A 68,500-nucleotide genomic window follows, 5' to 3' on the forward strand; every position below is an offset into this window, starting at 1 on the left:
GGAATGCACATTGGGATGCGCTTGGGGAACATTCACCAAGAATAGACTGAGCTCAGACTCTTGTGACTTTGCCTTCTTCACATGGACAATACAGTAGTGGAATAGAGAGCCAAGCGTTCATTCACCACAAGGCTCTCCAGGAACAATCTCTTTAGCTGTGCATAGCAGAGACTCGGCCTGTCTGTCTCACGGGAATGCTGGACACAACACTCATGTATCCATGCACAGCAGTTCCTCGGATGCTTAATGAACTTAATAAAACTTTTCAATAATTAAACCCAGAATTGTTGAGGTTTTGTTTTGCATGCTATTTCCCCGACTTTGCAACTGCACTTCAGATATTCAACTATGGTGGGGGGGGGGTGGAGGTAGGGGGAGGGGTGGGGAGAGCGGGGAGGGGTGGGGAGAGGGAGCATGCAAAATGCAGGGACCAGACAGTTGCAATGCCTGAAGTACTGTGGAGAAGTAGGGGAGAAAGCAACTGGGTAGGGGATAAAGCAACTGGATTGGGCATCCGCAGCTGGAGGGAACGGCTGAATGGAGAGGGCCGGAAACGAGAGGCCGTAGAGAGCTGCGGGGAGCGAGCGTGCGAAGACCTTGGTGTCGCCGGGTCCAGGGACTGACCAGTAAGTCTTTTGCTGTTGTGTTTATGGCGCATGCACAGAAAAAGGCACTCCTCTTCCGTTCCGCTGCTCCCCCCCCCCACTCTCTCCCCTTCCTCCCTCTCCCTCCCCTCCTCCCTCTCCCCCTCCCCCCTTCTTTACTCCTCCCCCCTTGCCCCCTCCCTCCTTCCCCCTTCTCCCCTCCCTCCTCCTCACCCTCCCTCTTTCCCCCCTCCCTCTTTCCTTCCCCCTCCCTCCTTCCCCCCCTTCTTTCCCCCCTCTTTTCCCTTCCCCCCCATTCTCCCCCCCCCTCTTTCCCCCCCCGTCACAGTCACCCTCTTCCCCCCCCCACCGCCGTCACCACTACCGCTGGTCTCCCCGCGCTGCTCTCCCCACCCCCCGCGCTGCTCTCCCCGGCCCGCTCCACTCTCTCACTCCGGCCATTGTATTCTGCCACGTGTTTGTTAGGTTTCATCCCTGTGATTCTTTGAGCAGCGCCATCTTTAGTCCTGGCAGCTGCTACAGTCGCAAGCTGTGACGTTTTCGTGGCACATGCTGTATTTGCGCATGTGCCAAAACAGCGCCACCTACTGTTCACGTTGTCAACAATTGCGGTCTAGCGGAAAAGCCCAATGCACTCTGTGCCTGTGCAGGCCCAGCTGTGTCAAAATGGTTGTATTCTCCATCCTCCAGATTATGGCATTCATGACCTGCCTGATGGTGTGATGAGCAGTCAACTGCTAGATGCCATTTTGGTCCACAGCTGATCACTGGAACAATCTGGTTGCATAAAATTCAGGATGATGGTGACCTTGACGCTGAAGTAAGGGACTGCCATGAGGCTACGAGGTCATGGTGGATCAGAGCACAAATGTCCAAGACCAGCTGCCTGGATCGGCATAGCCTCCTGTAGCACTGGCGCTATCATTTGCAGGTAGCTGACTCTTGGGCGGTAGAACTGCGTCTTGGGCAGTAGACCTGCATCTTGGGTAGGGCTTTTTTCCCCTTGCAGCCCCCTACTGGCTTCCTCCTATCCAGGCGGTTGCATCTGCTGAAGCTCACCCTGGCTGCTCTGTCTAATATCAGAGTAGCCTGTTCCCATCTGAACTCCCTCAGCTAGGGTTTGTGCATTCACTAGGCCTTCCCCTGCCAACCCTGGTTGCCCAAGTGATGCCAGCGGCCTCAGTCATCCTCTGCAGATTTCTACCACGGACAAATGCATGTCTTTCAGCTCCAGCCATGGCTACTCTGTGGCACTGGTTGAGCAGCTGAGCTTTATTCTGGATTTCCACAATATGTTAAACAACCCTTCCAATAGCCCTAATGGCCCCACTGCAGTGTTCACTACACCCTGTCCAAGTTCCAGATATGGTGTTTTCCTCTGCCCTTCTATTGAAACTTACAAACTGTTCCTGACAAGCCTTTCAATGAACTCAAGCGGCGTTTCAAAATTCAGCTCAACGCTTCAGGTCGGTGACCTTCCATAAAAGTTGGATGGTCATCAGCGACAATTCTGGGATTTACAATAGAAGAGGGAGCATAACCATTCCAAAAGTATTTTTGGGTGGAGGACACATCTTTATTCTCCAGTAGTTCCCTTGTAATACTTATCAAACGTTGGAAATCTTCCAAAAACCTGGTTTACGTGTAAATTCATCTTAACTTGAATTGTTAATAAACATTCGGAAGGTCTGTACACCAGAGAATGAGATTGATAAGGACAATCTAGAACGGGGCTGGAAACATGTTAGGTGTCAGATTCATTTGAGTGAGATGTGGCACTGATCTGCCTGAACAATTGCCCTGAGAGATTGGCGTTTCCATGGCAACAGTATCCTCCAGTTATAGTGTAAAATGGTGCTCTCGTCCTCCTTTCGTTAACATAAATACAAAGGTCAAAGTACCCCGGACCAACAGAGCCTCTTCTGTCACCCAGTTCCAGTCCTCCGACTCCGGCTCACCAGTATCCCAGCCTGCTCCGCGCGGAGAAGCCGTTGGTCGGTCGCGCCATTGCGCGTGCGCAGTTTGTCCAAGGATCCGGTCATAGCAGCTTGTTGCGTGCGCGGTTTTCTACCTGCGGCTGTTCGCAGGAATTTTTTTTCTCTGTAATCCGTCAGGTTGTGCGCCCATCCTGCCCGCAATCATGGTAAGAAGGTTCGATATCCAAGCCCAAGGCTTTGATGAGTAATGCCGATTGTATATTGAGCATCATACCGGTTAATATGGCCCGTAGGTTAGGGCGCTTAGAAGTTGCCACCCCTGATCGCGGCCTAGTAGTCTGGCTTCGAGAGTAGCTGGGAGGGAAAGTGGCTTTAAGCCGTCCGGGCCTGGGTTAGATTAAATAACTATTATAGCGTTCGTATTCGACACCTTGTGGACCAATGTAGGGTTTCAAAACCAGTACAAAGTCCTAACCACGGCTGTAATGGGAAAGTGTTCAGTGCCTTCGTTCTGTTAAGTTCTCTCCAACCTACAGTTTATTCGAATTCTTAATTCAATTGGACTTGGTCAAGATAGCCAATTTCATGGCGATTGCATAATGAAACTGAGATAAGAGAAAACAATGAATGCAGATCAGTCAGCATTACGAAAGAGAATGGAGAGGTTGATGTTTCTGAGTAGAAATTCCCCCCTCCCCAGAACATTTACAATCTGATTAAGCGTCTAACTTGAAATGTTAACCTGTTTGTTTAGGATTTAATTTATTTGTGTTTTTCTAGAATTTCCCCCTTTTTCATAATTTCACTGACCCTTATTGATATAGATAACCTGCTGATAAGGCCTGAGTCCTGCCAATGAAACCCATTTGTAGCTGACCAGTTGTAGAGAAAAAAGGAAGACTCGCATTTCTTTAGTCCCTTTCACAACCACAGGATGCCCCAAAGTGCTTTACAGCCAATTAGGTACTTTTGAATTGGAGTCATTGTTATAATGTAGGAAATGCAGTAGCCAAATTGTGCACAGCAAGCTCCCACAATAAACAATATGATATTGATGGAGGGATAAATATTGACCAGGATCCTGCCTATAAAGTCCCTTGTGAAAGGGTGCGGTGGGATCTTTAATTCCACCAAAGAGGGCAGATGGGCTTCGGTTTAACATCTCATCCGAAAGAGTAATATTGTCAGGGCTGAAACTTCCTTGTACAATTTTCAAAGAAAATCACTAAGAAACTAAATGAGTTTATGGTCCCAGGACTAAAGAGTAGAAAGACAGTAAAACACACAGAGTTCCGAAGAAGGGTCACTGACCCGAAACGTTAACTCTGCTTCTCTTTCCACAGATGCTGCCAGACCTGCTGAGTGATTCCAGCATTTCTTGTTTTTGTTTCAGATTTCCAGCATCCGCAGTATTTTGCTTTTAGTAAAACACAAGATACTGAAAAACCTTTTTTTACTACTGAAACCAAAAACAAGGAGGTTTCTATAATTTTTTTGGTTAACTATGTACTGCATTACAAGAGGTTTATTTACATTTTGAGTTTGTATTTCATGCTATGCAGTTTTTTTCCTGTTTGGGTTCTACATTATTTTGGAGCGAATTAAGACTTATTGTGAGTGGAACTGAAACTGTTGACTACATTTTCCTAAATCCAACGTCAGGATCTGACCTAGAAAAGGAAGTCTCATTATGCTTTGCTTGAGAGTGAGGTTGGATGCTAATTCCAGACTTGGCCTGCAGAGATTTAGCATTGGTACAAACAGAAGCTGCTTTGTGCAAAAATCAGAGTTGTAGTTTGACTCATTTCATTTGGAGACCTTGTGTTTGGTAGAGAGGAAGCTTTCATTCTACTCTCTAGGTTGCACTTTATACTTTGGTCTCAGGTGACATGGCAGTGTGCCAATTCACTGTTCCATCTGCAATAAATACTTAAAATAGCAAACTTGGGAATTGTCAAAATGTGGGAGAACGCAAAACTACTTGGAATAAAACAACTTGCATTTATACGGCACCTTTAATGGATTAACATGGTCTGTTGAGCATGAGATAAGCATAGTTGGCCTTCTCTGTGCATGTTCCGAGAGTTTAAGCTGAAGGTAAGTACTTTATCCTTAGTTTTAGGGCAACAGATGATCCTGGGTAGAACTGTTGGATTTGAGCGTTCAGTGGCTCCTATTTTCTGTTTTTTTTTTAACTGAAATGTGAATCAAGAGGTAATCTTGGTCAGCTAGGCATCTGACCTATGAAAATCGATCAGTATGTTTGAGTCTCCAAACTGCACTAATGAGAAGTCAAATAATAGATGGTGTGCTTATAAAAACGAAGTGGTTGGATTGGCTGGACTGAAGTTCAATTGGAGCAGTGAGCATTTGGTATAACTTTTTTTATTTCTCTCTCAGACGGTGGGTAAGAGCAGTAAGATGCTTCAGCATATTGACTACAGAATGAGATGCATCCTTCAGGATGGGCGCATCTTCATTGGAACCTTCAAAGCTTTCGACAAACACATGAACCTCATCCTCTGTGACTGTGATGAGTTCAGGAAGATCAAGTAAGATCGGTCTATAAGCTTATGGACGATAAATTCCAGTACAGATGGCTAGAACTTTTGCTCCACAATAAATCTGTAGCTGCGATCTGGTTTTGTGGTGCTACCTGCTTCACTAAGTATATTCTGAGAGATAGCCTTGTTTTTAATATAGCATGGCAATGGCAGTCATTATTAACTGGCCAATCTTCAGAGTTTCATTATCAATATTGGGACTTTAAAGAAAATACAAAGGAGTACGTTGCTCCTAGCTCAGTGCAGAGTCCAGTCTCTTTGCTGCCTTTTACTTTTGAAAAAACTGATTGGCCATCGTTAATTTTAATTTTTAAAAAAGCTGATTAATTTCTACCCTCCAGTGCTACCTACTTGCCAGAAATAAATTATGCATAATTGCTAGAAATCTGTTTTCTTCTAATTTTCTTTTTGTTCTTGTATTCACCAATTCACAATTATCCTTTGCAGTAAACTGATACAGGATTATTTACATTGAAGTGATTTTGTTCTAAACCAGTGATTGAAATAAAGTATGTCAGTGAAAGGGATGTATACTAGTGCCCTGTTTGTTATTACTCCTCACCTAAAGCTATTGAGATGAGTGTCCATGTGCCCTATAGAGCATTAGTCAAGGTACTTCTAAAGTTACAGCTGCCTTTAAGGGCATTTGGTAACTTGTAATGTCCATTCCAAACCAAACATGTGAATTATAAGATAACTGCATATGACTTCTTAAATAATTAGCACCCAGATCTGTGCCTTAGTATTGTGTTTCATGAATAAGTCTTTTGAACATTAAAGGAAAAGCTTCTTACCAATTTTTACTACTCCTAACTTGCCATTTTGTTACTTCCTGGCAACATAGAATGAGGACTGCAGTTCTTTTCAGTTTGCCAGGTCATTGATGTCACCGGCAGCAGCCTTTAATTACTACTTAACTGTAAGGCGTATGTGCGCGGATGTTAGGTGAGGGTCATCAGCTGTAATGGCCTACGTGGTTGAATAACCTGCCTACAATTGTAGTCATGATTTGTACATGAAGAATGGGCACCACAGAGCTGGACACCAGTGAGTCAGTAGTTTCCAGAGTGGAGAATGTTTACTGTACCAACAGCAACTTTGCTCCCTGTAAACCCAATGTCTCAATATTTCAAGGACAGTCTCATTCTTACAGAGCAGGGTGGTCAGTGTTCTATTTGGTTAGTAAGAAGCGGTTCAGTGCAATTGAAGACATCGTTTTGTTAAATGGGTAAAGTGCTGAGATGCCAGTTTAACTGTGAGTCTGTATCTAGTTATGAAAACTAACTCTTTTGTGTTCCCACACAAGGCCAAAAAACTCCAAGCAGCCTGAGCGGGAGGAGAAACGTGTTCTTGGACTGGTCCTGCTTCGAGGTGAAACCCTGGTTTCTATGACCGTGGAAGGACCTCCTCCCAAAGACGTATGTATCTGGTTTTAGCTGAAGCCCTAGGATTGATGATTCTGACAAATCAAAAATTATCCTTTTTGTTTTAAAGAAACTGCTTAATTTGGAATTTGGAGCATTTTGTTTCCCACCTTTTTTAATGTACTGTAGCATAGTATTGAATTCATTGACTAGTTTAGGAGAATAGAATGATTGAAGTGGTTGAGGCAGAGAATGTTGTGTAGTTTAAAGGAATATTGCATAATATTTGAAGCAGAGAATATTAAAAGACTGGGGAGAGTGCAATGCAGTGAGATTAATTTTTGACGTATAAATTCACAGACGAATTTGGCCAAACCGTCTCCTAAATGTCTGCTGCTCTAAATAGAGCTACTTTCCATTTTGAACTGTGCCAATTGCTAAATACTTGAACGATAGCTAAAAGAGATGATTAGTTCCAGTAGATTTTTCAGGTTGGAACCTAGCACTGGCCAGTCACATAATGGCGTTTGACTGTACAGAGATAGAGGCATATAGTACTGAGGTTATTGAACATGAGCTGAATAAAGTTGGGTCTGTGATCTAATAACCAGTGTTTCAGTAATCTGTTCACTTGCAGTAGACCAGTTAGCTTGTGGGTGATGTTTGTGATGTCTTGTTTACAACTGCAAATCTGAAACCCTTTCCCTCATGAGCTACTAATGTTACTAAAGTGAAATGGTGGATGTCAGCCTTTGGCAGATACTTATAAAATGTTAAAGTACTAGTTGGTTAGGCCACAACTTGAGTACTGTGTGCAGTTCTGGTCACCTTATTACAGAAAGGATGTAATTGCACTAGAGAGGGTACAGAGGAGATTTACAAGGATTTTGCCAGGACTGGAAAAATGCAAATGTGAGAAAAGATTGGAAAGGCTAGGATTATTTTCTTTGGAATAGAGAAGGCTGAGGGGAGATCTAATTGAAATGTACAAAATTTTGAGGGGCCTGGATAGAGTGGAGTTGAAGGGTCTATTCACCTTTGCAGAGAGGTCAGTGACTAGGGAGCATAGATTTAAAGTGATTGGTAGAAAGATTAAAGGGGAGATGAGGAAAAACTCGTTCACATAGAGGGTGGTGCGGGTCTGGAACTCACTGCCTGAAAGGGTAGTTGAGGCAGAAACCTTCAACTTATTCAAAAGGAGCCTGGAAATGCGCCTCAAGTGCCGTATTCTACAGGGCTATGGACCAAATGCTGGAAGGTGGGATTAGAATGGGTGGATCGTTTTTCAGTTGGCACTGACGCAATGGGCCAAGTGACCTCTTTCTGTTCCTTAAACTTTCTATGCTTCTAGTCTGGTTTCTGGTTACTTGCATCTGAGTTTGCATGCTGTAGCAGTACCTTGATACAGATCTACGTTTGCTCAAGTCCACAATAACAAAAAAGAAGCAATAAAGTCCCCATTGTTGGTGAGATTAAACAATTTCACTGGCTGTCTGTCTTCATCATCACTGTGGGTCATCGAGCAGGGCAGTGCTGCATAGCTTCGCAAGTGCATTGGGGCAGTTTATTGTGACATGGGTGCCATGGAGAATGCAGTGGTTGATTGTGGTGGATGCCAGTGCGTGAGGGTCAGTCAGATTGGGAGGCAACAGTGGCTGTCTGTCCTAGCAGTGAAGCACTAATATTCAACAGTTTATGTGAAAGTATGTTTTTCATCCTGTCCTTTTGCCCAGAGTGTGTGCATGTGTAACCGAAGGAGATTTGGGGGGAAAGAAACTGTAGGTAACATTCTATCGTTCAGTAATTTATTGCTGAATATTTGGGTTTTTGCTCTTTAGTTGCTGCGCAGATTTCTTGGATCACTTGCTGTGCATTTCTAATTGCAGACTGGAATTGCTCGCGTGCCTCTTGCTGGTGCAGCCGGAGGTCCTGGTATTGGCCGGGCAGCAGGTCGTGGCGTTCCTGCTGGGGCACCAATGCCACAGGCCCCAGCTGGGTTATCAGGTCCTGTCCGAGGCGTGGGAGGACCATCTCAGCAGGTGAAACTTTTCCTGAGTCTTTCTTTTTGTCATCCCTGTGCTGCAATATTTAAATTCTGCTCAAATGGACAAATAATAAGCTGCCAGTGTGCATTGCAGTAAATTGCTTACTTTAAAACGTTTGTATCCTATATAAAAGGACTTTTTTTTTTATTCGTTCATGGGATGTGGGCATTTACTGCCCGTCCCGACAACTGAGTGGCTGGCTAGGCCATTTCAGAGGGCAGTTAAGAGTCAACCACATTGCTGTGGATCTAGAGTCACATGTAGGCCAGACCAGGTAAGGTCCTTAAAGGACATTAATAAACCAGATGGGTTTAAACAGCAATCGACAGTGGCTTCATGGTCACCATTAGACTAGCTTTTTAATTCCAGATTTATTAATTGAATCCAAATTTCACCATTTACTGTGGTGGGATTCGAACCCATATCCCCAGAGCACTCACCTGGGCTTCTGGACTACCAGTCCAGTGACATTACCGTTATGCCGCCTCCCCTAGGACTAGTGGTGTGTGCAGGACCTTGCCTGCTAGACCAATTTTGATGGCAAATCAGTTGAGCTGATTTAACACTTGTGTATTTATGTAAATCACTCTGGTTGATTTAACATTTGTATAGTTGTGTAAATCACAGAATGTACCTATAGGGAGGAAGAGTTTCTTATATTGTAATATACCCATAAATTGTGAATACTGCTGAGCTTCAAAGCGTGTTTGAAGCGTTTTCATTGTCCTCCCCGGAACGCTGGCCAGAAACATGCCTTCAAAATCCAGACCAAGGTCAAGCAACGCTGTGTGACAGCCCCCATACTGTTTACAATCTACCTGACAGTGGCTATTCATTTCAGGAAAGATCAGCTGCCCTCTGGTGTGAGTATTAAATACTGCCTAGATGGAAAGCTCTTCAACCTCAGTCGCCTCCATGTCAAAACTAAACTGACCACTATAGACATACATGATCTACATTTGCAGATGATTGTAATGTCATTGCCCACTCTGCACCAGATTTGCAAGCTCTCGATCTCTTCAATTCTGCATACAAGAGACTCTGCCTGTCCTTGAATGTTACCAGAGCAAAACTCATATCAGCCCACATCTGGTCAGCCAAATGTTTCCCTTCCCATATATTTTGAAGGAGAAACTTTGAAACATGTTGAGCACTTCCCATACCTTGGCAGCCATCTCTCTCAAAAGACTGCCATTGACGAGGAGATCCAACACCAGATCAGCTGCGCCAGCTCTGCCTTCTACAAACTACGGCAGCGAGTGTTTAACAACAAAGACCTCTGCAAGTCAACAAAAGTCCTAGTGTACAGAGCAGCTGTTGTCACCACATTTATGTACTGCAGTGAGACCTTGACTACGTAGCAGTGACACATAGGAGCGCTAGAGAAATTCCATCAGCAATGCCTCTACCGCATCCTTCAGATTCAATGGGAGGACTGTGAAACAAATGCAAATGTACTTGAAGCCAGCTGCACAAGCATTCAGGCAAAACTCCAGCAAAACCAACTTCGATGGACTGGAGGCTGTGTCCAGATGGCCGAAAACCGTCTCCCCCGCCAGGTCCCATTTTCTCAACTCTCAAATGGCCAGCATTCCAGGGGAGGACAAAGAAAACGCTTCAAAGACACTCTGAAGCTCTCTTTGAGGTGTAGCAGCATTGACATTGATGACTGGGAGGAGCTTGCTACCAGTTGTTCAAAATGGTGATAACTTGTCCATCAAGCTCCATTATGCTTTTAGTCCAAACGCCTTAATGATGAGGAAGAGCGGCAGAAAAGGAAACAAATCCTGCACTCCGGATCCCACTACCTCCTGTCCCATGTGCCAAAAGATCTTCAGGTTGAGAATCGACCTGTTCAGTCAGCTGAAGACACATGGCCGAAACTCATGACCTTGCGTAGATGTCATCCTTGAATCGAGGAACAGCCAACGACATAATTTTATCTAACACCACAGTCTAAGTATACTTTGGAGATGTTTTTGCACATTTAAGTTGACTGCAAATGTGTCGAAACGAAAGTAACTTGCAGTAACTTGGGCTGCCAGTGCATTTTGTAGAATTTTCTGACTTGCAGATCAACCGTGCCTTTGCCCATGAAAGGTTGGGACCAATGTTTCCTCTAACCTCTGTTTACTGTGCTCAGCTGGCTTGTCGCACTGCGCAGTCCTGTTAAGATTGCCACATGTGCACATCTTCAAGGGAACGTTGCTTGTGCGTGGCCTGCTTGTTCCTTGTGTAGCAAATTCCCAATTGCTGTACAACTGCACAGCTTTGAGGGAGCATTGGTTAGAACTGAGCAAATTTCCCTCGGAGTACATTAGTGACACTGTAGGTTCAGATACAGGGGAGCTTATGAGAGTTCATCTATAGCTAAGATGTCCGCAGCTACGAGGTGACAGTTTGTCACAGACTAATGGTGCTCATACAGCAAATTTGGCACAGTGTTTAATTCAATCAAGAGCCCATGTGATTATTAATACTGTTTATGCTGATGTAAATAGGTGATGACACCCCAAGCACGTGGAACTGTTGCAGCAGCTGCAGTCACGTCCAGTATCGCGGCAGCACCTCAACAGTATGCACCAGGCCGTGGAGGCCCACCACCAATGGGGCGAGGAGCTCCCCCACCAGGTGAGAACTTGATGCAAAACAAGAATAATGTGAGAACGCAGGGGTGAGCAGTTAACTACTGTGCAGCCAGGGAGCTCTTTCTTTGGACAGCAGAAACAAAAAAGAAAACCTGAGTTCAGCGGGTGTAGTGTCAGAATCAGCCGAGTAGCTGGTTCATGTTTTCAGCCAAGTAGAAAAGTTTGAAGCAGTAAACCTGGACTGTTAACTTCTGATATAAACACTGGTGTTTATAACTTTACAGTTTATTGTAGATGATTAGTTTAAATGATTGGACACTTTTGTTAAAAAAAAAAGCTTTAATCCTGCATTATAAGCAGCTGCATTATTAGGAACTAAATATTCAGAGCTTCTCCTTCTTACCCCAACCCACTCCAGCTTTTGGGGAGCGGAGATGTATGGTTTGATCCCATTCTGTGCGAAGTTAGTCAGTTTCTGCTAGAACAGCAGTAGGGCACAATGATTAGTCTCAGTGCCTGATTTTGGGGGTGGGGGGGTGATATTGGCCAATGTTCTTGTTACAGGAGGTGCACCAACAGACCGGATGCTGCCTCCATGATTGCTGACCTTTGAGGCTTGACTGTCATAGTTCCCACTTGTGTGGACCAGTAGAATATGCTGTGTGATTTGTCCCTCAGCAGCAAGACAGTAACTTCAGGAAAGAGGTCTCGAGCTCAATTCACATGGGTTGTGCTTTAATGCTCTGACATTGTGTGCTTTTAATGGGTTTGCAGGTATGATGGGTCCTCCTCCTGGTATGAGGCCACCTATGGGTCCACCAATGGGCATGCCTCCTGGAAGAGGAGCACCAATGGGAATGCCACCAGGAATGAGACCCCCGCCACCAGGAATGCGAGGTAAGTGAACGAGTGCCAAATGGATGTTGAACCAGGGTTTGGGATATTGGTTTATTCAATTTTGAAATTATGTACAAATGGATTCACATTTTAACTTGCAGTTGCACTAGTCTGGTCATGCTCCAGGACTGGCCACTCAGTTATGAGTTCAAATCCCACTGTGGCAAATGGTGAAATTAAGCTCAAAAGCTGGAGACTTTTGGGCTAGCACCAGGAAATGACCATGAAAACTGTCAGATTGCCATTAAATGACCCAACTGGTTCAGGGAAGGAACCTGTTACTCCAGTCTCTTCTGGCTTGCATGTGTCTCCAGTCCCATGCTACATGGTTAATTATCATTGTCCTTGACACAACTGGATGGGTAATAAATACTGTCTTGCCCACATCCCAAGAAGTAATGTATTTTAGAAAAAAGTTTATACAGAGGCCCTTCTCCCATGCCAGTATTTTTGTTTGCTAGATATCCCGTCACTACTGAACTGTGCAAGTGGCTTAAATTCTTCCCCAATGTAACCCTTGTGGGTAATGGATGCAGATGAAAGTATTCTGAAAGGAAACTATGTCAGAAGAATCTAAATGGGGTAGAGGAGCAAAGGGATCTAGAGTTACAGATGCGTGAATCACAAAGTAATGACGCAGATTAATGAGGCCATTAAAAGAAGCAAATCAGGTATTGGGGTTTATTTCCAGAGGGATGGAATTGAAAAGCACGTGTTAAACGTGTTTGGAACCTTGATTAGACCAAACTTGGAGTAATGTGCACACTTTGGGCTCCACATTATAAGAAAGATGTAGAAGCACTGGAGATGGTGCAAAAAAGATTCACAAGGTTGATTCCAGAACTGAGAGTTAGAATTATGAAAAACAGGCTGGGACTCTTTTCTCTAGAAGAAAAGAGACTGAGGGGGTGACTTGTCTGCTTTAAGATAATCATAAGGATTGATAGGGTAAATATGGAGAAAATGTTTCCACTTGTGTGGGAGATAAAAACTAGAGGCCATAAATATGACAGTAATTAAATCCAGTAGAAATTCAGGAGGAACTTCTTTACCCAGAGAGTGGTATGAATGTAGAACATGCTGTCACATTACCAGTTGAGGCAAAGAGCATAGATGCAGTTAAGGGGAAGTTAGATGCGTGCGGAAAAAAGGAATAGAAGGATATGCTGATAGGGTTAGATGAAGAGGGATGGGTGGAGGCCAGTTGGGCTGAATGGCCTGTTTATGCTCTAGACTTGATGCAGGATGTTTTGAGACTTGCCAGCTGTAAATTACAATAATCCTCATAATCTCTGAATGCAAGATTGCGAGTTCTAAATAAGCAATAGTGAAGGAGATGCTGCTGCGCTTGTTCCAATTCCAACTCAGTTCTGGAATCAACCTTGTGAATCTTTTTTGCACCATCTCCAGTGATTCTACATCTTTCTTATAATGTGGAGCCCAAAGTGTGCACATTACTCCAAGTTTGGTCTACTCAAGGTTCCAAACACGTTTAACACCACTTCCCTGCTTTTCAATTCCATCCCCCTGGAAATAAACCCCAATACTTCATGCCTGCTTTTGGGGAGCAACTTTCTCTTAGCAGATCTTGTTTCCCCTCCTTTTCCCCATCTCTCTATAGCAACAACAATTTGTATTTATATAGCACTTTAACGATGTTTTGTGGGAGTGTTATAAAGCAAAATTTGACACTGAGCCACATAAGTAGATAGGGAAGATGACCAAAAACTTGGGTAAAGAGCTAGATATTAGGGAGTGTATTAAGAAGGTAGGCAGGTTTATGGAAGCAATTCCAGAATTAGAGGAGCACAGAGATTTTGAGGGGTTATGCAACTGGTAGAGATTACAGAGGTAGGGAGGGCAAACTCGTGGAAGGATTTGAAAATAAGGATGAAAATATTAAAATTGAGGCATTGCTTTACTGGGAGCCAGTGTAGATCAGCCAGCACAGGGGTGATGGATGAACAGGACTTGGTGTGAGTTAGGACATGGGCAGCAGAGTTTTGGATGACCTCAAGTTTATGGAGGTTAGAATGTGGGAGGCTGGTCACGAGTGCATTAGAATAATCAAGTGTAGAATTAACAAATTCAGCAAATCAGCTGAGGCAGGGGAGGCAATGTTATGAAAATAGGCTTCACCGATGGCATGGATATGTGGTCGGACGTTGTGAGCACTCTGGCTCAGCCTCAGACAGTTGCCTGACAGAAGGATGACTGGGGAGCAGAGTTTATAATAGGCACTGAAGACCATGGCTTTAGTCTTTCCAAAATGTAATCAGAGAACATTTATGCTGATACAGTATTTGAATGTAGGACAAGCATGGGACTGTTGTCACCTTTGTTCTTCCTTGCACCTCAACTTGGAGGGGAAAAGACCAGGAAGCTGGTTGCTGCATACTCTTTTAGCTGGGAACAATAATGTGCAGCACACTTTCGTATTAGCTTGTTTTTTATAAATATAAGCCCAGTGGCAAGAACTAGTTTTTGGATTGCAGCACAACAAAGTCTCCTAGTGTTTCTAATGTGTGGCTTCCCTTTCAGGTCCTCCACCACCTGGCATGCGTCCACCAAGGCCGTGAAAGTAAAATTAGCAAGACGTTCAGGCTGACTAACTGCACCCAACTACGTGGGAATGTTTGGCTGTTGTGATGGGGTGGTGTCCTGAGGAGAGACTTTCCAAATCTTGCCATTTATAATGGCTGGTGGTTGCAATGCAGTCGCTGAAATTTCTGGGACTTGTATCAGTAGATTGGCATTACTGTAGATCTGGCGGGATTTGTGTTTCTTTTTACTGTGATACTTGACATTTTTATTAAAACGTTTTGGTAAAATGAAAGGCTTGGTGTAATGGAGCTTCAAAGTTAGGTCAAAGTGAATGTTGCTGAGAAACCTGGATAATTGTGTGGAATTTGTTTGTTTGTACCAGCAATGATTTTGTGATTTGTGAAAAACTTTTTTTTTAAAAAGCAATTTTTGTAAGGCTTAAGGAACATTTCAGTGGTCTGTTGAATCATAATGAGCCATCAGCCTAACTCATGAGTGGTTTACTGCTCTGGTGTTGGGAGGCTTTCAGTCTCTACTAACTTTTGCTGTGCTCCCTAAAAAAAAAACTCACTGTAGTACTTTTTTTTCTTTTGGTCTCTTCCTTCCAGCACCACCATGCAATGTGCTATAAGACATTAGAACCATAAACATTTACAGCTATTTGGCTATTGTGTCGGTGCCAGTTTTTTGCTGGAACAATTCAAGAGATGTGAAGATGAAGAAATGTGCATCTTAATTCATTCGTCCAGAAACTAAATTGCTGTATCTATTTGATTCTGAAATTATTTGAGTTTTTGCCTCCACTACTCCATTGATAGCTGAAGATTTTACTAATATTAGATCCTTGTCATTTAATCTCTCCTGACTTTCACCCTGTCTTGGCCTTTTTTTGTGCTGTGCATTTTGTATGACTCCTTGTCCTACTCTTTTAATTATTTTGGATTTATCTTTTGCATTCCTTTAACTAGTCTACCTCCCAGGTGGCTTCGTTCTAGCCTGAAAAGCCCAATTTTCTTCTTACTTTTTGCATTCAGACCCCTGACACTAGAGAACACCCTCATTACCTCCAGCACTAATGTCTTCCTTACTTGGCGAGCAAAACAAGACACAGTAGTCAAAGTGTAATCTGACCAGCACACCATTCACTTCACAATTTCCTCTGACTTGTATTCTATTGGCTATGTAGTTTAATATTCTGTTGGCTGTGTTGATTGCTGTTCTGCATTGGTTGGATGTGCTTAGCATAGAGTTTGCTAAGACATCTAGGTCCATTTTGCCTTTGTCCTTAGTTTACCACCATTCACGTAGTATGTGCGGCCCTAATTTAGAGTGTAAGAAATAGCAGGAATAGACCACATAGGCCCTTGAACCTGCTCCGCTATTCAATATGATCATGGCTGAACCTCAGCCTCAACTCCACTTTCCCACTCGCTCCCAATATATCTTGATTCCTTGAGAGACCAAAAATCTGTATCTCAGCCTTTAATATGTTTAATGATGGAGCATCCACAATCCTGTGGGGTGAGGAATTCCAAGGATTCACAATCCATTAAATGAAGAAATTTCTCATTTCAGTCCTAAATGATTGGTGCCTTATCCTGAGACTGCCCCTGTGTTCTGGATTCCCCAGCCAGGGCTAACAACCTCTTGGTGTCTAACCTGTCAAGTCCCTTAGAATCTTGTATGTTTCAAGGAGATCACATCTCATTTTTCTAAACTGAGAGTATAGACCTGATTTACTCAGCCTCCCATCCCAGGAACCAATCTAGTGAACCTTCCCTATACTGCCTCTAATACAAGTACATCTTTCCTTAAACATGGAGACCAAATTGTACAGTACTCCTGGTGTGGCCTCAGCAAAGCCCTGTACAACTGTAGTAAGACTTCCTTATTCTGGTATTCCAATCCCCTTGCAATCAAGGCCCACATGCAATTTGCCTTCCTAATTGCTGTATAGTTTTTTAGTTTAGAGATACAGCACTGAAACAGGCCCTTCGGCCCACTGAGTCTGTGCTGACCATCAACCACCCATTTATACTAATCCTACACTAATTCCATATTCCTACCACATCCCCACCTGTCCCTATATTTCCCTACCACCTACCTATACCAGGGGCAATTTATATTAGCCAATTAACCGATCAACCTGCAAGTCTTTGGCATGTGGGAGGAAACCCACACAGACACAGGAAACTTGCAAACTCCACACAGGCAGTACCCAGAATTGAACCCGGGTCGCTGGGGCTGCGGTGCTCGCCACTGTGCCGCCCCTATCTGCATGCTAACTTTGTGTTCCTTGTATGACTACACCAAAGTCCCTCTGAACATCAACACTTACAAGTTTTGCATCTTTTAAACAGCATTCTGCTTTTCGATTCCTATTACCAAGTGAATAACCTCAGATACTTCATCTGCCACCTTGTTGCCCACTCACAGACTGTATATCTCTTTGCTGCCTCTGTGTCCTCACAGCTTACATTCCCGAGTTGTGTATTTTCAGCAAACTTAGCTATATTCTCCATGTTAAAGTACTTTACATATATATAAAATTTAAATTGCCAAAGATTTGCCCACTCATTTTAATTCATCTTTTCAATTCCTGAGCTACCTCGATTCCACTAACCCCTATTAATTTGATATTTTCTGCAGTTTTGACCAATTTGTATTGAAATTCTGAATCCAGATAGAGACCTTGTAAGCTTAACATGCATGGTTTTGACTTGAGGAAGGAATCCCTTATAACCAATCTTTGAGACCTGCAAACAGCACTTTAAAGGACTTTACTAAATGGGAGAGGACTCAGTCAGAAACAGTAGCAAAACCTATTGTTTAAAGATTTTTTTTTTCAAGAGGGGATAAGAGCAGAGTTCAGGTCACAATGCTGTGGATATTCTGGGTGAAGGAAATACTAAAACTAAAGTAGTTCCAGCAGGAACTTGGGGGAAGGCGGTGGCATACTGGTATTGTCACTGGACTAGTAACCCAGGTATTGTTCTGGGGACATGGGTTCAAATCCCACCACAGTAGAAGGTGGAATTTGAATTTAATTAATAAATCTGGAATTTAATGATGGCCATGAAACCATTGTCGATTGTTGTAAAAACCCATCTGGTTCACTAATGTCCTTTAGGGAAGGAAATCTGCTGGCCCACATCCCATGAAAGAATATTTAAAAAAAGCAGGAGTGACAAAAGGATGTGTACTAGATACAGTAATAAGCCAACATTAATTAATTTAACCATAAGGGAACATATGATCAAATTCAATGTTGGATTTGAAAAGAAGAAACTACAGATATGAAGATTCTAGGTTTTAGTACAGCCAATTTTAACAGTATGAAACAGACTGACAACAAACTGGGCAAAACTACATATGAACAGTGGCAGATGCTTAAAAAAGAATTTAGTTGAATACAGGACCACTATATATCCCCAAGGGGAAAGAGCTCTGCTTACCCAATACAACAGTCATGGTCGAATATGCCATTTATATGGACTTCCAGAGGGTGTTCAATAATGTTCCACATAATAGACTGTTAGCTAAAATCACAACTCATCGAATTGAAGGAAAATCATTGACTTGGTTAGACAGGAGACAGAATGGGGTTAATGGGTATGTACTTCAGTTGGAAGGAAGGGTGTGTAGTGATTTAGATCACACAATATAGAGAACCATATATCCAAGCTTGTAGATGACAAAGATTGGTTGTATAGTATTATGATAAACTTGGTTCGTGATTTGTATTAATTTTCTAGATGAAACTTTTAATTTAGGAGTTAAATTTTTTTAATGCAAGACAAATAAAAACACCTCATTTGAGAAGTTGGCAAACAAGCCTAGGGTGGCCCAAATTTATTTGGTAAGGTCATATTGGGAAGTATAAAGACCCTACACAATGGGAACCACGGTAAACTTGTTAATGGAGATGGTGTGTCTGCAGCTGCCACAGGTTTAAATTATTCATTTGATTTCCCAGAACAGAGATTTGGAGTTGTAAATAATTAGTTTAAATTGCTATCCGGGACATCCCACATGTACCACTGGCTATGGAGATAGATGATGCACAGGGTGTCCTGGTTGGACTCGGGAGCAAAGAGCAATCAGGAACCAGGGATGTTTCTGTTTTGAGGCAGGCCTATGCTCATGCTGGAAACTCCAGATTTAGGAGGGGATGTCATACCTCAGAAGACTAAGGAAATTAAAGTGAATTTCTAAGAGCTGTGGTACACTCATTCACTTCTCCTGGGACCAATCCAAAACTGCCGAGATCCTGTATAGGGAAATTCTTGGGTGGAATTAACAGTCAAATAGGAATGCTCTGTTGAAAGTTAAAATTTGAAGTATACATTTTCATGTTCTGTTAAAATTTTAAGTTTAAAATACGTTTCCAAATTATAGTGGTGTTATTAGTGTTTTGCTTTATTTAACTCTTGTAAGTTTTTTGTTTAAAACATGGAATCTTGTGTAATTCTTTCCATAATAACTGGGAATTTGACTCTCTTTTTAAATGTTAATGGTCCCTAATGGGATTTTAAATTGGGGGTTCTTAGTCTGTGGATTCAAAATCCCACCGAGACAGGTATGCTGGGATTTGCTAAAGTTTAAGTCAACAAGATTTTGCAGTGAGTTTTACCATAGTTATTGAGAAGCAGAATGGCTTTGTCAATTGCTAAGACTTTTCTGGGATGGGAGAATTTATCTCTGAGTGTTTGACAACCATCAACAAAGGTTAAGTTGATGGCCTTAGCAGAAGAGTTGGGGGTGGGCAATAAATGCTGGCCTACCCAGCGACGCCCACATCCCATGGATGAATAAAATTTTTAAAAAGTTGACAGTTAAAAGCAGGGGCTTAAAAAAGCAGAAATAGTGGAGACTTTAGCACAGCATTTGGAATTTGAAGAGGAAAGGGCTGACCCTGATAAAACTCAGATTGAGTTAGCTCAGATTCAGTTGCAAATGAAGTATCTTGAATTGGAAAAAGATAAACTCGAATTTCCAGTTATTACTGAAAAAATTACGTCACAAGATTTTAGGGTCTCGCTCCCAAGCTGGTTTCCTGGTTTGATAGTGATAGCTAATAATGGAGACTTTTATCCACCTTTACATTTAGCAATCAATAGTTGTCTTCAGTGTCTGTGGGCCTGGATTACTTTAAATTTAATCTGTTGTCGCAGGAACCCTCCTAAAGAGCAGCCATCTCAACCAATTGGAAACAATACACATCTTGGCTGCTTTGGGAATCATCCTTACCCCAGTTCACCTGAAAACTATACACTGACTACCAATTCCATCCCCTTCCTTGGCCACTGTCTGAGGTTGAACCAGACAGTTCACAATCTCAGCATCCTATTTGACCTTTATTTTATTTTTAGAGATACAGCACTGAAACAGGCCCTTCGGCCCACCAGGTCTGTGCCGACCAACAACCACCCATTTATACTAATCCTACAATAATCCCATATTCCCTACCACCTACCTACACTTGGGGCAATTTATAATGGCCAATTTACCTATCACCTGCAAGTCTTTGGCTGTGGGAGGAAACCGGAGCACCTGGCGAAAACCCACGCGGTCACAGGGAGTACCCAGAATTGAACCTGAATCCCTGGAGCTGTGAGGCTGCAGTGCTAACCACTGCGCCGACCTTGATCTCATATCCTCTCCATCACCTAAATGGCCTATTTCCACCTCCATAATCATGTCTGTCTTTGTCCCTCCCTCAGCCCATACGCTGCTGAAACCCTCATTCATGCTTTTGTTACCTGCAGACTTTTGTCCTGGCCAGCCTTCAACTTTCCGTAACCTTCAGCTCATTCAAAACACTGCTAACCCATACCAAGTATCCTATTCTCACGTGCATACTGATCTATGTTGGCTCCGAGTCTGGCAAAGCCTCGATTTTAAAATTCTTCTGTGTTCAAATCCTTCCATGGCCTCATCTCTTCCACTTTCTATAATCTCCTAAAACCCTCCAAGATCTCTGTGCTCCTCCAACTCTAGCCTCAAGAATCCCAAGTTTCATCATTCCACTAAAATAAGAAGGGTCACTGACCTGAAACGTTAACTCTGCTTCTCTCTCCACAGATGCTGCCAGACCTGCTGAGTATTTCCAGCCTTTCTTGTTTTTATTTCATCACTCCACCATTGGCAGTTGTGCCTGCAGCTGTTTAGACCCTAAACTCGAATTCCCTGAACCTCTCCATCTCTCCTTTAAGACGCTCTTTGACCTGTCTTAATATCTTACGTGGCTTGGTGTCAAGTTTTGTCTGAGAATGCTCCTGCGAAGCACCTTGGGGCATTTTGCTACATTATAATGTGCTACATTAATGCAAGTTGTTGTCAACAGAAAAGTTGGAATTCTTTAACTTTTATTAGAAATGATCAGGTTGGTAGAGCACGTGAACACAACATCCACTATTCTTATGAAATATACCAGGAACCAATCCAAGAATGTGAGGGTCCATTCCTCTAATAAATAGTGCTTTAGTCCCAAATCTTCACTCAGAGGGGCTGTACAATCACAAGTGGTAGCTTTCAGTCTAATTTTCTCCATCTTGTGAATGTACTGCAAATAGTTTTAGGTGAGATTAACATGTGAGGTCTGTTTATATAATGCAACATACTGGTCAAAGGCAGGCTGCCTCCTTACTGCAGTATAATTCCACTGCTATCACCCACCTGCTTTTACTTTGCCCAAGCAGCAGCATAGTTCCTTTTGTTCATGACTTAACTTCAAGGAGCCTTGGGCCCAAACCTGATCCTTTCCTTAACAGCACATGTACACACTGCTGGAAAGGGTCACTAAGTAACAATGGGAAGAAGTGGTCTGACCAGTTTTCTCTTTCCTAGACTCAGCAGATAGTTCACTTCCTGTAAACTGGTTTAAAAAGTCTCCTATGCCACTTGGATCAGAATTAAAATCATTTCAGAAATATGCCAGCTACTTCATGAGGTTTTGTTGATGCTCCACTTGAGGAAAGAGGTCAGTGCTGAACCCCACACTCCCTGTGCCAGCAGCAGAAATTCAGTGTCACTGATCTGCAGAGATTGCTAAAAAGCACCTCACTGTCCATACCTGAAGAGGTGGTGAGCTTGAATTAAAGAATGATTGTTTCACCTAACCTGTAATAATGAAAGGTGTGAAATCTCAATTCCAATGGAGATGAAGGCAAGTGTGATCATTGCTGTTGGTGCTCAACTATTTTCAATGGATTGATAAAGTAATCAGTGTTTACATAGGGTTTCCTCCCAAGGTCTGATGTATAAATCAGTTTCATTAATAAAATGTGGCACATTTGTGAAGGTTACAGGCCGACTCTTGAAAATGCAGTTTCATAAATGTCTCCAGTAGCTTTACTGTCAGGGTTCATCTTCTCTTGTACCTGAAACATACAAGCACACATTATTCAATTCACATGTATACCTCTTTAATGTACAAACAGCTGACAAGCAACACTTCAGGGAAATGGGAAACAGCAGCAGGGACATTAAGCAGAAGAATTGCTATAGCGTTTAGTAGTGGACCTCAAAAGTCACGGTTTGAAGAAAACGAACCAATGCTTAAAAAAAGATATAAAAATGACAAAGTCAGCACTGTGAAGCTTTTATTATTTGTTCTTGGAATGTGGGCGACACTGTATGACAAGACAATATTAACTGCCCAACCCTAGTTGACCTGAGGGCATTAGGAACCAACCGTGTAGATGTAGGATTGGAGTCACATGTAGGCCACACTAAATAGAGGGGTCAGGCCCCTCCCTGACTGACATTAGTGAACCAGTTGGTATCTCCAATAATCTAGCTGTTTTCATGGTTATTTTTCTGGTGTCAACCCACAAATTACCAGATCTATTGTATTTTATTTTGCAAGTTGCCATGGTGGGTTTTCAACTCTCAAGGTCTGGATTACCGGTCTAGTACTATTCTACTGTACTTGCACTGTATCAGTGCTGTTGAAACTATGGGGCAAGTGGCTAAATATAGCAGCACCTGCAAATAATTTACATAAATAAAATAAAAACAAATGGGTAACATTCCCACGGGGGCCCCATAATCTCCTGCTCTTAACTTCAGCAGAAGATTGGCTGAAACTGCAAGTAACTGGTGCAGATCTTCCAGAAGACTACTCAAAAGCGAGGAAACTCCAGTGAAAATTAGTCAGAAACCATTCATATAAAGGAATCTTTATAATGAATAAATTCACCACTGCTTTTGACAGTAAATAGCTTTTTGCTTTAACTCTCAGCGAGAAGGGGGAAAGCTCCAGGTGACAATTAAAAATAATATGCCTTAACCATTTACTAAAGAGATCCCTTTTAATTGGTATCATATAAATGTCAGCCTGCCTTCAACCACTCAATCCCATCAGGTACTTGTAGTTTGTGCCACTCGGTTGAAGTACCAGAGGGTGATGGTTAACACCAGCAGTAGCATAAGGAGAAGAGAAGAAAATTGCAGAATTTAAAAAAAAAAGTTAAGTATAACATCCTATGCTCAATTATACCATTAGACAAGTCACCACCACTAAGCCATACAGAATAATAAGTGCAGACTTCAATTTCAAGTTTGTGTTGAGTGAGCTGATCTCAGCTGCAGCATTAAAATTGCTTCAAGCACTATTGATCTAAGGTGGGGGGAAAATATATTAAAAAGAAAGAACTTGCGTTTATACAGTGCCTTTCACAATGACAGGACATCCCAAAGCACTTTACAGACAATGAAGAGCTTCTAAAACATTGTCACGGTTATAATGTAGCAGAATAATCGACCATGACTCTTAGTCTAGATCCCTGCTGGAAAAATGTGGTTTTGTGGATGTCGAGCGAGAACACGATTGGGCTCGGCTGTGATGCTGAATAAACTACCAAGACAACTAGATTAACATATGAAGGACGGGGCCTCGGGCGATGATATAGCAAGAGGACTGCTTATGCCTGTGGACTGTACCACAGCTCAAGTTACAGCATTCAGGTAGAAAAATTGGGAATAAAACTCACCGGAGAGCCATCCATAAACAACCTTTTATGTTACTGCAGAAACATTTACCTGGACTTGGATTTAAAGGCACCACCTTTCCTGTGCTGCGATATTCCGAGTCTCTTTCGGTCTTCAAAGGACGGCCTGCAAAGAAACCAAGATACAATGAATCCAGATACTGAATGTACAGTAGGTGGGTAGAGCTTTGTTATACGTTTAGTAAAGCCTTTCAGAATGTCTATTCACAAGCAGGCTGCCCTCTGACCCCAGCTGAACGCCCACCACAGGAGTGCCACCTTCTGACCCTAGCTGGACACAAAGGGGGCCTCCTACCCACACAGTTAAAAATACAGCACATCTTCCTATCCAACTGAGGTTTGCTACCCTCCAAGCCAGCTACATTTTCCACCAGAACTCTACCTAGCTGCTACATGTTCCCTACAAGGGCATTATCTTCCCATGTGCCTCCCACCCAACCTCATAAGTGCATGATTCTTACATCCTGCTACACCCCTTCAAAAAAGGGACGCTATCCACCCATCCAACCACATATCAACACTATGACACTACTTACCCAGCTCTGTACTGTTTAAGGGCCTTCTGACTGGTGTTTGTCAATTCTTCATCAAACACAGACTTCTTTGATTTGTTTGTTCTATTCTTTTTGTTCCCTTAAGATAAAGAAAATAAAATCTTTTATTCAAAATAATTATTTTCGACAGTATAGTTAAATAAAAGCAATGCATTTACTTTCACAACAAAACTGTTCTTGGTTCAGAAAGACATTTCTCTCTGGTCCCGACTGCACCAACTGGACAGTTCACCCACCTACAGCTGGGTTTGGCTCATCCTCAGGCATCATTCTTGCTCTCTTTGGTCTGCGGCCTCGCTTAGCAATGCGCTCGGCGTACATCTGCGATTTCATGATTTCAAACTGTGTTCTCTCTTCCGCCTAAAGTAAATGACAGCACAACATCACCATACCTGCTGCGATACGCCATAACCTGTGCCGGGGAGTAATGAGGTGGCTTCACCACCTCTATCCCCTCAATGCAGCATCCCCGACATTGCGTATGCCACTGTAGGATGTGTGGAGTGGCCGCCAAGCGGTTCCACAGAAAAATGAGGGGGGGGAAACTGAGAATCAGACAAATGGCTCCCCTCTCAGTTTTCATGCTTCTGGTCTATAAAATTTCATCTTGCTCAAATTCTACATTTTCCACCTCCATTTACTTATATGTAGCTAACCTTTTCACTCCCCATAAAGATATATCTAGATCAAGTTGTCTGCCCTATTGGCCTTCTCTGCAAGGCCTCTGGTTCCATTAGAGTTAGGTGAAGGTATTCGCTGTACTCGCCCCAGTTCTCTAGGGATCTGAAATCCTCCTTTCTTCACTGGTTCTTGATATTCTATTAATGTTATAGTGAATGATAGAGATTAAGTCATTCTCACTCATGTCAATGTTATTCTTCTTCACAACTCCAATGAGCCTGGGACTGAGAATAACACCCACTATCAATACACAACCACTTTCAAGTAAGATTCACTGAATAGTGATCAGCAGCAGGAACCTTGGCTGATTTTTCTCTATCATCCCTATCCCAAAGGCATTGAAGTCAACTGTATATTACTATATTGCTGATCTGGTTGAGAATAGATACTTCAGCAGTGATCTAAGATTAAACCTGGGGTGTCCTAGACTTAGTATCACAGTTATCTTTAGCCAGCCATTAGGAAGGTTTGAACTTTCACATATCCTTGATGATAAAACATGCAAGGAAACACTCCAGAATAATTTAATACAGGGGTATTAAAATCCCCAAAACACTGATTGGTACTCACCGTCATTTCTCCCTTTTTCTTCATATTTTCCATGAACAATTTCCTCTTCTTTTTGCCTCTCAAGGCAACCTCAAACTCCTGCAGAGCCTTTGCAACTGGGTTTTTAAAAAAAAAAAGCATTGAACATATCTATTGATCATCTTAAATATTTCCTGTCTACTTTTACTACATCCAATTCCTATGCTCACATTTAATGGGAATTGCCTGTGTAAACTTGTAAAGATGCAATTACACCTCCCCCCGCCCTGGCCCCCAGTGGTGACACTGCTACAACACCACTGGCACTAGAATGTCATTCAGCCTGATGAGTTTCCAAAAGCAGTTTTTATTAGCGTTTGTGGTATTTCTGCACGGAAGCACAACACGTCTGTATGGCATTTCTCAGGCTACTATTTTAATAAAGGTATTAACCCATTTAAATGAACAGGTTAACACTTGTGTTGCAATAGTGGATGGTCATACAAATGAGTTTAGCATTCATCTGCTAATACTGCAACAGCAATTTCTACCTGCTTGCATTTATTAAGCAATCGCAGAAAGATTTAGGATCTGTTTTGATATCTATGAAAATACAGCCATGTACTGCTCTGCTGTCAGGCTGCATATTTCATACAACCAGGCAACAGCCCCCATCAGGTTTATGCGTTCCCTTTAACTCAGGGATTTTTTTCCACCATCATTCTAAGCTATGAACCCCAGTCCTCTCTATCACCACTACTCAAAGCCATATTCTCATCACCATTTCCCAATTATTCCTCAATATCGCCACTTTCTGCCTTCAGTCTTCCCTTCAACGTCACTATTCAGAGTAATATCCCCCGCCTTTCACCACTGCTATTTCAAACATCCCTCCAATCATCTTCAATTTGATTTTTGCTATGATTAGTCCAATCAAAAAACTGCTCTCTGAGTTCACTTACCATCATTTTACAAGCATATATTACATTGTTTGTTCTTGTGATGGTTCCCCGCTCCCCCATATTGCATGATAGGCAGTCTTTTACCATTGTACAAACTAGATATTTCCATGCTTTACCACCCTAGGCTAATCAGAATGAAACTCACCTTTCTCCTTCTTCCGCTCCTCCCTAGTTTGAAACCAGCTGCGTTCTGGCCCGATCTCTTTACTGTCCTTCTGCAGCTTGTTTGTGGCAGTGTTAATCTTGTTAAACGAGCAAGTAAACCAGGAATCAATACTCGCCTTCTGATCACAGTGTCATGGATAATTACAGTACTATTTCTTCCATCCCCACTGTAGGTTACCAACAAAATGCTGCTATTCTCTTTATCCCCCACCAGTTACTGCATAATAATGAACTAAGCTGCTGGGTTCAACAGTAATTTTGGATAAAGGGAGCAAAAATCTTGACATAAATGCTCCTACTTGTTGATACATTTCTTAACATTTAATCACAACTAGTTTAAAGTAATGACCTTTTGGCACTGAGTCCCTTTAACACGCTACAGTGTGTTTCAGTGCCCAATGGGGATACCTGTAAGCAAAAAACCCATCATTACCTAACATCTGTGATATTTACTTGAAAAAAGACAAAATTTGTAACATGTTCTTATTGTCAACTCTGGTACAAGTCACCACCTATTCAGCCATGATGAATGTTCTCAGTATTTGGTCATCTTGTTGTCCACCTCCAATGCTTGGAACAGTGCACTACAACCTATAAAGTGGGTAATACATGAGGTAACATGCCACATACCTGAGCCTCCGATCGCTGTAGCATCTTCTCCTCCTTTTCTAGCTGCAGCACAGCATAGATTTCCTTCTCCAGTTTCTCGATCTTGTCCCGGAACTTCATCACCACCTCTGTGAAGATAGGGTCCACGGCATCAGCATGAGGAAAAGTTATGTACACATCACTGGGTACCCAAAGAATCCTTGTGACACTCCCATTATTTTCCCTTTCCTGGAGGTGCATTTTGCTTGAATACAGTTCAACAGGAATCACCAGCCCTCCATCATATCACCAAGTTGCAATTTGACAGTTATGTGCCTGGACAATGAATAACGGAAGGCTATTCAACTGTGGGAGGCAACAGTGACTAGTCCAATGCTGCCCTTACTCGACGCCCACACAGGTTGCAGCAGCCACACTGCCATATTTGTTTCTTCTTTAGCCCAGTGCATTGAGACCAACTGTAGTGTCCCATTGCAGCCCCGGCTGTGAGTAAACTCCACAAAGACAAAGGTCAAACCTGCTCGATGTGGAACAGGTGGTGAGGAGGAATGGTTACTGAATGTAAGGGAGCTCTTTTAATATGAAGGAGCAGTCATTAACTCCAGTCAGTTTCATTGATGAGATTCCTGTTTAAACAGAAGAACAAGTGCTATCGCAGTTTGATTCCTAGCAAACGTATAGATGACGAGACGTTCTCTGTAAATTCTGTGCTCAGTGATTTCCTTCCCACTTGTAAATTTACATTCATACAAATTACAGCACAGGAGGCCATTCAGCCCATTGTATTCTGTGCTGGTGTGAGCGGTACAATTTGACCCTTCTTCTCCTGCGAGCACCAACTCTTGCTGAGCTATGGTTCCACAAGCACCAACCACCCTTCAGTACCTTATCCCAGTGATCATTCTTCATGTGTGAGTTTAGACAGTGAGGGTCAGCGGGTTATTTTACTAAAAGGATATCAGAGCCAAACCCATCTCTCATTGGACATCCTCACACAAACAACTTTCCAGCAGAAGCTATTGGATGGTGATCAAGAGTGGTACAGCACCCAGACAAGTGCAGGTGTGGGATCCAGAGGTGCCCACAGCTATGGGCCAGTGGCTTTAGGAACTATTCAAGAACAGTTGTCCCAGCAGCTCTCACCTTGTGGGATGACACGAGCTTTCACTTCAGATTTGGCTTTCCTCACAATTTCTTTCAACATTTTCCGTTCCATTTCACCAACAAGTGAGACAGATCGTCCGCTGCGGCCTGCTCGCGCTGTGCGGCCTACTCTGTGCACATAGTGCTTGACGGTATTGGGCATTGTGAAGTTTATCACCTAGCTCAGAGGGAACAAAGACACAGTTACTGATCCTGATACCAACCAACATATAATAGCAGTCAGTTTATTTAAGGACTAGACCTTCTCATGTCTTGTCAACTGTACATCAGTTTTCATCAAATACATTTTTAAACCATAGCTTTTAAGTTATAAAAACTCTCGCTGGAACAAAAACTCTGTTACAGTTTTATCCATCAAAACTCCACCACCTACCTCAACAGCATCCTTTTGAATAGGCCCCAAAACACAATATTATTAAAGTCCAGGTGAGATCTTTACTGTATCACGAAGATGAACCAACTCCTTTTCAGTAGTTCTAAGGCATTTTTATAGGAGCCACAGCTCTGACAGAGACTCTCTGAGGAGGCACTAGTCTCCTATAGTTTAATTTAGTTGGCACCAGTACTAATCAAGGCCCACTAGAGGTCAGAGTGCCAACACTAATAGAGAGGAAATGCAGCTCTGCCAGTTTAAAGGGAAGGGACGACCTAACAGCAGCTCCCATGACCATTGAGAATTTGGGTCCCTGACTCCTGAGGATAGGCCCGTGATTGTGTAAGTACTGTGCCCACTGTCAACTGCATTCTGTTGGTATTAAAATGCCTTTAGGCAACTGGACCAAGAATAATATGAGATCAGAATATAGCAGCAACAACTACCCCTTTACGTAACTCGCTAATACCCCATCAATTATCCTTCTACACAGTTATTGAATCACTTACCGTTTTGACCCCATCAATGTCCAGTCCTCTGGCAGCAACATCAGTGGCTACAAGAATATCGATCTGTTCATCCTTAAAGCGCCTGTCACCATGCATACAAAGACAATGGATAAGCCAATATCAACCTGATATTTGCTGACATATTTCTGCAGTGGAACACTCTCCAGGGAGTGACCATGGTTATACTACTTGAGGTAAAGAGATCAGGACTTCTGGTGCAAAAAAAACTAAAATTTAAATTTGCCCTCTTGTACCTCACCGATGGAAATGTTCTACATGCATAAGTATAGAAATAAGTGTTAGAAAACTATTTTACATTGAAGGGCTTTACAGCCCCATCTTCACCCAAACAGCAGTATTGTCCAGCAAAGGCCAATAGATAATAACCATAGGAGCCTGGCTGATTCCCCTTCCTCACTTCAAGTCCCTGACTACACCAACTGCTGCCCTGGCTGAGATCAGCTAATTCAGCACAGACCAGTAACTGAACCTGGACTATCCTGTCTGTAGGCACAGAATCTCACCAAAAAAAGTCTTTTATCCACTAAACCATCAATAGATTTTGATATTCTTGAACAAATTCTGCATTTGAAAATGTGAAGGGAGTTATAATCCCACTTATGTAGCACTAAATTCGGGATCAGAACTGTAAGCAAAAAGTGCAGGAAGCTTTCAATAATGAAGTTGTGATGTGCGCTCCAAAAGACTGGTTAAAATTAAGCAACTCCACACAAGTGTGCATCTACAGTGCAAATCAGCTGACTATTCCTCCGTAGAGGGCATCAAGGGCAAACCTGATCCCACCTCCATCTGACACCCAGCAACATTTACTTTTCAGCAGGGAGTCACTGGATAGCAATCAATAGTAGGATCCAGGCTGATTTGTGCACCCTATCCAAGGGGCACATAGGCCTATACGCTCCAACAGATGCTTCAGCTAAGTTTGCTCAGCAGAGATTCGGAATTAAATATTGTTTCTGCGTGGCTTATCCCAATGTTCAGTGCCTTTACCCACAGGGGGAGGAACGAGTCCTGCGCCTTATATCAACTTTTCAATTGATTAGTCCCCTTACCTAAGGGCCTCCAGTCGCTGAGTTTGAGAGAGGTCACCATGCAGCTCACCAACCTTCAGCCCCATCAACCCCAGGAGGATGTGCATTCGATGAGCCTGTTTTTTAGTCTGTGTAAACAGCATGACGTGATCCTGGAATGTACGAGTCAAAAGAGCTACAGGAGGAGGAAAGAAAATCTATTATTCCCAATGCAATATCTCAGATTAAGTACAGAATTGTTGCTGTTTTATTTGATTGCCCTTTCCCCCCATATTAAATGTACAACCTCGAGTCACTCCTTGCTCATATTAAATACAAATTACTAACGAAAGAAAGCAAGAAAATAAAAAGAGGACTGCAATTTATATAGCACCTTTCATGATCTCAGGAGCTCCCAAAGTGTTTTACAGTTAATTTGCACACAGCAAGGTGATAATGACCAGATAATCTGTTTTAGTGCCATTGTTTGAGGGATAAATATTGGCAGGACACCTAGGAGAACTCTCGTGCTCTTCGTTGCATATTGCTGTGGGAACGTTTACTTCAGCTGAGAGGGCAGACAGGGCCTTGGTTTCACTTCTCATCCAAAAGATGGCACCTCTGACACTGCAGCACTTCCTCAGTACTTCACTGGAGTGCCAGCCTAGAAGAACTCCATTTCCCATAAACAATACATTACGACAGTGACCACACTTCAAAAGTACTTCATTGCTGTAAGGCTCTTTCGTATGGTCCTGAGATTGTAAAAGGTACTATATAAATTCAAGACTCTGCTTTAAACACAGAATATCCATTTCTAGCCAGTTATAATGCAAATGCTGCAGTTGGTAATACCTTCCACAGAACCAGAGCCTGAACTAAAGGCAACAATATAGGCAGACAAGTGACCAATGACCTACGTTACTGTTTGTCACCAAAGGACTGGCATCAGTCGCAAATTAGGGGAAAAAGTGGGAAGGGCCATTGAACAATTAGACTGATACGTTCATCATTGTGTACCGGCATGTTGGGGCACCAGTTGCACCGCAATTCAAACATCCCAGACTTACCTGAAACAATTGCCTCCCTGTCCCCCTCACGGTTTGGGCGGATCCGGACAAATTCCTGACGGAGGAACGGGGCTACATCAGTGTTACTGTTGACAAAGATTCGCACCGGATTCTTCAGTGACACTGATGCCAGATCTTTGACCTGCAGGAAAATATAGAGAAAGGAAAGCACCAGAGAGTGACTGTATGTGTTTTCAATCTGAATAATATTAAATTTAAGCCTTTGTCCAAATAAGCTAATGCCCTTGGAAAAGACACACAAACATCAGGAAAAAATGGACAAACTCAGTACCTACAGAGCAGCAATTGGTAAGCTTCTAGAAGCCAAAATGCAGGATGAAATTAATACTCACTAGGGGAGAGATGGATAGATTAAAGACAGTCAGCATGGATTTGTGCAAAGCAAGGCAGGTCCGGCAAATTTAATGAGCTTTTTTGAAGAAATAACAGTGTGCATTGACAAAGGAATTGCAGTGGATGGAGTTTGCAATGCTTTTCAAAAGTCATTTAACAAGGTGGCTTGTTGAGAAAATTAAGGTACACAGTAGTAAAGGTAAGTTATAGGACGTTGGCCAAAGGATAAAACATAAATACAACAGCTAGTGGCTATATATCCAATTCGATGTTAGTGTCAGAACCACTGCTCTTCTCAATACATAATTACGGTGCCCTGGTCAATATTTATCCCTCAATCAACATCACAAAAATAGATTATCTGGTCATTATCACATGGCTGATTGCTGAAACTCACTGCGCAGTTGGCTGCCCCGTTTCCTACATTACAACAGTGATTACACTTCAAGAGTACTGCATTGGCTGTAAAGCGCTTTGGAATGTCTGGTGGTCATGAAATGTGCTGCATAATTGCAAGTTTTTTTATATAACGACTGGTTCTTGGGTATGGGACATTTTTCACAAAATGTGCAGATGACACAAAAATAGGGACTGTGAAGAAGATTGTAAGAGATTTCAGGAACACATAGGGCTGAATTTTACCAGCCCCTCAACACCGCGGGTTGCGGCGCGGCGGCCAGTAAAATGGTGTGGGAAGAGGCCCGCCTCGACGTCGAGAAGGGCCCGCCGCATATTACTGACGGCGGCGGGACCTCGGTGCATATGGAGTTCCAAAGCGAGAACCTGGCAGGCAAAAGTTAGAAGGTTGGGGGGAAAGGTGGAGTAGGGAAAAAGGCATTGAAATGACCATTGGGGAGTTGGGGAAGGGCCTCCATATCTTTTTTCATTGTTAAATAAATGTTCCGAGTACTTTAGCTTTAAAAATTAAAATGACCTCTAAGGGCTTAAAGCCCTTTAAAAATGGTGCTGGCGCCTGCGTGGTGGCACCAGATGGCGTTGCCGGGGACACAGCGGCCGCTCCGCCCCCTCTATTTGAATCAGCCCCTGCGAGCTGCGGCGCATTCATAAAATTCAGACCATGGTTTGGTGGATTGGGTGTGTAGATGCCCAATAAAATGTGTTAAAATAGGAAGAATGAGAAAGTATTAGAAATATGAGAAAACCTCAGCAGAGCATATAGGCTGAGAGGTTCAGGAACACAAATGTAGAAAGAAAATAGTAGTATGTTGGATCCTAGGTGTTAGGTAACAGAGTAAAACAGCAAAGAGGTAATACAAGACCTATACAAATATTTCTTTAAGATGCTATTGGAATAATGTGCCCGCTTTAAGCATACTACTTAGGAAGATGTCAAGGTCATGAAGGTACCAAAAGATTTAGACAAGGGAAAAGTTGATGAGACACTCCCTACATCTATCCTCAGAGTTTACTGCTAACCTCAACTACTTGGAGGTACAAGCTAATTCTTAGTTTTTAGTACTCAGTCTGGCCTTGCAACATGGCAGAAATTCTTCATCCACTACACAGCAAGACCTCTCACATACCTCATCAGTCATGGTGGCAGAGAACAGCATCGTCTGTCGTTGATGGGAGCAGAGACGAATTATCTCCTTCATTTGTTCCTCAAAGTACTCATCCAGCATTCTGTAGAGACAAAAGGAAAGGGGCACAGACATAATAGCACTGATCAGTGACCTTACTCCACAATGTCACCAACTTCTTTTTGCATAAAACACTCTAGCTGCAGCAACTTGAAGGCCATAGTCAGCGGAGTGCAGTGTTCTGGTGGAATTATAGGGATGGAGTTAGGTGGTGAATGGATTGAAAGCCAAGGATTTAATTTAAAATGCTGAGTAATAGGAAACCAGTGAAAATCAGCAAGAACCTGGGAGGGGATGGTTAAATGAAAATGAGCATGGAACAGGACTGTAGTAGTACCTTACAATAGCACAGATGTAGGGCTGCAGGACCCATTTGGTAAGAATAGCATGCAATGGAGCCATTTGGACTGGAAAAAAAAGGCACCAAATCGGATTCCCAGTCTGTGCTGAGCTAGCTGACCTCAGTGCCCTTCAGGGTTCCCGCTCCTGATCAAGTTAGCCCTACTGCAAAGTCTGCACGTGGGGATGTCAGGTGAAGGCACGATCGAGCTCAGTTATGACGTCTCCTCACGGTTGCCAGTTCTCATGGTCCATGCTCATGCTATTTTGACAAAGTGCCGGGAGTTGGAAGTGCCTCTGGATTCACATCCCAATACAGGCAAGAACATTCCAGGAAAAGAGGCGAGACCGGAAAAAGAATTGTTCTACCAATTCAAATAGAGCTATAGTCCCCACTGCTTAGAGTGGGTGCATTCATGCAAACATGATTTGCTTGCTTTATGTGATGGCCGTTTAATGTTTAACAGACTCTTAAGGTGAGCTCGCAAAATAATGACAATGCCACCACTTTTGCTAAGTGTAAGGAATATTGCTAAACTCTAGGGACTGGCAGAGATTACCATGATGTGTGTAAGCAACTTTGTTAAATAATAATGACTAATGGTCAGCGCCATTTGCCCAATACAGGTGACTGCCCAGGATAAATGGGGACAGGTAAGTGATGGGGACTGTACATCCAACATAAATTATTCACTATGTGTTTTAAAGTTTTGCTTTGTTAAGGCTTATGATTTCTGAAGGATATTAACAGTTGATGAACATACTTGAAACAGAAATTGGAAATTCACACATTCGCTGACACTATGGAACAATTCCCTCCTCACCTTTACCCACCCAAGATACGGTTTGGTCTCTTCATCCCACCTCTTTACCAATAGACAGGGCTACTTTGTTCCTTCTTACCTGTCTGCTTCATCCAGAATAAGGACCTCAATGCTGCTGAGGTCAAAGGATGGACAATTGTGAAGATGATCAATCAGTCGGCCAGGAGTGGCAATGAGAACATCGGGCCCTGCTCTCAGAGATGCCTCCTGGGTTTTTATATCCAGTCCACCTGTAAACAGATAGGAATTTCAGATAGTTATCTAAAGCTTACCTATGAAAGGGCAGCATTGCAGTATTCCATCCCATCTACCTTACACTGTCTATATTTCTTCTTTTTTACTATTGGGAGACAATTATCAATACAATAAAATAAAGCAGGACCCTCTATGCTGACTTGTACCCCATGGAGCATAGGTCCCACTTGACAACCCTCCAATCATGTGCTGTATCTAGGATCCATTGCAAAATAAAACCCATCTGTTCAAAAACATTGTTTAATCAGAATTTCTGCATTAAAAGCAAAATCATAGTAAGGTCATAATCTTTTAAATTTACTTGAAGAATACTTACATTAGATAAAAATATTCTATGCTACTAACCATACCTTATGCAATTGCAGACCCTGACATTATCCTCCAGTACTTTCTATAAGCTCTGTAAAAATCTTATCAAATAAAGGTATTTTCTTTAACTGGGGTGTTAGGGCAAAGTTACCCTTCTTTTCTTTATCTTTTTCTGCTTGAGCAGATTCCTGCAGCAGAGAGTGGGGACATACTAACAACACAGCGAAGCCTAAGTCTCCCCAGTATTTGACATTTTGGAAGAAAGGAAAAGGAGGTGGGGTAGCTTTGTTAATAAAGATGGGATCAGTATAGTGAAAAATGAGCTTGGCTCAGAAGATCAGGATATAGAATCAGTTTGGATGGAGATAAGAAATAGCAAGAGAAAGAAGTCACTGGTGGGAGTAGTTTATAGGCCCCTACCAGTAGCTACACTGTAGGACAGGGTATAAATCAAGAAATGCTGGGCACTTGCAGGAAAGGTACTACATAATTGTGGGCGGTTTTAATTTTTATATAGGTTGGACTTATCAAATTGGCAAAGGTAGCCTGGAGGATGAGTTCATAGAATGTATTCAGGACAGTTTCTGAGAACAATATGTTCTGGAACCACCCAGGGAGCAGGTTATTTTAGGCCTGGTAATTTGCAATAAGACAGGATTAATTAAAAGACCTCATAGTAAAGGATGCTCTAAGCAAGAGTGATCAAAACATGATGAATTTCATATTCAGTTTGAGGGTAAGAAATCTGGGTCTGAAACTAGTGTCTTATAATTAAATCAAGACAATCACAAGGGTATGATGACAGAGTTGGCTATAGTGGACTGGGAAAATAGGTTAAAAGGTAAACAGTGGTTGACATTTAAGGAGCTAGTTCATAACTTTCAACAAAGATATATTCCATGGAGAAAGAAAGACTCTGAGAAGGATGCACCATCTGTGGCTAACTAAGGAAGTTAAGGATGGTATCAAATTGAAAGAAAAAGCATACAATGCTACGATGATTAGTGGTAGGCCTGAATATTGGAAAAATTTTAGAAAACAGCAAAGGATGATTAACAAAATACTAAAGAGGAAGGAATTAGAGTATGAGAGTAAACGAGCAAGAAATATTAAAACACAATAAAAGCTTCTACAAATACATGAAAAGGAAAGGAGTAGCTAAAGTAAGTGTTGGTCCCCAGGAGGATGAGACTAAGGAACTAATATTGGGAAACAAGGAAACGGCAGAGACTTTGAACAAGTATTTTGTTTCTGCCTTTGCAGCTGAAGACACAAAAAGCATCCCAAAAATAGCAGAAAATCAACAGGCAATCAGGAGAGTGGAACTTAAAACAATCACTATCACTGGAGAAAAAGTTCAAGGAAAACTAATGGAATTAAAGGCTGACAAGTCCCCTGAACCTGATGGTCTGCATCCTGGGATCTTAAAAGAAGTGGCTGCAGCGATAGTGGATACATTGGTTGTAATCTTCCAAAATTCCCTAGATTCTGAAAAGGTCCCAGCGGATTGGAAAACTGCAAATACGACACCTCGATTCAAGAAAGGAGAGAGATAGAAATCAGGAAACTGTAGGCCAGTTAGCCTAACATCTATCATTGGGAAACTGCTGGAATCTATTATTATTAGTAGTAGTAGTTGGCCATGTAAGCCGCATGGAAGATGGCAGGATCCCCAAAGACACATTGTACAGCGAGCTCGCCACTGGTATCAGACCCACCGGTCGTCCATGTCTCCGCTTTAAAGACGTCTGCAAACGTGACATGAAATCCTGTGAAATTGATCACAAGTCGTGGGAGTCAGTTGCCAGCGTTCGCCAGAGCTGGCGGGCAGCCATAAAGGCGGGGCTAAAGTGTGGCGAGTCGAAGAGACTTAGTAGTTGGCAGGAAAAAAGACAGAGGCGAAAGGGGAGAGCCAACTGTGTAACAGCCCCGACAAACAAATTTTCTGCAGCACCTGTGGAAGAGCCTGTCACTCTAGAATTGGCCTTTATAGCCACTCCAGGCGCTGCTCCACACACCACTGACCACCTCCAGGCGCTTACCCATTGTCTCTTGAGATAAGGAGGCTAAAGAAAGATAATTAGTAGCAGTAGTAGCAGTAGATTTAGAAAATCATAATGCAATCAGGCAGAGTCAACAGGTTTTATGAAAGGGAAATTGCATTTGACAAATTTATTAGAGTTCTTTGCAGATGTAACAAGCCGGGTGGATAAAGGGAAACCAGTAGATGTAGTGTATTTGGATTTCCAAAAGGCATTCGATAAGGTTCCACAGAAATCATGATGTTAGGGGTGATATATTAGCATGGATAGAGGATTGGCTAACTAACAGGAAGCAGAGTGTTGGGATAAATGGGGCATTTTCAGGTTGGCAAGCTGTAACTAGTGGCGTGCCACAAGAATCAATGCTGGGGCCTCAACTACTTACAATCTATATTAATGACTTGGATGAAGGGACCAAGGATATTGTCGCTAAACCTGCGGATGATGCAAAAATAGGTAGGAAAGCAAGTTGCGAGGAAGACGCAAAGTGTCCCCAAAGAGATATAGAGAGGTTACGTGAGTTGGCAAAAATTGAGTATAATGTGGGAAAATGAGAGTTTATCCACTTTGGCTTGAAGAACAGAAAAGCAGAATATTATTTAATTTTTTTTTTAAGAGATACAGCACTGAAACAGGCCCTTCGGCCCACCAAGTCTGTGCCGACCAACAACCACCCATTTATACTAACCCTACAGTAATCCCATATTCCCTACCTACACTAGGGGCAATTTACAATGGCCAATCTACCTATCACCTGCAAGTCTTTGGCTGTGGGAGGAAACCGGAGCACCCGGCGAAAACCCACGCAGTCACAGGGAGAACTTGCAAACTCCGCACAGGCAGTACCCAGAATCGAACCCGGGTCCCTGGAGCTGTGAGAGAATGCTGAATTCTGCGGTACAGAGGGATCTGTCCTCATACATGAATCACAAAAAGTTAGCATGTAGGTACAGCAAGTAATGAGGAAGGCAAATGGAATGTTGACCTTTATTGCACGAGAGATGGAGTATAAAAGTAGGGAAGTCTTGCTACGGCTGTACAGAGTATTGTCGAGACTACACCTACAATACTGAGTAGTTTTGGTCTCCTTACTTAAGAAGGGTTATACATGCATTGGAAGCAGTTCAGAGAAGGTTCACTAGGCTGATTTCTGACATAAAGGGGTTGTCTTATGAGGAAAGCTTGAGCAGGTTGGGCCTATACTCATTGGAGTTTAGAAGAATGAGAGGTGATCTTATTGAAACATAAGATTCTGAGGGGGCTTGACAGGGTAGATGCTAAGAGGATGTTTCCCCTCATGGGGGAAATCTAGAATTAGGGGCACAATTTCAAGAGGTCTCCCATTTAAGACAGAGATGAGGAGGAATTTCTTCTCTCAAGAGGGTCGTTAATCTTTGGAATTCTCTTCCCCAGAGAGAAGTGGAGGCTGGGTCATTGAATATGTTCAAGGCTGAATTAAACAGATTTTTGATCTACAAGGGAATGAAGGCTTCATGGCGGGGGGGCAACAGGAAAGTGGAGTTAAGGCCACAAGCATATCAGCCATGATCTTATTTAATGGTGGAGCAGGCTCGAGGGGCAGAATGGCCTCCTCCTGCTCCTATTTCTTATGATCTTAGCAAACCACTTGAGGCAGATCTTCTATTCCCTTCTGCTGGGAGATGTCATAGCCTTTGATTGACATGATTGCCCATTTCAGGGATCGGATGAAGATGAAGGAGGACTATAACCTACACCTAACCCTGCTCTGTGGCTCTGACTGCCACAAAATAATGATATACTTTTTTCTTCTTATACAGAGTATCCAGATGTAGCCACATATCTGAAACCTTAAAGTACACATGGTTCCTTATTTGCTGATACCGACAGACAGGTACACATACACATGGACAGTCCAAACTTACCAACAGCCAGACAGAGGGTGATCGATGTGAACTGTGCCAACTGTCTGGAGACAGAGTGCACTTGGATGCCAAGCTCACGAGTTGGAACTAGAACCAACACCCTAATAATAGGAGCCTGTCGTGGTTTATAGATCAGACGTTCTAGGACTGGCAGCATGAAGGCAGCAGTTTTACCTATGGAGCAGTGGACAGAAAAGAGGGAAAAGAAAATCAGAGACTTAAGCAAGTTTAATCTCTAGTTTTAAATAAGATAGATGATTGGCAACATATGAACATTTTTGTTTTGTTCCTTATTAATAATCTAAATGAGATATTCTTGCATAAAATATGTTCAAAACCAAATGTAAATGAACAGAATAAAGTTTAACACAAAAGTATTCCACAGGACACCCTCACCCAGCTCCAGGTATTTTCATGAAAGAAAAAAAAAATAGGATTACAGCCTCTAGTGCGATCCAAATGCTCAACAATGTTTGCAGTTACAACTTCTCCCTGCTGTTCTTCCCGACATGCAGCAGGTCATCTACAGTTATAGTCCAGCCTCCAAGTACCTTCCCTCCTGTACTGCACAAGACTTAGGTTACTTGTTTTAATCCAAAAGTAATGTTGACATCACAACACCTCATGTTTGTGCTTGCCTCCATTACTTTAACTATAAATTGATATGATTACTCTTTTCACACATCCATGAAGCAGAGAACTACTGCTGAAATTCTGGATCCTTCTGCTCTTCAGTAATTCTGTAGTTAATATCCCTAAGAACATTTAATTTTGTTCTGTCACCAGTGGCCATACAGACCTAGAAGCAGCTAGCTTCAACACTTGGTCTGTGATGCATCAGCTGATCTCAGCAGAGCAAGACAGGCCTCGGTTCTCCTGGTCTGCAGGTAAGGGAAGGGAAGGGGTTGGGGGGGAGGCAGTTTTGGAGAGTGAGGAAGAGGGAAATTAGGCAGGGTTCCTGCCCTTCAACACTAACCTGTGACTTCGACTGGACAGTATGTCTTTGCAGATATAGGACTAGGTCAGGATTAAACTCTGTTGTGATAAGTAGCTAGCAAGCCAGCCTTTGTGCTCGAAGCTCGCCTGAACAATGGAGTAGCAGAGGCAGACCAGTATCATGGAACCACCACTCTGCACAAAAAAGGTGTAGAGGAATTGGGGAACAAACCCAGATGACCAATACCAGCTGTAAGGTATGAACTGGTAAATTCACAGCAGAGTCAAGCTCTCAATATCAATAATACAATTACCATAAAACACCTATCCTCTAGAAAGCACACCATACCCTAACAGCATCATCACTCAAAGATGTCACACATCATGCTGCCTCATCTTAGACCCTGGTATAACTGCACAATTTACAACCGATGAGCAAAGATGTAACACATCAATAGTATAAAAATGCAATGTGTGGATAGGCCAGGTTTAAGAAATGCTGTGTGATATCTCAGCAATGCATACAGATCTCAGGTACAGATGGTGATATCACTGTAACAATAACATGGCCCAGGTAGAGGAAATATTGGACACATCATCATTTCCACAAGTAGCCATTTCGGGTGTTGAGATTACACACCAGTCTCACGTATTGGGGATTACCCAGCGAGACACTGAGGCTACACTTACCTGTTCCAGTAGCAGCACATGCACACAGGTCTCTGCCTAGCAGACCCAAAGGAATACATGCTTTCTGAATGGGGGTTGGTTGCTTGAAGCCCACTGCAGTGATTGCCTAAACATAATCAAAGAGGAACAATGATTAAAAAGATGGGAAAAACTATCAGAGATTCAAGCTTTGGATTCCAGCAATATCACAGGTAGGCACTCAATCACCAGTAAATTAAACAGTATCATTCCAATAGTGTATTCTATTGGGATTATTAAAATACAAGCAAAGTGTACAATACTGCCTACATAAGTACGTTTTGTAGTTTCTCTATTACTGGGAAGCCATAAATGCTGCGTTTTTTCAGAGAATGTACCACAGGCCCAAGATTTCTGGAGAACTAAGGATATACGTTAAAAATTAAACTACTGCAACCATTTCACTGAAAAAGTATCTGTTTCTCGAATGGCCCAATCAGTACAAAACACTTCCCAGTGTGGAACAGTCATACAAAACTAGGATGGTTCCTGATTTAATCCAGAAGTTACTAACCTCAACCAGATGTTGCTGGAGAGTGATAACTGTCTGTAGTCACTCCCAAGGCTACTACTATACTAAATTCCCATCACTGAGCTAAGCAGAAATGATGGAGCCAAATGAATTCACCCCATTGTTGTTGGTTCTGAACAAGCCTGGCTGCTTCAGTTATCTGTATCTCTTTCTGTGCAAGTCACTCTTAACATTATCTACCAACGTTTCCTTGCTCTTTCTCAGCTTCTTCATAGAATCTTACTGTACAGAAGGAGGCCATTTGCCCATTGCACCTGTGCTGGCTCTTTGAAAGACCTATTCAATTAGTCCCTGCTCTTTAGCCATAGCCCTGCAATTGTTTGTCTTTTCATATATCCCATTCCCTTTTTGAAAGTTACTATAGAATCTGCTTCCACTACTCTTTCAGGCAGTGCATTCCAGGTCATAACAAATTATTGTGTAGGAAAACATTATCTTCCCTCTGGTTCTTTTGCCAATTATCTTAAATCTGTATCCTCTGGTTACAGACCCTCTTGTCAGGGGAGATAGTTCCTCCTTATCTACTCTATCAAAACCCAAAATAATTTTGAAAAACTCTATTAAATTCCCTCTTAACCTTTCCTACTCTAAGGAAAACAATCCAAGCTTCCGTAATCTCTCCAGATAATTGAAATCCCTCATCCTTGATACCATTCTAGTAAATCTACTCTGCACCCTTTTTCCAAGGCCTTGATGTCCTTTCTAAAATATGGTGCCAGAATTGGACAGAATACTCAAACTAAGGCCTAATCAGTGATTTATAGTACGTAAACAGCCTGATCCCTGTTTCTTTAAAACAGTACCAATTAGTTTATTGTGCCTCTCTTCATTTTTCCTTCCAAAATGCATCATTTCACAGTTTTTTTGCATTACATTTCACCTGCCATGTGTCTGCCCACTTCACCAGTCTGTCCTCCTGAAGTCTTGTTCCATGTATGCAGGCTAGGAAGAGAAAATTATCCAGGATTCCCATCCCACCCAGACTCTCCTGCTCCAAAATGCACCTGTAAGTGTCAGGTGAGGGCAGGATTGAGCTGGGTTATGATTCAACAGGCAGTTAATCTGTTGACACTCATTGTCTGGGCCTTCACATGAGGAACAGCCATTTGGCAAGGTACAAAAGAATAATGGGTTCAATTGGAGTTGTACCCCTGCAAGAGTTAGTGCCTTCAAGAGGGGAAGAGATCAATTCTTCACAAGCAGCAGCCAACAGGAGCACGTGCACATCACCACATTCCTAACAGGTTCATCAATTTACAAGCAGAAAGTAACAAGACAGAATTGAAATTGTAAATGTAAATACTTCCTTCCCAGACAAATTATGGGTAATTGTAAAAGTAAGACATGTTGACCGCTACGTGGCTTGTCAAGTGACATACAATACCTTTAAAAGTGGCCGAGAGAGATTCATATCCTGGAACATCAGGCTGTCATCAAACTGAGGGGCATCCTCAAAGAATGGACCCAATTCCTGGTTGGGAGCACGAACAGTGTGAATCTGGGAGGCAATAAACTCCAAAAATAGCTTCACGTCCCTCATCCTGCCCCAATTTAATAATCCTTCCCATCATCGCTCCATTCCTCCAAACTCCATCCCAATCTCCCCATTTCCTCACATCTGTTCTCCCTTATCCCAATGCTTGTTATCCTCCCCACATTCTACTTCGAGCCTCCTCTCATTCGCTCTCCCTTACTACTCTCGTGCCAGCCAACTCCCCATACCACCCTCCTTCTACATGCCACTCTGCTTCCCCTTCCTTCCACTCATCCCTCCAATTGCCCCTTCACTGCTTTTCTCCTTCCAGTTGCCCTTCCATTCACATACTGCCTCGCTATCCTAGTCACCACTCTGAATATTCTCCATCCAGTTGTGAAGTCCTAAAAGCTAAATTAAGGAAAGCAGACAAAAATAAAACCCAGCCATTACTAATGGTCATGAACAGTCGCCCGCTGCAGACCTCTCCCTTTCAAACTCTTGCCTTCAGCATTACAATCCAAACCACAGGAAGATACAAAACACCATAAATACTCACATTCCCAGGAACTTTCTTCTTTCTCTTCTTCCCCTTTATTTTCAGTGTGTCTGTGAAATAATTAGCATTAAGTCAGTCTCTGAATGTGCACATTGCAGAAATAAACAGATGGAAACAAACTGTACAGTATTACCACAAAATCACAATCCCAATAAATTCAAGACCAGGCAGTAATCTTACCTGCTTTGTGTAAAATATCCTCATCTCCCGAGGAGAACTCAGGTATCGACTCATCATCTTCCTCATCTTCTGACTCTTTTTCTCCAACAGATTCCTCCACTTCATCATTGGCCTCTACCTCATCCAGTTCTTCCTTTACCGTACATGGTTCAGACACAGTGTCCTCAGTAGAGTCCGTCTTTATTCTCTTTGCTTCTTTTATAGATTTCTCCTAGAAATGAGAAACATTTAAATCAAAAGCACAGACTGATACAAGTCATTCCTCCTCTCAGGTTGTTACTATCCCTCCTCATTTTCCCTCTCCTAGCAACATCCTTTCAAGTATCACTTCTTGTCCCCAACCTACATCCATTTCTGCAACCATCTGCAAAAGTCAAAGAGACCTCAACATCCACTGAAAGATCCTTAATTTTTCATGTTCTCCATATTGTTCAGTAAGTTTATCCAGTGAGGAACTGAAGTGGGACCAGTAGGACAATATCAGAAGATTATTTAGCATTAGGATACGTTAACAGTCTTAGAAGGAAGATGGAAGCACTGTAGTTGTGGGGAACCAGGGCACGATGGGATGCATGGCAATGGTTATGGGAAGCTGTACAGCCCAGAAGTCTAATTGCCTTTACATCTGTGTAAACATGGTGTCCTTGAGATAAGACAGGAGACACAGGATATTATAAACTGTGAAAACACCAAGCCTCAGGAATAGAGAGGAAATGACATGGAGGAATTATTAGTGAGACAATACACCTCAGTTTATTGATCAAGCTGAAGCTTTGGAATGTGTCGGGGGTGGGGGGGGGGGGGGGGGAGGGTAGTGTGGACAAATGAGTAATGGTTATTGTATTCTATAAATTTGCACTACAGACTCTGTTTCATTGAGAAGCTTCTGGATGTTTCACCAGACACTTTGCCCTTGCACCAGTGTTTGAATAAACCTCTATTTACTTTAATCCCATGGACTCGAGACAAGTTATTTTCTCCACGACAGAAGTGACCTAGAAAGCCCCAGCTTTTATCTTGGTTTGTGCTGAGCTAGACAGACAATCTCATTGGGAAGGATGGCCTTGGTTGGTCAGGGTGGGGTGGAACAGAAAAATTAGCTAGGGTTCACACTCCTAATGGTTATCCAGTGAAACCTTCAGAGGTGTGCATGTGGACTTAAGGTGAGTGCAGAATCTGGCCCTCTGCAGTTTAATGGCCCAGCAATGCTCATTCTCAATGCCCGCACTTGAACTGTGACCATTTAGGCTGCCATCCATGGAAACATAACCCACAAAGAAATAAACACTTTGAGAAAATGGCAGAATACAAAATTGGTCTGGAAAAGAAAGACTCCTACATTACCAGATAAAGAATATGAGAGCCTTTAAGAACAAGAAAAATGCATTAGGGCCAAAAGCAGTTATGACTGATCTCAACTCCTAGTGAGTATCTTCTTACCCTAGCACTTGGCCCCTTCACTACAGAAACAAATCAAATTATCTCTTGAACCCATTTACATTCATCGTAAGAAACATACAAAACAGGGAGTAGGATATTCAGCCCTTCAACTCCGTTCCACCATTCAATTAGATCATGGTTGATCTGTAACTCAACTTACCCACCTTGGTTCCTCATCTCTTAATAATCTTACCTAACAAGGATCTATCAATCTCAGTTCTGAACTTTTCAATTGACCCCCAGCTTTTGGGGGTTTGGGAAGGGGGTGGGGGGGGCAGGGACAAGAGGGAAGGAGGGTTCCAGATTTCCACTACCCTTTGTGTGAAGAAATGCTTTCTGGCATCACCTCTGAATGGTCTAGCTCTAATTTTAAGGTTTATGCCCCTTTGTTCTGGACTCCTCCACCAGAGGAAATAGGTTCTCTCCATCTACTGTGTCAATTCCTTCAATCATCTTAAACATCTCAATTAGGTCACCCATTAATCTTTGATACTCAAGGGAATACAAGCCAAGTCTACACAATCTGTCCTCATAATTTAACCACAGTAACATTCTGGCTAATCTGCGCTGCACCCCCTCCAAAGTCACTATATCCTTCCTGAGGTGTAGGGCCCAGAAATGAACTCAAAACTCCAGATGCAGTCTCAGAAGAACTTTTTACAACTATAACACAACTTCCACTCATGTATTGCAGCTGCCTTAGATGAAGGCCAACATTTGTAGTGACAAAAATCTGATACTAAATAAGGTCTTTAAAAAGGTCATTTGAATCCCTGCCAACTTAATTTGGTTACGTTGTGGATACACCGCAAAACAAAATCACCATAGCAACAAGAACTGAGTCCGGGTCGGCTGGAGATCATTTTGAACACCTGCACATGCTAGGTTGTGATCATAGTAAACTACAGTGGATGGTATTTGTAGGAATTTATTGCTGACAAGTCACCGTCTCGGAGGTGTAGTTCTAGATTAAAAACCTAGACTTTTCTCAGCGAAATGAAACAGTTCCTGCTTCACTCTCACCTTGATTCTCTGGCAGCACCTCACCTGGTATCTTCTTGACTACTTGCTACCAATCTTCCCGACAAGCTTAAGCCAACCGTGAGTATATGATTTTCATTCTGGGGTTGGTCTCAGATAGGCATTTGATTTCTAAAGGTTATACTTGTTGAGGCAATTCTAATTTGTGCATAAACCCAAGATATTGTTTAGATTCTAATGAAAATTTTCTAATGTGTTAATAATAAACAACTTTTCTCTTTACAAAGCCCATGATTTGTGCCTGAAGTTTCTTTAGGAAAAAAGAGCCCATTAGGTTAAATAAAATTAAAACATGTGGACATAAAAAGGCATGGATTTGTAAAAGGCAGATTATGCTTGACTAATTTAATAGAATATTTTGACAAAGTAATAGAGAAGGTTGATGAAGGGAATATGGAGTATGTTATTTATATGGATTTTAAGAAAGCGTTTGATAAAGTACCACATAAAAATCTGGTTAACAAAATTGAGGCTCATGGAATCGGAGGGTCAGTGTCCAATTGGATAAAAAAATTGGCTTAAAAACAGAAGTCTGCGAGTTGTAGTAAATGGTAGTTTTTCAGACTGGAGGATGATAGAAAGTGGTGTTCCCTAACAGTTAGTGCTGGGACCACTGCTTTCTTTTTGCTATATAGAAATGATTTGAATCTTAGAATACAGTGTAGAATCACAAAATTTGCCGATGACACCAAACATGGAGGTGTGGTAAACAGTGAGGATGATATGAACCACCTGCAACTGGGTATAGGCTAGCAGAATGGGCAGACAGGTGGCAGATGGAATTTAATACTGACAAGGTGATGCATTTTGGCAGAAGGAATAGGGAGAGGAAAAAAAACTTAATGGCACACTTAGTGTGCAGCAACAGAGGGACCTGGGGGTGCATGCACATCGATCTTTGAAGATGGCAGGACATATTGAGAGAATGGTTAGCAAAGCATATGGGATCTTGGGCTTCATAAACAAGAGGCATTGAGTAAAAAAGCAGGGAAGTTGTGCTGAACCTTTATAAAGCTCTGGCTGGGTCCCAACTGGAGTATTGCACCCAGTTCTGGTCACCACACTTTAGGAAGGATGTGAGGGTCCTTGAGAGGGTGCAGAGGAGATTTACCAGAATGGTTCCAGGGATGGGGGACTTTTGTTACAAAGTTAGGTTGGAAAAGCTGAATTTGTTCTCCTTAGAGCAAAGGAGATTTAGGGGAAATGTAATATAAGTGTACAAGATTATGACAGGCTTAAATAAGTTAGATATGGAAAAACTGTTCCCATTAACTAGGGGACAGAGATTGAAGGTTTTAGGTAAGAGATGCAGGGGAAATGTGAGGAAGAACATTTTATATGCAGCGTGCAGTAATGACCTGGAACTCGCTGCCCACAAGGGTGTTGGAAGCAGAGACAATCAATGACTTCAAAAGGAAATTGGATGGCCACTTGAAGGAAATGAACCTACGGGACTATGAGGATCTAGCAGGGGAGTGGGAATGACTGGATAGCTCTTTGGAGAGCTGGCATGGACATGATGGGCTGAATGGCCTCCTTCTATGCTGTAAATGACTCTATGACTCCCCAAAGTAAAGTGTAAAACCACGTTGTGCTCCTAAATATTCCATTAGTTTTAAATTATTTTTATACCTGTCCACTAGTTTTTAGTGATTTCTGTACATGGACCACTATTTCTTTAGTTCCTCTACAGTTCCTAGCTTCTTACTATTTTGAATATACTTTGAGCTAGCTCCCTTAGGTCCCAAGTAGATGACCTTGCACTTACCACATTGAACTCCATATGCCAATTTTGACCAGTCCCTTAAACCATCAATGTCTTAATGTGACTTTCTGCTCTCATCTACACCACTAATTTTTGCACTAGATCTTCATTCTCCCTGGTCTCTATTTTGCACTGTAGGCTGCTAAGGTTGGCTAATGTTTCTGTGTGCAAGTGAACTGTTCATTGTGGTCAAGAGCAGGAAGGACTCAGCTTCAAGCCTCTGTCTGTGCTCAGTTCATTGATCTCTACCAAGCTAACAGCAAGTGTAAGAGGACAGGAAAAAAAACTTAGCAATGTTCCTGTTGCTGACCGTTATCCAGTGATCCCTGGATCATGTTCCTGTATGAAAAGGATCAGCTTCGAATCTGAACCCTCCGGTCCTCCATCATGTCTAGGTTTTTACCTGAAGAATGGCCACTTGGGCAGGTTACTGAAGGATTCCTAGTCCTTGTGAAAATATCCCCCAGCAAAAGTTAGGGTCATGGAGAGATACAGCACCGAAACAGGCCCTTCAGCCCACCGAGTCCGTGCCGACCATCAACCACCCATTTATACTAATCCTATATTAATCCCATTTTCCCTCACACATCCCCACCTTCCCTCAATTCTCCTACCACCTACCTACACTGGGGGCAATTTTTTTACAATGGCCAATTTACCTATCAACCCGCAAGTCTTTGGCATGTGGGTGGAAACCGGAGCACCCAGAGGAAACCCACGTGGTCACAGGGAGAACTTATTTTTTAATTAGTTTTAGATATGGAAAGGGAAGAAAGGAAAAATGGGGGTAAAATTTAGTCTGTGGGACATCACAGCTTCTGTGTCCCACTGAGCTCCCGAGACCTGAACATTCAGATGCTCTCAATTATATGTTGGAAACAACTGACCTCTTTCTTTCTTTTCTTTCGTACTTTGTCTATCTTTTCATCCAGGGTTGTTGGTGCTTTCTGGAATTAAGCAGAAAAATGAAGTTAACGTTATTTCAAGAACACAAGCTATAAATCCCCTGAGGAGCAACAAACAGATAAGTCTAGGTTTCTGATCACAAATTGCCAAGTTTAGGTGCCCAGGCAACACCTGGTCATCCTGAACCACTTTGTGACCCGGCACTCAACAAAAGTCAGAGAGTAAAGCACCCACTCAGTCAAACAGTCAGCAAGTGCACTGACAGGGGCATAATAAATTGATGGGTCTTGCCTACAACCTCAAAAAGCATGCGTAATGGGGCATATATGCACACTCATCAACACACGTACTTCAGATACCCACTTTTAATCCCAAATTACCCTTAACTTAGCAGAGAAGCAAACAGAAAGCAAGCTTTCAAGTCCGTCTATTTACTACAATTGCGGTAACTTTTTGAACGCCAATGCTCAGAGAGCATTTCTGGACTAGAGCATCATAGCACGACAGCAGGAACAGCGAATGCTGCAAGACTAAGAACAGTCTGGTGTTTATTCAAGAATGTTAGGGCAACTGCAGCCTGCAGTCAGACAGGGTCAGAGATCCTCACATTCTTTTTCAGTTGGCTAAGGACATCTGCCATCATCCAGCTGTCGTCACATTCTCCATCCTTCTCGGTGAACAGAAAGTCTTCACTGAAGTCCATACACTGCTTCCTCAACTTCTTTCTCTTCAGTAGAGTGACAGGCGGGTCCTAAACAAACAAATAGAAAAGTCTTAAAGTCAAAAGAAATGAGATGTGCAACACCAGTCCTTCCATGGCTTATTCAGACAACATAAAACAGCAGATCACTCAGCATAACTCCATTCGTCTGCTCAGATCAGTAATCCAACTGGGATAGATGGTTTGAAGAGGACACTTACCATTGGCGCAATCTTTCTGTAGCCTGAGTAGTTATTTTGCATTATGTAAAAATTAATAGCTATACGTTGCTTTGGAACTTAGAATTTGGCATCAGTCCACAGGCCAGGCCTAGCATATTTAACGATAGAAAACTATTACTGGGATTATGATTGTTCCAATGATTGATAGGGCACTGCAAAATGTCTCCCAAGTTTAACTATCATATACTTTAAATAAGCAGCAAGAGCCAGGACTGAAGTTGGGAGGGAGAGTTGCAATTAAAATATTGCAGTGCTGTAAGTGCAGGTCATTCCTATCAGCTCCATTTCTCTAATATTGTGATCTGTAAGTGGCTATTCTCCCTCCCGATTCCAATCCCTGTTGCTGATTTCTAGCTTAAATTGTGTTATAAATCCCCCTCCCAGCTTCATTTTCTGCTCTCAATGTTACTCTTAAGCTGTGATGGTGAATTTAAATGACAATTCTCCCACCTGACTTAAAACCTCAGGTTTATTTACACCCATTAGTATCCTGTACATCAAATTCTGAGTAATGAATCGCTAGCCAAAGTTAATCAGTATTCCGACTGTGTACTGTCCCAACTAGTCTGTATTAGTTGCAAAGATAACTCAACAGAAGGTTTGGTACCTGTTATCTATTTAAAAGAAAATAAATGTTTTAAAGGCTTTTCAAATTTCATTGGTATTGTTCTACACAATAATGATACTTGAATAATTTTGCTGCTGAAGAGTCAGAAAGGCCGAGTCCAGTGCAGTGGCAATTGCTTCCCTCAAGTAAGTAGACTATACAGACTAGATTGACATTGAGGGAGTGCTATGCTGTTAAGGTACAGTCTTTCAAATGAGACAATAAACAGAGATTCTGTCATGGCATTCAGGTGGATGCAAAACATCCTATGGCACCATTCAAAGAAGAGTGGGTAGTTCTCCCTTGTGTCTTAGTCAACACTTCTCCCTCTACACTACTAATAAACAGATAAGCTCATTCATTTCATTTATTGGTTCAATCTTGCTCTGTACAAATTACCCAGCATGTCTGTCTATGCCACAGTAATTAAATTTTTAAAGCCATTAATTGTCTGTGAAGCACTTTGGATCTTGACAATATAAAAAGTATGAAAGGCAAGCTCTTTCTTTCTAATTGTTGCTCAATAACCTGACTTCAGGGACTACAGGTTCTGATGAATATCTTTTTCCATTACATTCTTTAGACTCTTTGTGTGTTGAAAGCCAGGCCCACCGCATTCACTTTTATTCAAATCACCACCTCATCAAACATTCCAAACAGAATCAATTTTTTCACAACTTTCACTTTTCTCTCCCAGTTAATTTAGTCATTCATTAAACTCAAGCAAAACCCACTGCAGACATTATATGCGATGTGTATCACATTATATATGCTGGTAGGTGTTGTCGACAGTGCTATCAAGCGGCACTTGCTTAGCAATAACCTGCTCAGTTTGGGTTCAGTCAAGGCCACTCAGCCCTGATTATAGCCTTGGTTCAAACATGGACAAAAGAGCTGAACTCAAGAGGTGAGGTGAGAGTGACAGCCCTTGACATCAAGGCAGCATTGACCGAGTATGGCATCAAGGAGCCCGAGTAAAACTGGAATAAATTGGAATCATGAGGAAAACTCTCTGCTGGTTGGAGTCGTACAGAGCACAAAGGAAGATGGTTGTGGTTGTTGGAGGTCAATCATCTGAGCTCAAGGACTTCACTGCAGGAGTTCCTCAGGGCAGTGCCCAGGGCCCAACCATCTTCAGCTGCTTCATCAATGACCTTCCTTCAATCATAGGATCAGAAGTGGGGATGTTCGCTGCTGATTACACAATGTTCAGCATCATTTGCAACTCCTCAGATACTGAAGCAGTACGTATAGAAATGCAGGAAGACCTGGACAATATCCAGGTTTGGGCTGATAAGTGACAAGTAACATTCATACCATACCAGTGCCTGGCAATGACCATCTCCTATGACAGAATCTAACCATCTCCCCTTGATATTCAATGGCACTACAATCTCTGAATCCCCCACTATCAACATCCTGGGGGCTACCATTGACCAGAAACTGAACTGGAGTAGCCATATAAATACCATGGCTACAAGAGCAGGTCAGAGGCTAGGAATCCTGTGGCGAGTAACTCACCTCCTGACTCCCCAAAGCCTGTCCACCATCTACAAGGCACAAGTCAGGAGTGTGATGGAATACTTTCCACTTGCCTGGATGGGTGCAGCTCCAACACTCATAGGAACAGGAGTAGGCCATTCAGCCCCTCGGACCTGTCCCGCCATTCATGGAGATCATGGCTGATCCGCGGCCTAACTCCATATACCTGCCTTTGGCCCATATCCCTTAATATCTTTGCTTAACAAAAATCTATCTATCTCAGATTTAAAATTAACAACTGTTCTAGCGTCAACTGCTGTTTGTGGGAGAGAGTTCCAAACCTCTACCACCCTTTGCGTGAAGAAGTGCTTCCTAACATCTCTCCTGAACGGTCTGGTCCTAATTTCTAGACTATGCCCCCTAATTTTAGAATCTCTAACTGGTGGAAATAGTTTATCTTTATCTGGCCTGTCTTTTCCTGTCAATAACTTAAAGACTTCAATCAGATCACCCCTTAACCTTCTAAATTCTAGCGAAAACAGGCCTAATTTGTGTAATCCCTCTTCGTAACTTAACCCCTGTAGTCCAGGTATCATTCTTGTAAACCTATGTTGCACTCCCTCCAAGGTCAATATATCCTTCCTAAGATGTGGTGCCCAGAACTGCTCACAGTCCTCCAAGTGGGGTCTAACCAGGGTTTTGTACAGCTGCAGCATAACCTCTGTCTTTATAGTCCAATCCTCTAGATATAAAGGCTAGCAATCCATTAGCCTTTTTGATTATTTTCTGCACTTGCTTGTGGCATTTTGAAGATCTATGCACCTGAACCCCCAAGTCTCTTTGGACATCCACTGTACTTAATCTCTTCCCATTTAGAAAGTACCCTGCTCTATCCTTTTTTTGGTCCAAAATGGATAACCTCACACTTTCCTCCATTGAAATCCATCTGCCACAGTTTTGCCCACTCACCTCGTCTGTCAATATCTCTTTGCAATTTTATGCTATCATCTAGACTGTCTACAATGCCGCCTAACTTTGTATCATCAGCAAATGTGGATATATGACTTACTATGCCATCATCCAAGTTGTTAATGAATAATTGAGGGCCCAACACAGATCCCTGCGGGACACCACTCGTTACATCCTGCCAATCGGAGTACTTACCCATTATCCCCACTCTCTGTGGCCTACCACTCAACCAATTTTCTAACCATGTCAATAATTTGCCCTCAACTCCATGGGCTTCTACCTTAGTTAACAGTCTCTTATGTGGGACATTGTCAAATACCTTCTGGAAGTCCATATAAATAACATCCATAGACACTCCCCTGTCCACTACCTTAGTCACCTCTTCAAAAGGCTCAATGAGATTTGTCAGGCATGACCTTCCCGTCATGAATTCATGCTGGTTGTCCCTGATTAACTGGAATTTTTCTAGGTGTTCAGTCACCCTATCCTTGATTATAGACTCCAGCAACTTGCCCACCACAGATGTCAGGCTAACTGGTCTGTAATTTCCTTGGTTCCCCCTTTCACCCTTCTTAAAAACTGGAGTGACATGTGCAACTTTCCAATCCAAAGGGACCACTCCTGAATCTAGGGAACTCTGAAAGACTATAGTTAGGGCATCTACAATGTGCTCCCCTACTTCCTTTAGCACCCTCAGATGGAAACCGTCAGGTCCTGGGGATTTCTCACTCTTTAGTTCCATTAATTTCCTTGTTACTGATGATTTACTTACGTTAATTGTATTAAGTCCATGTCCCTTATCGCTATTAATTTTTTTGGGACTTCCGGCAAGTTAAGAAGCTAAACACCATCCAGGACAAAGCAGCCCACTTGATTGGCACCCCGTCCACAAACATTCACTCCCACCACCACCGACACACAGCGGCAGCAGTGTTTACCATCTAAAAGATGCACTGCAGCAACGCACCAAGACTCCTTAGACAGCACCTTCCAAACCCGCAACCTCTACCACCTAGAAGGAAAAGGGCAGCAGATTCGTGGGAACACCACTAAGTGCAAGTTCCCCTCCAAGCCACACACCATCCTGACTTGGAACTATAATCACCATTCCTGTGGGTTTCCCTACCCCACACGGACTGCAGCAGTTCAAGAAGGCCACCACCACCTTCTCAAGGGCTATTAGGGATGGGCAATAAATGCTGTCCTAGCCAGCGACGCCCACATCCCATGAACAAATGTAAAAAAACATATACCTTCATAATCAGCAAATAATATAAGAACCTACATTACAAATATCTAGAGCGTTGCGTATAAGTTTCTTGTGTCTCTTGCTTATATGTAAAGTCAGGAATTACTCTGCTGGACTGAAGACAGGTGAACATTGTACTAATATTCAAAAAGGGCAACTAGTCCAAAATGGGAAATTATAGCTGAACATAGGTTGTAAGCAAGTTGCCAGAAGGAATTATGAGATATTCTGTATTGACACCGCAACAGAGAAGGGATTCTGAAGATACTCTTAATATGGCTTCTGCAAAAGGTCAGCCTCCAGAGTTTCTACAGTCTAACGCCAATGGCAGGCCACTGCACAAGCTTAGACTCAATGTTGCTATGAAACTCGAATCCTAAACAAGGACTTAGTCATGGAACAATATTGGTAGCTTGGAAGCTGTTTCTTCAATGATAGATGCTGAAATTATAACAGGCAGGTTTCAAGGAAATACAGTGTTTATTCTTTGAATAATATTGAGCCTATCTGATGTAAACCTACCTTTTCAACTCAGGAGACACAAGGCCAGACTTTTGACAAAATTTGTATTTATATTCCTAGGCCTGTTTTTACACATGGAAAGCTTTATGTAGCCTTTTCCAGTGAGAAGTTTAGATTCTGTTAAAGTCTTTGGTTTAAAAATAACTAGAAATCTTGTATTTAAAGAAGTACTATTGCAATAAAGATATGCATGTGACCACGTTTTCTAACAAGCTGTCATTTTTTTGTTGGGATCTTGCTGTGTTCCACATGACTATCACAATAGTGGCTGTATTTGGAAGTAATTGGCTGTATATGAATGGTAGCAGGGCCCCACTTTAAACGTGCGGGACCAAGCGATCTCCAGGGCCGCCGAGGCCCAGGAACCGGAGGCCCCAAACTTACACGGCCACGTCGCCCTCACCTCTCCCTCGGACCCCGTTTCCTCCTCCTCCTCCGGAACCTCATCCTCATCGCCGATTGTCCCGATAAAATCCAAAGCAGCCATCAAACGCGACAAACCGATTAGAGTCGGAACCAGCACATGTGCAAATCTCCAGCGTACAGGAAGTGTCCGTCGCTAGTACCTGACCGCAGCTACAACGCTAGAACAAACAGTCCGGAGAACAATCGTTCCGGGTGCGAGGCAGCTTCAGAGTGAAGACATACGGGGCAAGAAGCTGTTGGAAGCAGCTTAGCCAGGCTTTCAGTTAATAACCTCAATATAATTCTGCAAACCGTAATGTCAAAATCAATAAAAGGCATTAATTACTCGCTATCTTGGGATTGGATAACTCCAGTATATAACACTAACTGATATTTATCATGATCATGTTATGCTCTGATTATGATGTTGCATCATGCACTGTTTCTGGAATTAATAAATCCAGAGTGCTGCCTTCCTTATAAAGGAAAGCCACCCACAAGGTTACTTATAGGGCTGGAAGCTGAAAAACTTTTCCTTCAGCTGAAATAGAAACAGAAAATGCTGAAAATACTCAGCAGGTCTGGCAGCATCAGTGGAGGGAAAAACAGAATTAACGTTTCAGGTTTTTAACCATAATCAGAACACAGACCTGAAAATGTTATGTTTCTCTCTCCACAGATGCTGCCAGTCTTGCTGAGTATTTCCAACATTTTCTGTTTCGATTTCAGATTTCCAGCATCTACAGTATTTTGTTTTCCTTCAGCTGAGAGGAGACCGAGTACTGCGAAATCTTAATATGTAGTAATTAATTCGTTGGAATAGTTTTACTACCAATCTGGCATTTTAAGTAATACATGTAGCAGATTTCAGTGGACACAAGACTAAATCAATTGGATTGGTGTTTCTTTGCAGATGTTGAATAAGGACAGAATCGGGCTCAGCTCTGATGTCTCCTCTCTGGTTAAATAACCTGAAAATACTCAATTTGGGTTCTCATGTGAGGAATGATTGCTTGGTGAAAGTATCAGGGGTTCCCTGAGCTTAACAGGAACCAACACCTCCATGAACAGAATGAAAAAAAATTAGAGGAACTTTTTTTTTTATAATTAGATTAGCAAATGCTAGGTATAATTCATAAAAATATTAAACACGTCAATGAAGCAGAGGCTATGAAGACCTCAAGAAATTAACAGTTATGCTTCTAATCATTTGTAAACAATAGGTGAAAAATCTAGCCAAAAATATTTGCAGGCCCAGGGACCAAACAGAACACATCTTAAGGAAAAGAGAAAGGAAACACGCAGTACTCTGGTTAATATTTACAATACTCCAGTTTACGGTTACAAGAGTTCCATCAGCATATGGGTAGTGTCTGAGGAATGGAGAGCAAATAACATGATAAACAGAGAATTGTAAACCAGTTGGTCCAATGCCTAGTGGAGAAAATGCTCATACGTTTTACTCATTGTTCACTAAGAATGGAGGCCACTTACATGCTGTGTCATAAATCACATCTGTTCAAATTCTTTAGCAGAATACCTAAATTGGTTTTAACTCAATTAGATATTCATAAATTAATAAGGTTCAACCTAACAACACTTTTCACAAAGTACCGAATTAGTGAGACAATAGGTAGCTGATTTAAGTTGGTTTGGCTATTCCAGTACAGCTACAACACGAGCATCCCGATAATATGGAAAATTGTCCAGATATACCCTGTCCAAAAAAGGTCAAATTCAAACAAGCCAATTACCACCCTAACAGCCTATTCCCAATCATCAGCAAATTAAAGGATGTGCTATCAAGCGACACTTACTCAGCAGCAAATTGCTCACTGATGCTCAGTTTAGGTTCTTTTTTATATTCTTTCATGGGATGTGGGTGTCGCTGGCAAGGCTAGCATTTGTTGCCCTTATTAAGTGGCAAATAACATTCACACTACACAAGTGCCAGGCAATGGATATCTCCAACATGAGACAATCTAACCATCTCCCCTTGATGTTCAATGGCATTACCATTGCCAAATCTCCCATCATCAATATCCTAGGGGTTACCATGGGCCAGCCATTAAAATACTGTGGGGAGATGATTAGATTGTCTCTTGTTGGGGATGGTCATGACCTGGCACTTGTGTGGTGCGAATGTTACTTGTCACTTATCAGCCCAAGCCTGAACGTTATCCAGGTCTTGCTGCACGCAGGCACGGACTGCTTCATTAGCTGAGAAGTCTTGAGTGGAACTGAACATTGCACAATCATCAGCGAACATTCCCACTTCTGACCTTATGATGGAGGAAAGGTCATTGATGAAGCAGACAAGGATAGTTGGGCCTAGGACACTACCCAGAAGAACTCCTGTGGTGATGTCTTGGTACTGAGATGATTGACCTCCAACAACCACAACCATCTTCCTTGTGTGAGCTATGCCTCTAGCCAGTGGAGAGCTTACCCCGATTCCGATTGACTTCAATTTTACTAGGGCTCCTTGTTGTCAAGTGCAACCATTTCACCTCATATCTGGAATTTAGCTCTATGGTCTATGCTTGGACCAAAGCTGGTCCTTGGAAACTGTAATGAGGCTTGCAGCTAGGTTGTTCTGTTGGAATCCAAACTGACCATTGGTGAACAGGTTATTGGTGAATAAATGCTGCTTGACAGCACTGTCAGCAACACCTTCAATCACTTTGCTGACTATTGAGAGTAGACTGATGTAATTGGCCAGATAGGATTTGTCCTGCTTTTTGTGGATAACATAACTGGCCAATTTTCCACATTGTCGGGTAGACACCAGTGTTGGAGCTGTACTGAAACAGCTCGGCTAGGGGCACAGGCAGTTCTGGTGCACACATCTTCAACACGACAGCTAGGATGTTGTCTGGGCCCATAGCTTTTGTTGTATCCAGTATGTCCATTTCTTGATATCATGTGGTGTGAATCAAATTGTCTGAAGACTGGAATTTATGAATGATGGGGACATCTGAGAAGGCCGAGATGGATCATTCACTCGAAACTTCTGATTTAAGAAGGTTGCAAATGCTTTAGCCTTGTCTTGTGCACTGACCTGCTGGGCTCCCCCATCACTGAGGGTGAGGATATTTGTGGATCCTCCGCCTCCCATTAGTTGTTTAATTGTCCACCATCATTCTTGACTGGGTGTGGCAGGACTGCAGAGTTTTGATCTGATCAGTTGGTTGAGTCTATCTTGTTTACTAATCAGTTTTCTATTTTAGATACTGGTGAGGGCGATGGTTCCTCAGGGGAGTGCAGCCAAAGCAACGTCCGTGGCACTATGGGTGCCTCAACTGCACAGGAGGGGAGGAAGAAGAGTGGAAGAGCAATAGTGATAGGGAATTCGATAGTTAGGAGATCAGATAGGCGTTTCTGCAGCAGGGCAGCACAGTGGTTAGCACCGCAGCCTCACAGCTCCAGGGACCCGGGTTCGATTCCGGGTACTGCCCGTGTGGAGTTTGCAAGTTCTCCGTGTCTGCGTGGGTTTTCTCCGGGTGCTCCGGTTTCCTCCCACAAGCCAAAAGACTTGCAGGTTGATAGGTAAATTGGCCATTATAAATTGTCACTAGTATAGGCAGGTGGTAGGGAAATATAGGGACAGGTGGGGATGTTTGGTAGGAATATGGGATTAGTGTAGGATTGGTATAAATGGGTGGTTGATGTTCGGCACAGACTCGGTGGGCCGAAGGGCCTGTTTCAGTGCTGTATCTCTAATCTAAACATGACTCCAGGATGGTGTTCGCCTCCCTGGTGCCAGGGTCAAGGATATCACGGAGCGACTGCAGGACATCCTATTGGGGGAGGGTGAACAGCCAGAGGTCGTGGTCCACATTGGTACCAATGACATAGGTAGGAAGAGGAATGAGTCCTGAAAGCAGATTTTAGGGAGTTAGGAAGGAAATTAAAAAGCAGGACCTCAAGGGCAGTAATCTCAGGATTACTCCCAGTGCCATGTGCTAGTGAGCATAGGAATTGGTGGATTGATCGATTGAACACATGGCTGGAGAATTGGTGTAGAAGGGAAGGCATCAGATTTCTGAGGCATTGGGACCGGTTCTGGCGCAGGTGGGACCTGTACAAGATGGATGGGCTACACCTTAACAGGACTGGAGCCAATATCCTCACAGGGAGATATGCTGTACTGTTGGCAAGGGTTTAAACTAACTTGTCAGGGGGATGGGAACCTGAGGGGTAGCTCAAATTGGAAGGAAGTAAAGCTGGTAACAGGAGGTAGAAAAGTAGCAAGTGACATTAGAAGGCAGGCAAAATAAAGGCGAGCAGCAACTAGGCTTAGAATGCAGAATAATGTCAAGAAGACAAGGTTGAGGGGACTCTACCTGAATGCATGCAGCATTTGCATAAAGGTAGATGATTTAAAGGCACAAATAGAGGTAAATGGGTATGATCTAATTGCCATTATGGAAACGTGACTACAGGGTGACCAGGACTGGGAACTGAATACTGAAGGATACTCGACATTTAGGAAGGACAAGCATAAAGGAAAAGGAGGTGGTGTTGTGTTGATAATAAGGATGGGATCAGTACCATTAGTAAGGGAGGATCTCAGATCGGAAGAACAAAATGTGGAATCTGTTTGGGTGGAGCTAAGAAACAGCAAGGGGCAGCAAACATTGATAGGAGTTGTTTATAGGCCTTCAAACAGTAATGGTAGTGTGGGGCATGGTCTTCATCAGGAGATTAGAGAAGCATGTAGCATGGATCATATAGTAATCATGGGTGAGTTTAATCTGCATATAGACTGGGTAAACCTAATGAGCAGTATGTTGAGGAACTGCCTAGAAAACAGGCTATTTTAGATCTAGTATTATGCAATGAGAAAGGGTTAATGAATAATCTTGTTGTAAAAGAATCCTTAGGGATGAGTGACCATAATATACTAGAAATTTACATTATGTTTGAAAGTGAGGTAGTTCAATCTGAAGCCAGGGTGTTAAATTTGAACAAAGGAAATTATGAAGGTATGAGGGGCAAATTGGCTGAGGCAGATTGGGAAAATATATTAAAAGGTATGACAGTACATAGGCAATGGATAGTCTTTCAAGAATTATTACATAGTTTACAGCAACTATACATTCCTTCAAGGTTCAAAAACACCAAAAGTAAAGGCAGTCAACCGTGGCTAACAAAAAAAGTTAAGGATTGTATAAGATTAAAAGAAAAGGCCTATAAAGTTGCCAGAAATAACAGTAAACCTGAGGATTGGGAGGATTTTAGAATACAGCAAAGGAGGACCAAGAAATTGATAATAAGAGAGAGAATAGAATATGAATGCAAATTAGCAAAAGCATAAAAATGGACGGTAAAGTTTCTATAGGTACATAAAAAGGTAACATTTGGCTAAGACAAATGTGGGTCCATTACAGGCAGAGTCAGGAGAATATATAATGGGGAAGAGAAATGGCAAAGAAGCTAAATGATTACTTTGTTTCTGTCTTCACTGAGGAAAATGCAAGAAATCTCCCAGAATTAGAGATCCAAGGAACTAGGGAGAATGAGGATTTGAAGGAAATTAGTATTAGTAAGAAGGTTGCTTTGGAGAATGTAATGAGGCTGAAGGTTGATAAGTCCCTGGGACCTGATCTTCTACATCCCAGAATGTTGAAAGAGGTAACTATGGAGATAGTGGATGAATTGGTGATCACCTTCCAAAATTATATAGATTCTGGAACAGTTCCAGCAGACCAGAAGGTAGCAAATTTTACACCACTATTTAAGAGGGAGAAAGAAAACAGGGAACTACAGACCGGTTAGCCTTACATCAGTAGTAGGGACAATGCTAGAATCTATTCTAAAGGATGTGACAAATGGACACTTAATGATCTGATTGGCATAGTCAACATGGATTTATGAATGGGAAATCATGTTTGACAAACGTGTTGGAGTTTTTTTGAGGATGTTACGAACAGAATTGATAAAGGGGAAATCGGTGGATGTAGTATACTTGGATTTTCAGAAGGTTTTTAGTTTAGTGATACAGCACTGAAACAGGCCCTTCGGCCCACCAAGTCTGTGCCGACCATCAACCACCCATTTTATACTAATCCTACACTAATTCCACATTCCTACTTGTCCCTATATTTCCCTACCACCTACCTATACTAGGGGCAATTTATAAAGGCCAATTAACCCATCAACCAGAAAGTCTTTGGCATGTGGGAGGAAACCGAAGCACCCGGAGGAAACCCATGCAGACACAGGAAGAACTTGCAAACTCCACACAGGCCGTACCCAGAATTGAACCTGGGTCACTAGAGCTGTGAGGCTACGGTGCTAACCACTGCGCCACTTTGATAAAGTCCCCCACAGGAGGTTGGTTAGCAAGATTAAAGCACATGGTGTAAGATATAAGATAGGGATGTTTTATGCCCCCTTCTAAGATAGTAACAGAATTGGCAACACAAAGCTGGTTATGAATCGACTTTATTGAGATAAAAGTAAGGATAAGCCTGTTTTCAGATAAACCATAGTCACAAACCCAGGCAGTAATTAACAGTCTAACACAGATACTACCCCTTTAGAGACTGGACGGCACAGTGCACGACTCTTTCTCTTGCAGCTTTCGGTCTTCAAGTTTTCCTTGTCGGTCTCCCTCCCGTTGTTGTTCAAAAATTCTCTGCTATACAGTATCAAAGACTTCTTTTATCCTGGCAGCTTTCCAGTTACCCCTTCCAATCAGTGATTAATCTTGTATTAAAGGATGCCTTTCTTAACCAAGATTTCCAGCATCCGCAGTATTTTGCTTTTATACAAGGATCATTTTGTGATGGTTGCTAACTTTTTGGATTTGCATAATTAGTACCCCTTTGTGTTGACTACTTTATCTCAATGCTTTTACATTTCGAGGTTCCTTATCTCATAAGGCAAATCTATACAGAAACCGTTTTACTGTCTGCTCTTAAGGTCTCACCCTTACACTGCAAGTAAGCATTTTAAAACTTGACATAACCTCCCAGAACGCCTCTCCTTTGACATCTTGTCTATACTGTGCCCTATTTCCTAAGTTTTTCCACTTTAACCATACTACAAAGAAGGGTTCTAATAAAACTAAATATTAGCTTATGATAAGTTAGTTGTTAGTTTTTAATAGCTGGATTTTAACAAATAGTACACTGCTTAGTAACTTTTAGTAACCTAATAATCTTACATAGGAAGTAATATACTAGCATGGATTAAGGATTGGTTGACAGGCAGAAAATATAGAGTAGAAATAAACATGTCATTCACGTGTTGGCAGACTGTGACTAGTGGGGTACTGCAAGGATCAGTACTTGGGCCCCAGCTGTTCACAACATATATCAATGATCTGGATGTTGGGACCAAATGTAATATTTCCAAGTTCGCAGATGACATAAAACTAAATGGGAATATATATTGACGAAGATGCAAAGCAGCTTCAAGGGGATTTGGACAGACTTAGTTAGTGGGCAAGAATGTGGCAGATGGAATATAATGTGGAAAAATGTGTGGTTATCCACTTTGGTAGGAGGAATAGATGTGCAGAGTATTTCTTAAATGGCAAGAGATTAGAAAGTGTAGCTGTGCAAAGGGACCTGCGTGTCCTTGTCAATAAGTCACTGAAAGCTAGCATGCAGGTGCAGCAAGCAATTAGGAAGGCTAATGGTATGTTAGCCTTTAATCGCACGAGGATTTGAGTACAGGAGTAGTGAAGTCTTGCTTCAATTGTATAGAACCTTGGTTAGACTGCACCTGGAGTACTGAGTGCAGTTTTTGCACTCTTATTGCTATAGAGGGAGTGCAACGAAGGTTCACCAGACATGTTCCCGGATGGCGGGACTGTCCTATGAAGGGAGATTAGGGAAACTGGGCCTGTATTCTCTAGAGTTTCATAGAATGAGAGGTGATCTCATTGAAACCTACAAAATATTTAAAGAGATAGACAGGGTAGATGCAGCTAAGATGTTTCCCCTGGTTGGGGAGTCTAGAACCAGGGGACACAATTTCAAAATAAGGGGGAAGCCACTTCAGATTGTGATGAGGAGAGATTTCTTTCATTAGAGGGTTTTGAATCTTTCTAATTCTCTACCCCAGAGGGCAGCACAGTGGCGCAGTGGTTAGCACCGCCGCCTCAGCTCCAGCGACCCGGGTTCAATTCTGGGTACTACCTGTGTGGAGTTTGCAAGTTCTCCCTGTGTCTGCATGGGTTTCCTCCGGGTGTTCCGGTTTCCTCCCACATGCCAAAGACTTGCAGGTTGATAGGTAAATTGGCCATTATAAATTGCCCCTAGTATAGGTAGGTGGTAGGGAAATATAGGGACAGGTGGGGATATGGTAGGAATATGGAATTAGTGTAGGATTAGTATAAATGGGTGGTTGATGGTCGGCACAGACTCGGTGGGCCGAAGGGCCTGTTTCAGTGCTGTATCTCTAAACTAAACTAAGCTGTGGAAGTCCAGTCATTGAGTACATTTCAGACAGAGATTGACAGATTTCTAAATACCAATGACACAAAGGGATATGGGGATTGTTTGAGAAAAAGGCAAAGTGAATGATCAGCCATGATCGTATTGAATGGTAGAGCAGGTTCCATGGGCTGAATGGCCTATTCCTGTTCCTATGTTGTAGAATCACTTGGCTTAGGCTATGCAAACATGCTGCTTCTGCTGTTTAGCATGTATGCAGTCCTGTTCTAGCTTCACTTGGTTGTCACCTCATTTTTAGGTATGCCTGCTGCTGCTCTTGGCATGCTTTCCTACACTCCTCATTGAACAAAGATTGGTCCACTGGTTTGATGGTAATGGCAGAGTGAGGGATATGCCAGGCCATGAGGTTACAGATTATGGTGGAATACAATTCTGCTGCTGCTGATAGCCCACAGAGTCTCCTAGATGCCCAGTTTTGAGCTGCTAGATCTATTCTGAATCCATCTCATTTAGCATGGTGGTGTTGTTCTATATGGAGCTGGAAGCATTTAGGAAGTATCAAGCGGAGTTCTGAGGAAGGCTTCTCACAAGGGTGAGCCAGGGCCATTTGAAAGTGACTGGTAGCCCTCTAAAGTGCAGATATCTTGAAGAATTGGGTCTGAAGCATATTGGTGAGCACTGGTGTGGAGTTTGCAGTCGTAACTGCCCTCTGAAGAGGCCTCGCAAGCCATTCAGGTTGCAACAAACATCTAACAGTCCAAGTCCTGATCAGCAGCAGGTAGTTTTTAAAAACAATTCTTTCATGGGATGTGGGTGTTGCTGGCAAGGCCAGCATTTGTTGCCCATCCCTAAATGCCCTTGACAACTGAGTGGCTTGCTAGGCCATTTCAGAGGGAAGTTAAGAGTCAACCACATTGCTATGGGTCTGGAGTCACATACAGGCCAGACCAGGTAAGGACAGCAGATTTGCTTCCCTATCAGACATTAGTGAACCAGATGGGTTTTTACGACCATCGATGATAGTGCCATGGCACTGAGACTAGCTTTTAATTCCAGATTTTTTAAGATGCTGGGGAATAAATGCCAGACTTCTCAGTGATGCCCACATCTTGAGACTAACCAAAAACCCTACAACCATTGGCCAAGATTGACAAACTCAACACAATCCAAGGACTAAACCTGGGAGCTTCTTGGCCTGCATGACTCAGTTTGGAGTAAAGACCATCAGAAAGGTTAAATGCTGGCTTACCTTTTTCCCCTGGTAGCCTCGATTGTAGTTAAGGGAGTTTAAGTTTTAATGTCTCAGATTATGGTTTGCATTGTTACAAAATTATTCCATTAAATAACAACCTCCATTTTCTGCAGAGCAAGGATTTTTCCTGAAGGAAGTACATGGTAAAATGTAACAAAGATGAAAACCACAAAGATGATAGCTATAAAAAGGATCAGTATTCCAACATTTTTATTCTTAAAGTTCATTTGCCAAGTAGTCAACTATGATGTTTAAGTTATTGTATCTGTTCAAGTCCCAAGCAAAATCTAGGGAAGAAAGACAGCTGGCCACAAATAGGCATGATGGACCAAATAGCCTTCCTCTTGGTTGTATCATTCAATTATCTAATGATTTCATAAATCACAATACTGTTGAGAACCAACTGTGGTAAATTTTTGAACTGGAGCGAATGTTGACAAAAATCCCACAACATCTTTACATGGCCTTAAAGTCGTGCATGTGCTGTCCATGTTCTGTAAATCAGCAGTTCCTCTAATACTTGGTACCACATCCAGTTCTCACCAATTTTACAAGTCTGAAGCAACTTTCAACTCTTCAATGTCTTCTCAATGGCCCGCATCTCTTCTTGGGTTAAAGGGGAAAGGTTGAATCCTTTGAGTTCAGGTTTTCCTAGAATTAAGTTAGAGAATCAGAATCATCAGCAGGAGTGGACTTCAGTATCCCTGTCACCCTGGGGTGTTAGCAAACAAAATCTGACAGTAAGCCAGAGAAGGAGATATTAGAGCAAGAGGGAAGAAGTCACTCGCGGGAGTGGTCTACAGGCCCCCTAACAGTAACCACAATGTGGGACGAAGTATACAAGAAGAAATATTGAGTAATTGTGATAAAGGAACGGCAATAATCATGGGTGATTTTAATCTACATATAAACTGCAAAAATCAGACTGGCAATAGTAGCCTGGATGAGGAATTCATAGAATGCTTTCGAGATAGTTTCTTAGAGCAGCACGTTCTGGAACCAACCAGAGAGCAGGTTATATTAGAGTTGGTATTGTGTAATGTGACCAGATTAATTAATGACCTCAGAGTAAAGGCACCTCTAGGTAGCAGCGACCACAATATGATTGAATTTTACATTCAGTTTGAAAGAGAGAAGAGTGGGTCTAAGACTAGTATTTTAAACTTGAATAAGGGCAACTATGTGGGCATGAAAGCTGAGCTAGCTGAAGTGAAATAGGTTACTAGGCTAGGAGATAGATCAATAGAGAAACAGTGGCAGACATTTAAGGGGACATTTCAGAATACTCAGAATAAGTATATTCATACTATAAAAAAATCTAAGGGAAGGATCCACCATCCATGGTCAACTAAAGAAGTTAAGGAAAGCATATAATTGTGCAAAGATGAGTGGCAGGTCAGATGATTGGTAAGAATATTGTCATGCAGAACCTCCCCCCACCACCCCCCCCCAACCCAAGAATGAGGCATATTAATTTTGTCATATGAACATTGTTGGAAATGAAGAAAGGACTGGTTTTTAAAAAAAAAATCACCAGGCCCTTGGCTGGTAAGACATTTGCATATTAACAGACAGTGCCTGTGGAGACAAAGGGGTTACTTCCCTTATCCACTGAAACCCACAATGGACTTTGAGCAGACATTGAAGGTGAGGGAGCTCAAATTTCAAGATGACTGCTGGGATGGCTGAATCAACAAACAGACATGGTCAAAGCAGTTAGTCACATGACTAACCTACTTGGCAACCTGGGTTTTCTGAATTGTACAAAGAATTTGAACTGAAAAAAAAAGACTTTTTGCTCCTGGAGTAAGAAGACCTCTCCTGTCTGCTCCCATCTCTTTCTCACAAACCTCTCGAACCACTGAGGACACATGAACTTCAAGAGAGAAAAGTCTCCTACACTGAACAAAGTTTAGGAAGAATACTGGGCCCGAAACAAAAGCAAGACCTACCTACAATCAAGGACTTTAAAGCGAGCTCAAAGAACAGTAACCAAAACCATCTTCAGATATTGCCTCAAAATTTTCCACTTTATTTCTTCTGTTCTTTTCTATCTCTATCTGCATGTGTGTTTATCACATATGCATGCTAACATGGGCGTGTCGTGTATCCGTAGGTGTTAACCGAATTAGTGTTTAAAGTTTAATCAATTTCAACCTTTTTTCTTTAAACTCAAGCAAACCTGTTTGGCTAGTTTCTTTGCCTTATAATTGGAAGTTAGTGAACAAGGATTCACTAAAGCAGAGCTAAAAAAAAAAAAACTGTGTTTAACATTAAACCCCTGTTATGGTTAGACCAAGTGAAGGCTGAGAGGGAACCCTAGACCGCTTTCCCACCTGGTCGTAACAATATGAAGAACGGCAGAGAATGACTAAAAGGTTAATCAGGGGAAAGAAATTAGAGTATGAGGGGAAGCTAGCTAGAAATGTAAAAACAGATAGCAAAAGTTTCTACAGGTATTTAAAAAGAAAAAGAATAAGTAAAGTGAGTGATGGTCCTCTAGAGAGTGAGAATGGGGAGTTAAGAGTAAATAAGGAAACGGTGGATGAAATGAACAAAGGGGAGGCAGTGGTGTCGTGGTATTGTCACTGGACTAGTAACCCAGAGACCCAGAGTATTGCTCTGGTGACATGGGTTCAAATCCCACCACAGTAGAAGGTGGAATTTGAATTCAATTAATAAATCTGGCTATTAAAAAGCTAGTCTAATGATGGCCATGAAACCATTGTCAATTGTTGTAAAAATTCATCGGGTTCATTAATGCCCTTTAGGGAAGGAAATCTGCTCTCCTTACCTGGTCTGGCCTACAAGTGACTCCAGACATACAGCAATGGGTTTGCCCTCTGAAATAGCTTAGCAAGCCACTCATTTGTATCTAACAGTTACGAAATCAATAAAAAAAGAATTAAACTGGACGGACCACCCGGGATCGACCTAGGCACCAGAAACGACAACAGCAAACCCAGCCCCGTCGACCCTGCAAAGTCCTTCTTACTAACATTTGGGGGCTTGTGCCAAAGTTGGGATAGCTGTCCCACAGACTAGTCAAGCAACAGCTTGACATACGCAAACTCACAGAATCATACCTTACAGACAATGTCCCAGACACTGCCATCATCATCCCCGGGTATGTCCTGTCCCACCGGCAGGACAGACCCAGCAGAGGTGGTGGCACAGTGGTATACAGTCGTGAGGGCGTTGCCCTGGGAGTCCTCAACATCACCTCTGGACCCCATGAAGTCTCATGACATCAGGTCAAACATGGACAAGGAAACCTCCTGCTGATTACTACCTAACGCCCTCACTCAGCTGATGAGTCAGTACTCCATATTGAACAGCACTTGGAGGAAGCACTGAGGGTGGCTAGGGCACAGAATGTACTCTGGGTGGGGGACTTCAATATCCATCACCAAGAGTGGCTCTGTGGCACCACTACTGACCGAGCTGGCCGAATCCTAAAGGACATAGCTGCTAGACTGGGTATGCAGCAGGTGGTGAGGGAACCAAGAAGGAAAAACATACTTGACCTTGTCCTCACCAATCTGCCTGCCACAGATGCATCTGTCGATGACAGTATTGGCAAGAGTGACCACTCCACTGTCCTTGTGGAGACGAAGTCCTGCCTTCACACTGAGGATACCCTCCATTGTGTTGTGTGGCACGATCACCGTGCTAAATGGGATAGATTTCAAACAGATCTAGCAATGCAAAACTGGGCATCTATGAGGCGCTGTGGGCTATCAGCATCAGCAGAACTGTACTCAACCACAATCTGTAACCTCATGGCCCGACATACCTCCCACTCTACCGTTACTATCAAGCCAGGAGACCAACCCTGGTTCAATGAAGAGTGCAGGAGGGTATGCCGGGAGCAGCTCCAGGAATACCTCAATGAGGTGTCAACCTGGTGAAGCTACAATACAGGACTATCTGCATGCCAAACTGCGTAAGCAGCATGCGATAGACAGAGCTAAGCGATCCCATAACCATCGGATCAGATCCAAGCTCTGCAGTCATGTCACATCCAGCCGTGTATGGTGGTGGACAATTAAACAACTAACTGGAGGAGGTGGCTCCACAAATATTCCCATCCTCAATGACGGGGGTGCCCAGCACATCAGTGCAAAAGATAAGGCTGAAGCATTTGCAACAACCTTCAGCCAGAAGTGCCGAGTTGATGATCCATCTCGGCCTCCTCCTGAAGTCCCCAGCATCACAGATGCCTGACTTCAGCCAATTCGATTCACTCCGCGTGATATCAAGAAACGATTGGAGGCACTGGATACTA

General features: G+C 42.5%; 3 protein-coding genes across 4 annotated transcripts in view; 1 reads left to right on the forward strand and 2 right to left on the reverse strand.

Moving 5' to 3' along the window:
• Nucleotides 1-2,618: 2,618 nt before the first annotated feature.
• snrpb (small nuclear ribonucleoprotein polypeptides B and B1) lies at nt 2,619-14,836 on the forward strand. The gene is made up of 7 exons (XM_068048086.1): nt 2,619-2,748; nt 4,943-5,094; nt 6,413-6,524; nt 8,357-8,509; nt 11,017-11,146; nt 11,878-12,000; nt 14,542-14,836. Exons 1-7 carry the CDS (start codon nt 2,746-2,748, stop codon nt 14,577-14,579), a joined length of 711 nt encoding a protein of 236 aa, XP_067904187.1. The 5' UTR covers nt 2,619-2,745; the 3' UTR covers nt 14,580-14,836.
• Nucleotides 14,837-20,895: 6,059 nt separating this feature from the next.
• On the reverse strand, nt 20,896-54,707 carry ddx27 (DEAD (Asp-Glu-Ala-Asp) box polypeptide 27). 2 transcript variants are annotated; one of them, XM_068048084.1, is made up of 21 exons: nt 54,548-54,707; nt 48,981-49,124; nt 48,355-48,414; nt 43,222-43,432; nt 43,042-43,091; nt 42,393-42,479; nt 40,459-40,564; nt 38,833-39,006; nt 34,402-34,552; nt 33,103-33,202; nt 31,205-31,346; nt 30,177-30,330; nt 29,104-29,185; nt 28,201-28,378; nt 27,079-27,185; nt 26,429-26,525; nt 25,364-25,458; nt 24,349-24,472; nt 24,095-24,191; nt 23,590-23,664; nt 20,896-21,926 (listed from the first exon to the last, which is right to left on the reverse strand). In XM_068048084.1, the coding sequence occupies exons 1-21, from the start codon at nt 54,629-54,631 to the stop codon at nt 21,911-21,913; spliced, it is 2,334 nt and encodes a 777-aa protein (XP_067904185.1). In that variant the 5' UTR covers nt 54,632-54,707; the 3' UTR covers nt 20,896-21,910. The 2 variants fall into 2 exon arrangements, with proteins under 2 accessions (XP_067904185.1, XP_067904186.1); XM_068048085.1 differs by having other exon boundaries at nt 54,529-54,612.
• Nucleotides 54,708-64,405: 9,698 nt separating this feature from the next.
• Nucleotides 64,406-68,500, reverse strand: part of pdrg1 (p53 and DNA-damage regulated 1) — a 39,983-nt gene continuing 35,888 nt past the window's right edge. The window contains exon 5 of the mRNA XM_068048087.1: nt 64,406-64,863. Coding sequence (XP_067904188.1) covers nt 64,781-64,863 — 83 coding nt within the window. The 3' untranslated portion in view covers nt 64,406-64,780. The remainder of the gene's footprint in view (nt 64,864-68,500) is intronic.

The sequence above is a fragment of the Heterodontus francisci genome, chromosome 16 (genome assembly GCF_036365525.1).
Source record: "Heterodontus francisci isolate sHetFra1 chromosome 16, sHetFra1.hap1, whole genome shotgun sequence".
Taxonomy (NCBI): domain Eukaryota; kingdom Metazoa; phylum Chordata; class Chondrichthyes; order Heterodontiformes; family Heterodontidae; genus Heterodontus; species Heterodontus francisci.

What these genes read in the sequence shown, in the direction of transcription:
- snrpb (XM_068048086.1), top strand. An exon ending in GATGAGTTCAGGAAGATCAA is followed by an intron (nt 5,095 to 6,412) that starts GTAAGATCGGTC and finishes TTCCCACACAAG; the next exon opens with GCCAAAAAACTCCAAGCAGC. An exon ending in TGGGAGGACCATCTCAGCAG is followed by an intron (nt 8,510 to 11,016) that starts GTGAAACTTTTC and finishes TGATGTAAATAG; the next exon opens with GTGATGACACCCCAAGCACG.
- ddx27 (XM_068048084.1), bottom strand. Translation starts at nt 54,631, where the DNA reads ATGGCTGCTTTGGATTTTATCGGGACAATCGGCGATGAGGATGAGGTT. An exon ending in ATGTGCTGCTACTGGAACAG is followed by an intron (nt 39,007 to 40,458) that starts GTAAGTGTAGCC and finishes ACTGCTCCATAG; the next exon opens with GTAAAACTGCTGCCTTCATG. An exon ending in TACAGCGATCGGAGGCTCAG is followed by an intron (nt 26,526 to 27,078) that starts GTATGTGGCATG and finishes TCGTTTAACAAG; the next exon opens with ATTAACACTGCCACAAACAA.